Consider the following 71,846-nt stretch of genomic DNA (forward strand, 5'->3'; position numbering starts at 1 on the left):
TTACCAGCCCCTCGCACCCATCCAGAGCCCCCATTTGGCCACTGTGGTGGTTACAAATGCCATGAAGGGAAAGGCCAATCTACATTGGCCCACCCTCCCACGGCACTGCCCACCACAACGTTGCCGTCCAGCACCACGAGGAGGTAGGGTGTTGTTTTTGCCAACGAAAACACACACACAACACAACAACAACAACCGCCATTCGCCACTAAGTGATGGTGACGTCACCACGGCACCTGTGCCAGGCCAGGTACATTTTGACGCCACGTGTGTCGTGGAAGGCTCGCCGCTGGCAGGAGGTCACGGGACAGACCCTGCAGGTGCCAATGGGTTGGCTGATTGAGATGACTGGCAGATGCACCACCAGCTGTGCCCCTTACTGTGCCTACTCGCTGCGCTTTAGCCGCCCGGCGCTCCGCTCGTTGTTGTGAACGTCGCTCCTGCCTCAGACTGCCCAGCAGCAGCAGCGTCCTTCACGAGCCTCCTCCACAGAGGTCGTTTTTGGCTGCTGGTTACCGGCCATCGGCAAAGTCCTTCTCTAGCCCGTGCCACATTCACAAATGCGCACACACACACACGCACAAACTCGCACGCGTAAACGCACGGCGTACCGTGCGTATCACTTCAAAACACAGACACTCCCCCATACTTACATAATTTTACTTGTTAACATTTTGTTTAAGGCGCAGCAGACCCAAGACGGCTTCAGAGTGCCATACCACGTCGCGTTTAGCTCACCGCGCCTGCGAGCACCTGCCATGTGCACACGCCAAACGCACACACAACGTACACGCACACACCCATGACGCACACACCCATGACGCACACACCCAACGTACACACGCCCAACGCACACACCCATCACGCACACACCCAACGTACACACGCCCAACGCACACACGCCCAGCGCACACACCTGAACACGCACTCAACGTACACGCGCCCAATGCACACACACCCAACACGCACACCAAGACTCGCCCAATGTACGCACACTCAACACACACGCAACCACCCCTATCCCACCACGTGCTCTTCCCCTCGCTCCCCAGGATGCCTCTCTCCCCTCGCCGCTGAACCTTCGCCGGCTCCATGAACTCCCCCGGCGGCGCCGGCGACGGCGCCGGCGCCCTCCCGGACTCGATCCGCTCAGCCGGGGAGGACGAGGACGAGGAGGAGGAGGAGGAGGTGGGGGGCGAGGCGGACGGAGACGCCGCGGGCGGCGCCCGGCGACGAGCGGCGTCCCGCGACCCTCCCGGCGACGGCGCCGACGCCGTCGCCGGCGGCGGAGGCGGCAGCCGCCTCAAGCGCCTTCTGGTGCGTGCCAACCCGGTGGCCGCCATCTCGAACCTGCTGGAGAGCCGGCGCGCCCGCGCCGCGCTCGGGAAGAGCCGCACCCTCGACGGGGGACTCGACGGCGCCGGCGAGGGGGCGAGCGACGGCGCGTCGCTGCACAGCGGCGCCGGCACCCTGGAGGGCCGCGGCGGAGGGCGCCGCAAGAAGAGCCGGCTGGTGGCCTCGCTGAGCTTCGCCGGGAGCCCTCGGCAGGCCGACGCGGCGCCGGCGCCCGGCACGGCCGACGCGGCCGGGGAAGAGACGGCGCCGGCGGGGAAGAGCAAGGCCAAGAGCTTCCGCCGGCTCTTCGGCCTGCGCCGGAGTAAGAAGGGGAAGGAGGGCGGCGGTCGGTGCGGCGGCGACGACGGCGCCGGCGATGACGGCGGCGGTGCCGTCGCCGACCTCGATCGGAGGCCGACAACTCCGGCGCGAGCACGGCGGCAACCGGCGCCGCCGTCCGCTACCGCGACGACGACGACGACGATCGTCATTTCGGTGACGACGCCGGCGTCGAGGGCCGTGGCGCCGGCAACGCCGTCGCCGGCGCCGCCGTCGGCGCCGGGGGCGGAGGGGGAGACGCGGGAGGGGTCGGAGCTGTCGTCGGACGGGCTGAGCGCGCTGTTCGGCGACGTGGCGTCCCTCAAGAGCTTCGACTCGCTCACCGGCTGCGGCGAGGGCTTTGCCGACGACGACGACGTGGAGGTGCCGCTGGCCCTTGCCGCGCCCGGCGACGGCGCCGGCGGCGGCGGCGCCGGCGGCGCCGTGTCGTCGTACCAGGGCGGCGGGGAGGGCATGGCAGCGCCGCCCATCCTCGCCGAGCCGTGGGACGACGACGACGACGACGACGACGAGGTGCCCGCGGTGGCGGCGGCGGCGGCGGCCGGCGTCGCCCCGGCGTTCGCGGCGCCGAGCGGCGCGGAAGCCGGCGCCGCCGCGGCGGCGCCGGCTTCCGCGGAGCCGGCGGTCGAGCGTTTGGCGGAGCCGCTGAGCCCGCAGAGCGAGCTGCACTCGCAGCAGACGAGCGACGAGGGCTACTGCGAGCTCGCCACGCCCGGCCCGGACGACGATAGCTGCGCCACGGACTGCGGGCGCGGTTCCTCCTCCTCCTCGTCGTTCCCCGCGGCCGCCGCCGCCGCCGCCGCCGCCGGTGCCGTCGGCCGCGCGGGGGGCGGCGGCGGCGGGAAGCAGCGGCAGGGAGGCGGCGGCGGCTTCCCGCGAGACACGTACAGCGGGGACGCTCTCTACGAGCTGCTGAGCGACCAGGAGGAGGAGGAGGAGGAGAGCTGCGGCCTCACCACCCCCTTCTCCGACGACGAGCCGCCCCAACAACAACAACAACAGCCGCAGCCGCGGCCGCACCTGCAGGCGCCGGCCGGCGCCGCGGTGACCGCCGCCCCCGCCGCCGCCGTGTCGGCGAAGCAGCAAGGACGCAGAGACGAGTGGCTCGGCGCCGAGGAGGTGGCGGCGCCGGTGCCGGCGGTGCCGCGTCCGTGCCGGGCTGGGGACGCGGTCGTGGTTGCGCCGAGGCGGAGGGCGGGGGCCGGCAGCGATGGTGGCGGTGGCGGTGGGGGAGGCGGTGGAGGTGGAGGGGTTGGGGGGCTGGCCCCCCCGCGGCAGGGGGAGCGCGACCGCAAGGTGCTCACCCACCCACTCACCCGCCCGCCCGCCCACTCACTCACTCACCCACTCACCCACTCACTCACCCACCCACTCACTCACCCACTCACCCACCCACTCACCCACCCACTCACTCACCCGCTCACCCACTCACTCACTCACCCGCCCACTCACCCACCCACCCGCCCACTCACTCACCCACCCACTCACTCACCCACTCACTCACTCACCCACCCACTCACCCACCCACTCACCCACCCACTCACCCACCCACTCACCCACCCACTCACCGACCCACTCACCGACCCACTCACCGACCCACTCACTGACCCACTCACCGACCCACTCACCCACCCACTCACCCACCCACTCACCGACCCACTCATCCACCCACTCACCCACCCACTCAATCACCCACTCACTCAACCACTCACTCACCGACCCACCCACCCACTCATCGACCCACTCACTCACACACTCACTCACCCACTCACTCACTCACCCACCCACTCATCGACCCACTCACTCACCCACTCACTCACCCACCCACTCACCCTCTCACTCACTCACCCACTCACCGACCTGCTCACCCACCCGCTCACCAACCTGCTCACCCACCCGCTCGTCGTGACTACGTCGACGATGATCTTGACGATGATCTTGACGATGATCTTGACGATGATCTTGACGATGATCTTGACGATGATCTTGACGATGATCTTGACGATGATCTTGACGATGATCTTGACGATGATCTTGACGATGATCTTGACGATTACAATGACGATTACAATGACGATGACGATTACGATCACGATGACGATCACGATGACGATTACGATGATCTTACGATTACGATGATGATTACGATGACGATTATGATGACGATGATCTTGACGATTACGATGATCTTGACGATGACGATCTTGACGATTACGATGACGATTACGATGCCGATGTTGATGACAATGGTGACGATGTTGACGATGCAGGCCATGTCGGAGGTGTAGGACGAGGTGAGCATCCTCCGTCCCTCGAAACGACGATGACGATGTTGATGACCATGACGATGTTGATGACGATGTTGATTACGATGACGATGTTGATGACCATGACGATGTTGATGACCATGACGATGTTGATGACGATGACGATGTTGATGACGATGACGATGTTGATTACGATGACGATGTTGATGACGATGTTGATGACGATGTTGATGACGATGACGATGTTGACGACGATGACGATGTTTATGACGATGTTGACAATGACGTTGCAGGCCGTGTCGGAGGTGTAGGACGAGGTGAGCATCCTCCTCCGTCCCTCGAAACGATGATGACGATGACGATGTTGATGACCATGACGATGTTGAGGACGATGTTGATTACGATGACGATGTTGATTACGATGACGATGTTGATGACGATGTTGACGACGATGACGATGTTGACGATGTTGATGACGATGTTGATGACGATGACGATGTTGATGACGATGACGATGTTTATGACGATGTTTATGACGATGTTGACAATGACGTTGCAGGCCGTGTCGGAGGTGTGGGACGAGGTGAGCATCCTCCTCCGTCCCTCGAAACGATGATGACGATGACGATGTTGATGACCATGACGATGTTGAGGACGATGTTGATTACGATGACGATGTTGATTACGATGACGATGTTGATGACGATGTTGATGACGATTTACATTATGAGACCTCCTTTGCCAGTTACAAGATATAGTAATAGGTTTCACCCTTTTAACTGGCACAAAAACTGACACCTTTATTCAAGGCATCATGTTTGCAATAACCACAACACAAGCAGTCAAAATGCAAACAAAAAAGACAACTCTGATAATAATATGCACTGTCCTTGAATTTGATTGGTCCACACCCGAGACGGCTTTCTTTAGAGCCCTTTAGTCTCCACTGGTGTTGGACCAGAAGACGCCAAAAGGCGTACAACTCAAAAACAGCGCACTATCAGAGTATTGAGGGCTTGGGGTGAGCATTTACATTATGAGACCTCCTTTGCCAGTAACAAGATATAGGAATAGGTTTCACCCTTTTGTTACTGGCAAAGGAGGTCTCATAATGTAAATGCTCACCCCGAGCCCTCAATAACTCTGATGGTGCGCTGTTTTTGAGTTGTACGCCTTTTGGCGTCTTCTGGTCCAACACCAATGGAGACTAAAGGGCTCTAAAGAAAGCCGTCTCGGGTGTGGACCAATCAAATTCAAGGACAGTGCCAAATATCATTATCAGAGTTGCCTCTTTTTGTTTTCATTCTGACTGCTTGTGTTGTGGTTATTGCAAACACGATGCCTTGAATAAAGGTGTCAGATTTTGTGCCAGTTAAAGGGGCGAAACCTATTCCTATATGTTGATGACGATGTTGACGATGACGTTGACGACGATGTTGACGACGATGTTGACGATGACGTTGCAGGCCGTGTCGGAGGTGTGGGACGAGGTGAGCGACCTCCTCTGCCCGGCGTGTCGCCGCGTGCTCGCCGCCACGGGCGACTGCTCGCGCTGCTGCTCCGACTGCCTCCTGCTGGTGCGCAACGTCTACGGGCCGGCCAGCTTCTCCTCGCGCCAGCCACAACAACAACCGCAGCAGCAACAACAACAACAACAGCCACAACAACAACAACAACAGCAACACCACCACCAACACCAACAGCAGCAGCAGCAGCAGCAGATTCCGTACGGCAGCAGCGGTGGCGGCGCCGTGGCGGTGCCGGCGTCCAGAGACGGCGCCGCGGCGGTGACGGCGGCGGCGGCGCCGACCGTCACCGTCTCGTCGTCATCGTCGCCTTCCTCTCCCGCCCTCCCCCCCCGCCCCTCCTTCCTCCCGCTGTGGCCCGGCGGGGCGCGGGCCCTGGCCGGGTCGACGCCGTCGCTCGCCAGGGCGGCCTCGCCGGCGAGGAGTCGCGCCGCCGGCGACGCCGCCGGCGCCGGCGACACCGCCGCCGGCAACGCCGGCGACGACGGTCGGGTGACGGCGGCGTCCAAGTTGAGGCCTAAGGGCAAGGCGCTGCAGTGGGGCCTGCTGAGCCAGGGCTCGGTGTTGAGCCTGTGAAGGGGGCGCGGTTCCCGCGGCGCCGGCGCCCCGCCGCCGCCGCCGCCGCCGTCGCCGGCGCCCCGCCAAGCCTGGGAAGGCCGAGCGGGGGCGGTCCGCCCCCACCCCCCTCGCCGTGTGTCCGTCTCTCCGCGTAGAAACTCCACGGGCGTAGAGAGCGAGCGAGCGGTGTTTTTGTAACGCGCGCACCACCGCCTCCGTGGCCCGCGCGGCCGGCGGCGGCGGGCGCCGGCGGTTCGCCGCCGAGCGCGGCTCTGCCGTGCCGGCAGAGCCGCGCTCGGCGGCTCGTCGGCAGCTTTGAGGCTCGCTCGATCGACCTTGCCGGTGAACTGCCCGCAGTCTGTGTGTGTGTGTGCGGTGTGTGCGGTGTGTGTGTGTGTGTGCGGTGTGTGTGTGTGTGCGGTGTGTGTGTGTGGTGTGTGTGTGTGTGTGGTGTGTGTGTGTGTGTGGTGTGTGTGTGCGGTGTGTGGTGTGTGTGTGCGGTGTCTGTGTGTGTGCGGTGTGCGTGCGGTCTGTGTGTGTGCGGTCTGTGTGTGTGTGTGCGGTGTGTGTGTGTGGTGTGTGTCTGTGTGCGGTGTGTGTCTGTGTGCGGTGTGTGCCTGTGTGCGGTGTGCGGTGTGTGCGGTGTACGGTGTGTGTGTGTGTACGGTGTGTGTGTGTGTGTGTCTGTGTGTGCGGTGTGTGTGTGTGCGGTGCGGTGTGTGTGCCCGCAGACGTTCGGAATCAACGATCGGTTTCGACGTGAAGCGTCTCATCGGCAGCAGAGTCGGGTCTCGCTTGATGAACCGATGGCCGAGCTGTCCACGATGCTTGTCGGCAAGGGACCGGCGATCGTCGTTCAAGCGCCTCATCGGCAGATGTTCGGCATCGCTTGAACCATCACGGAACTGCCCAGATGTTTACGGGCCGGAGACGGTCACTGATAAGACACGGGGGTCGGACTTTAAACACAGAACACAATCGCACACAACACCAACGAGTCATCTGCTTCGTCGATGGAGAACGTCGGTTACAGAACAACGAGCAGGCGACGTCCTTCCACGCTGAGCAAATAAAAGTATCTCCTTGACACATCTCGTCAGCCGTTCGGACCTTCCTCCCCGCATCTCATCGGCAGCAGAGTTGTGACCGTCCATAAGCGCAACTCTGCACCGCGTTTCAACATTGAGGGTCTCATTGGTTGTGTTTTGCGTCTGTCCCCTTCGTGCGTGTCTCTCTCGATTAGTCTGTGCGTTAGACGGCCTGTCTTGTCTGCACTGTCCGTGGGTGTGTGTGTGTGTGGTGTGTGTGTGCGTGCGGTGTGTACGTGCGGTGTGTGTGCATGTGGTGGGTGTGCATTTGTGTGTGCGGTGTGAGCGGTATGTGTGTGTGCGGTGTGTGTCCTGTGTGTGTGTGGTGTGTGTCCTGTGTGTGGTGTGTGTCCTGTGTGTGTGGTGTGTGTCCTGTGTGTGGTGTGTGTCCTGTGTGTGTGGTGTGTGTCCTGTGTGTGTGGTGTGTGTCCTGTGTGTGGTGTGTGTCCTGTGTGTGTGGTGTGTCCTGTGTGTGTGTGTCCTGTGTGTGTGGTGTGTGTCCTGTGTGTGGTGTGTGTCCTGTGTGTGTGGTGTGTCCTGTGTGTGTCCTGTGTGTGTGGTGTGTGTCCTGTGTGTGGTGTGTGTCCTGTGTGTGTGGTGTGTCCTGTGTGTGTGTGTCCTGTGTGTGTGGTGTGTGTGTGGTGTGTGTCCTGTGTCCTGTGTGTGTGGTGTGTGTCCTGTGTGTGTGGTGTGTGTCCTGTGTGTGTGGTGTGTGTCCTGTGTGTGTGTGGTGTGTCCTGTGTGTGTGTGGTGTGTGTGTGTCCGTCCGCCTGTCCTATCGCTGCAGTCTCCCCGCGGCTCTGCCCGAGTCTGCGGTGACGCCACGGCACCGACTCGCGGCATCTGTCGCTGCCACAACCACGCACATCACCACCCCACTCCTCCCTCATCTCCCTCCCTCCCCACATCACCACCCCACTCCTCCCTCATCTCCCTCCCTCCCTGCATCACCACCCCACTCCTCCCTCATCTCCCTCCCTCCCTGCATCACCACCCCACTCCTCCCTCATCTCCCTCCCTGCATCACCACCCCACTCCTCCCTCATCTCCCTCCCGCTCCTTCCTGCATCACCACCCCACTCCTCCCTCATCTCCCTCCCTGCATCACCACCCCACTCCTCCCTCCCGCTCCTCCCCCACACCACCTACGCCCCTCCTCCCTCTCCCTCCCGCTCCTCCCCCACACCACCTACGCCCCTCCCTCTCCCTCCCACTCCTCCCCCACACCACCTACGCCCCTCCCTCCCACTCCTCCCCCACACCACCTACGCCCCTCCCTCTCCCTCCCACTCCTCCCCCACACCACCTACGCCCCTCCCTCCCACTCCTCCCCCACACCACCTACGCCCCTCCCTCTCCCTCCCGCTCCTCCCCCACACCACCTACGCTCCTCCTCTCTCCCGCTCCTCCCCCACACCACCTACGCCCCTCCCTCCCGCTCCTCCCCCACACCACCTACGCTCCTCCTCTCTCCCGCTCCTCCCCCACACCACCTACGCCCCTCCTCCCTCTCCCTCCCGCTCCTCCCCCACACCACCTACGCTCCTCCCTCTCCTCTCTCCCCCTCCTCCCGCTCCTCCCCCACACCACCTACGCCCCTCCCTCCACGCAGCACGCATCCACCTCCATCCGCCTCCATCCTCACAAAGACCCCCCGTGTAGCCTCCACATGCTGTTGGGACAAGTGCTGCTAGCGAGTAGCAGCAGCAGCTATGAAGGCCGGCACGGCACGCGAGGGGGTGGGTGGCCAGCACCTCCTTGTTGCTGAGTCGACCGACACACAGAGACAGAGACACACAGAGACACAGACACACACAGAGACACAGACACACACACCGACACACAGACATACACGCACACAGACACACACAGAGACACAGACATACACAGACACACACCGACACACAGACACACGGAGACACACACAAAGACAGACACTGACACAGAGACATACACACGGAGACACACGGACACACACAGAGACACAGACACACACAGACACAGAGACACACAGAGACAGACAGACACACGGAGACACAGACACACTCCGACAGACAGACATACACACAGAGACACACGGAGACACAGACACACAGAGACACACACTCTTGAGAACAACCTCGACGCACGGCGTTTGTGAGTCGACATCGCCTCCCCGCCCGCTCAAAAAAACGATGTTGACACAGCGGGTGGGGGAGCAGCAGCAGGAGGAGGTGGAGGAGGAGGTGGTGGAGGAGGAGGTGGAGGAGGAGGTGGTGGAGGAGGAGATGGAGGTGGAGGAGGATGTGGTGGAGGAGGAGGTGGAGGAGGAGGTGGTGGAGGAGGTGGTGGAGGTGGAGGGTCCTTGTGAAGTGGAGCCTCGCTGAGACTTTACCCTACCCCCCCCCGGCCCAAACGACCACGTCCCGGTGCCCCGCCTGGGTACAACTCCTCGTCACCATCGCCTGCCGCTGGCGTTGTCGACAACGCCGCAGTGGTGCTCCCCCTCAACCCCCTCACCCCCCTCACCCCCCTCACCACCCTCACCACCCTCACCACCCCCCCTCACCACCCTCACCACCCCCCCTCACCACCCCCCCTCACCACCCTCACCACCCCCCTCACCACCCTCACCACCCCTCCTCACCCCCCTCACCCCCCTCACCACCCCCCCCTGACCACCCCCCCCTCACCCCCCTCACCACCCTCACCACCCCCCCTCACCACCCCCCCTGACCACCCCCCCCCCCTCACCCCCCTCACCACCCTCACCACCCCCCCTCACCCCCCTCACCCCCCCCTCACCCGTGCCGGATTATCCCAGGAGTAGAAGTCGCTATATAAATGTTCTGGGGCTCCGCACTAAACGCTGTCACGCGATCAATTTACCGGTTCAGTGATTCTGCACTTGCTCTAGGACTATAGTACTATACTGCCCTTCAACATTTACGAACGACTGGGTGTTTAAGGTTAGCGATTTGTCGTATTATCTGACCGTGAAAAGCAAATAAAAAATATACAATTACTTTACTATGCAAGTTAAACATTTGTGTATTTTAATATTTTTCATAATAAAGGTTTTTGGGTTAGATCGCGTTTATTTATAAATGTGTCGTAACCCTCCACCACCCGACACGGCCAATCAGCAAAGAAAAGTGTCACGTTGACAAAAGACAAATAATTCACTACTTCAGCCCACCGGTGTGTTGAAGAGTTAATCCACATTTACAGTTTGAGTACGACGTTTCGCTGGTAAATACTTCCAGCATCATCGGGCAATTCGCCAGAATGGTAAAGCCCTCGCTTGCTCCCGGTTTTATATAGAGCAGAAGAGTGACGTCATCACTTAACTCATCAGGTGCAGTGATTAGAGGCGGAGGGGGGGGTAATGTAATTATATAATCGATTAGTAATCAGTCATTGGTTATGATTAGTAATGAGTTGTAGATTACTAATCGATTATATAATTACATTACCCCCCCCTCCGCCTCTAATCACTGCACCTGATGAGTTAAGTGATGACGTCACTCTTCTGCTCTATATAAAACCGGGAGCAAGCGAGGGCTTTACCATTCTGGCGAATTGCCCGATGATGCTGGAAGTATTTACCAGCGAAACGTCGTACTCAAACTGTAAATGTGGATTAACTCTTCAACACACCGGTGGGCTGAAGTAGTGAATTATTTGTCTTTTGTCAACGTGACACTTTTCTTTGCTGATTGGCCGTGTCGGGTGGTGGAGGGTTACGACACATTTATAAATAAACGCGATCTAACCCAAACACCTTTATTATGAATAATATTGGTCGCGAAAGCCTACGTGTTAAACTATTTTAATATTTGTTAAATGTTGACTTGAAGCTTTTGTGACTGCAGGAATAGTTTTTTAAATTATTATTTTGAACCGATCTACGTGACTTTAATGTGTTTTTTTCATGTATTTAGGGCCTCTTTCTAATAAGATATACTGCAGGGCCGGCACGAGCTTCATCCGGCACTGCCCCTCCTCACTGCCCCTCCTCACTGCCACCTCCTCACTGCCACCTCCTCACTGCCACCTCCCCTCACTGCTCCTCCGCCCTCCGTTGTTGTTGGAGGGCGACTGCCTCCAACTGCCCAGTAGCATCCTTCACGAGCCTCCTCCACAGAGGCCGATCTTGACACCGCTGGTACCAGTCATCGGCAAGTCCACTCAGCTCCACGTCCTCCTGTACCACGTCACTCCATCTCTTCTCTAGCCCGTGCCGCGCCCGCTTAGCCCCCTCGATCCGGACGAACAAAAGCTGTTTCGGCATGCGGTGGCTGGGCATGCGGGCTACGTGACCCAGCCATCGCAGCCTTCCCCGCCGGAGGAGCTCACCGATGGGACCTTGCCCAGATCTTTCAAGGATTTGTGAGCTCCTCACACAATCCAGTCTGGTTAAACCCAGGATGGATCGTAGGCAGGCCAGCCTAAATGTTTCTAACCGGCGAAGATGTTCCGTTAGGGGGGTCCACGTTTCGCAAGCGTAGAGAAGGGAGGGAATGACCGTGGCCGAGAAGACCTGAAGCTGAGTGCGGAGCGATAGACCAGGTAGCTTCCACACAGCGTTACGCAACCGATGAAAAGATATTGCCGCTCGACTGATTCGGAGTGAGACCTCTGCTGTTAAACTGGAGCCGGTCATAAGCACACTGCCCAGGTATGGGAAACTCTCCACTCTCTCCACAACTGCCCCATCACCGATTGGGATTTGTGGGGGTGGAGTGTCCGATGGTACAAAATACCCAGGCAGGTGCTTAGTTTTGGTGGGGCTGATGGTAAGGCCCCACCTCTTAGTGGCACGCTCCAGTCTCAGCAGCAGCGTCTCCAACTCCTCCTCTGAATGAGCAACTATTACCAAATCATCGGCGTACATAACATGGTTGAGCAATAGGGAGCCATCCCTTGACCGCACCCAGGCATCGATCAGCCTCCCATTACATCTGTACCAAATGTAGTTTCCCCCAGTACAGCTATTGAAGGATTCATGAACTACGTGGTCAAAATAGATGTTAAATGATGTGGGAGCCAGAGGACATCCCTGTCGCACCCCAAAGTGTACAGGGAATGGCTCTGACTCCCGGCCACGTAGTTTTACCCGGGCCCGCTCACCATCATGAAGGTCCTTAATGATCGTGAACAGAGGGTCAGGGAGTCCAAAAGCACGAAGAACAACCCAGAGCCCAGGCCTACTGTTGGTATCATAGGCCTTGACCAGGTCAATAAAGCAGAGATGTAGGTCTTGTTGGAATTCCCTACACCTCTGCTGTAGCAGACGGACAGAAAATATGGCATCTGTGCCAGACCGCCCTTTCCAGAAACCGTATTGGGGCTCCGCAAGCCTCTCCTCAGCGTGCCTGGCAAGGCGATGTTGAATGATCATTGCCAGGACCTTTCCCGGCACACTGAGAAGTGAGATGCCCCTGTAGTTGTTACAGTCTGTGCGGTCCCCCTTCTTAAAGAGGGGGACCACCAGGGCATCCTTCCAATCCTGCGGAACCTGTCCAGTGGTCCAGACTGTTATTATGATGTCATATAGGACAGTCTGTGCACAAACGCCACCCTCCCTCAGCATTTCGCTTGGGAGATCATCTCTGCCCACTGCCTTTCCTGATCTCAGACTCCGGATCGCCCTCAGAACTTCCTCAACAGATGACACCTCAGCCAGCCACTCACAGGGGGTGGCTTCTTCCAATATTTGAGGCACTGCAGCCTCAGCAGAGTCATCCTCATTTTGTGCCACGATGTTTTCCTGGCTGAGGGATTTCCCCTCCCCCAGGACCTTACAGAAATGCTCAGCAAATCTGCAAACCTGTTCCTGGGGGTCGGAGATTGGATCACGGTTTTTTCCCCTAATGATGGTAATAGGTGTGGCGCTGCAGGTTACTTTTTTGATGGAGTTAAATAGAATTTGTGATCGCGGGCCACTGAGGCAGACTCCATCTCCTCAGCAACCCGCGACCACCACCCATCCTTGCAGCGCCTCACGGCTCTCCAAACCTCCGAGCGAAGGCTGCGGTAAGCCTCCTCATTCTCTGACGTGGGATTCTGTAGCCGATGACAGTGGGCCTGTCGCTTTTTCTCAACCATCCTGAACACCTCCTCTGCCAGCCAAGGGTCTCTGGGGAGGTCTGGACCGCGTACCCCAAGCAGCCATTGCAGCTGCATGAGTCACAGTCCTAAACCTCGCTCATTTACCCTCGATATCAGGAGTAGTGGGGGACGATGCCAACCCCAGCCGCACGCGATGATGAAATTCTCGCTTGCAACTTTCATCAGATAACTGGGACCAGGCCACTTTAGGTTGGAATGGGGTCCTGGGTGTACACCCATCACCAGAGTGGAAGAATGGCAGGCGCATCTTACAGATGACTAGTCGATGGTCAGAGGGCAGATCAGCTCCACGGTATGTCCTGGTGTCAAGGACATGGGCTCGCATCCGCTGGTCCGTCACTATGTAGTCCAGCAGATGTTCTTGCTTGGACCCGGCATGCATCCATGATGTTGTGTGGATGCGCCGATGCCGGAACAACATGTTGGTAATTACAAGCCCATGGGCTGCACAAAAACCTAGCAGCCTCCTACCGTTGTTATTGAGCTGATCTGGCCCATGCCCTCCAATCACTCCAGACCAGGTGCCAGCATCATGACCAACTCGGGCATTGAAGTCACCCAACAAGATGACTCTATCCTGAGGGGCCACTTTAGCCAGCACCTGTGACAGGTCATAGAAGGCATCTGACTCATCGGCTTTGCCTGCATCCCTCCACGGATGTTCATCTTCGGTGGGGGCATAAGTAACCACGACCACCACTCCTAGCCTCCGGTTGATGGGAAGGCGAGCCCAAAGTAGCCTGGGGCTTACAGCTTCCCACACCTCGCCGCCACGCTCCCACGCCCCCTTTATTCTTTTGTTCAAAAGAAGAGCCACACCTTGTTGTTTGGCAGTCTGCTGCCCCGAGTAGAGGATTGTCCACCCCTCATGGTGGCAGGAGCCAGAGCCGGTCCACCGGACCTCCTGAATGCCACAGAGATCCAGGCGGTACCGGTCCAGCTCCTGACAGAGGAGTGGTAGCTTCTCCTCCGCAGTGAGCATTCGAACATTCCACGTGGCCATCCGTAGTGGCTTTTCATTGTTTCTGGAGGAGCCCCGAGGGTAGAGATTCAATCTCCTGGCTCCGCCAATTGGGGTTTGGCCAGGAGACGTCATAGACGCCTGTCCCCCCGGGGCCTCCGGCACAAGCTTATTAGTTATATATTTAAGTCGTGGTTTCGTGGTTATTTTTTGAAGGTGGAGGGGTTACTAGCCCCTCGCACCCGTCCAGAGCCCCCGTTTAGCCCCTGTGGTGGACACAGACGCTTTGAGGAGAGGGGCCAATCGGAATTGGCCCTCTCCCCACAGCACTGTCCACGACAGAGTTGCCCGTCCGGCACCGCGAGGAGGTAGGGGGTTGTTTTGTCCACACACATTCACCCACACCCCCACACACACCCTCACACACTCACCCACACACAACAACAACCGTCATTCGACACTAAGTGGCGGTGACGTCACCACGACGCTTGTGCCAGGCTATGTGCACCTTGAGGCCACGTGAAGTGTCGAACGCCCGCTGGCAGGAGGTCACACGCACCCACTCACACATACACCCTTAATCACACACACCCACTCACACATACACCCTTCATCACACATACACCCACTCACACACACCCACTCACACATACACCCTTCATCACACATACACCCTTAATCACACACACCCACTCACACCCCCACCCCCACACCTCCCTGTCGACAAGGACGACGTTTCACTTGAAACCGCGCCCAGCATCATCAGGACGAGGTTCTGTGCTCGAAGTGGCCACGTGGTTCTGTTGTTGTGCACGAAGTGGCCACGTGGTTCTGTTGTTGCGCACGAAGTGGCCACGTGGTTCTGTTGTTGTGCACGAAGTGGTCACGTGGTTCTGTTGTTGCGCACGAAGTGGCCACGTGGTTCTGTTGTTGTGCACGAAGTGGCCACGTGGTTCTGTTGTTGTGCACGAAGTGGCCACGTGGTTCTGTTGTTGTGCACGAAGTGGCCACGTGGTTCTGTTGTTGTGCACGAAGTGGCCACGTGGTTCTGTTGTTGTGCACGAAGTGGCACAACATAGTTCCCCCACATAGCCCCCCCCCCACATAGCCCCCCCACATAGCCCCCCCCCACACATAGCCCCCCCGTGCACAACAACAGAACCACGTGGCCACTTCGTGCACAACAACAGAACCACTCCCCCCTCCCCTCCACCCCTCCCACCTCCCCTCCAGCCCTAGGAGATGTTGACTACCTCGCCTGGTATAAAGGAGGTCGTGGGTTCCATCCCTACCCTGACGACGCCTGCTGCTGCTGTGTATTTGGAGTCTGCGTGTCTCTCTCATCATCATCATCATCACAGTGACTATGAGAAGTTAACTACCTCGCCTGGTCTACAGGAGGTCGTGGGTCCCATCCCGACCCTGACGACGCCTGCTGCTGCTGTATATTTGGAGTCTGCGCGTCTCTCTCTCTCTCTCCGTGGTCGCGTGGATTTTTCTCCTCGTCCTCCGGGTTGCCCCCTCCACGTTCAGAATCAACGTCACCGTGCGTTTAGAATCATTTATAAATGCTCACGCGACGACGATGACGATGATGATGTTGTTGATGATGAAAAGCCGCTCACTTCGTTGGCCTATCGGTGTAAATAAATACATAAAAATCCCGAATAGTTTCAACGGCGTTGGTTTGAAATCGTTGTTATCGACGCTTCACGAATGCCCAACGAGATTCCACTCGGGTCTCCTTGCGGTTTGTGTTACTCGCCGCCGATGTCACGCCACTGCCCGGGATTGAACTCGACTTCCGGGAGCGAGGCGTGCTAACCGCTGCACCACCGCTCCCCCCGACCCCACTCACTCAATGCACTCGCTCAGTGCCGGACGAAGCGTCTGTAGCAAATGTTATAAAGTGGCCGTAATATAAAAAAAAACCACATCAATATGAAACACAAATTTTGGTGTGGACCAATCCTTTTCAAAGACAATGCATCATCATATTATCAGAGTGAGAGTTGTTTGTATTCTGACCACAAGTATTGTGGCTAATTGCGGACGTGATTCCTCGTTAAAAGGTTTCAGTTTTGGCGTCTTAACGTCTCAACGCGGCTGTTTTGCTGCCAGAAAAAAGGGGGGAAATCTCTTCTCACAAATGTCGAACTTGCACAGAAAAGTAATTGTATTTTTTCATTTGCTATACTGCCCAGATAATTCGACAAATCGCCAACCTTAACACACCCCCCCTCGGTCGTTCGTAAAAGTTGAAGGGCAGTATAGTACTATAGTCATAGAGCAAGTGCAGAATCACTGAACCGGTAATTGATCGCTTGAATGCATTTAGTGCGGTGCCCGGAACATTTGTTGCAACTTCTGCCCCTGGGATAATCTGGCAATGCACGCACGCCCCGACCGGCCTAACCGGACCGCGCTCAGAATCGCCGCCAGGAGGTTCGTCGTGAAAATGTTGAAGGGACTTCGTCATTTTCATCTCCTGGTGAGAAAGGCATTGTTTGACGCAAGTGCTGTGGGCGAGAATCGGCAACAGCAGCAACAGCAGCAGCCACTCCTATAAAGGTGGGCACAGTGGCATCGGCAGGGTTCCATCCCGACCCTGAAGACGCCTGCTGCTGTATATTTGTGTGGCTAGGAGATGTTGACTACCTCGCCTGGTACACATGAGGTCGTGGGTTCGCTCCCGACCCTGACGAAACCTGCTGCTGCTGTTTGCGTGTGGCTAGGAGATGTTAACTACCTCGCCTGGTACACAGGAGGTCGTGGGTTCCATCCCGACCCTGACGATGCCTGCTGTATATTTGTGTGACGAGATGTTAACTACCTCGCCTGGTACGCAGGTGGTCGTGGGTTTCATCCCGATCCTGACGCCTGCTGCTGCTGCTGTTTATGTGTGTGGCTAGGAGATGTTCAGTACCCAGCCCGTATAAGCTGAAGCAGAATTGTTTGCGGCAAGTACTGTGGGCGAGAATCAGCAGCACCGCCTATGAAGGTCGGCACAGTGGCGCACACAATCAGAATATTTTATACCCGAGGAATCCGATGAGCGATGAAGCTCTTCATTTACAGATGCCCAGTTGCGGGCGGGTGGCCAACACAGCGCCTGGCCGCCTTTGTCTCCCCAGTGGCGATGGTTTTACACACCGCACCAGGTACGACGTTTGAGGTTGATATCCTGGGTTCAAGGTTCAAGCCCTGGGTCTGGGTCTCAGGGGGTTCACGATGGCCGTGTCATAGTCACTGAGTTCCTGGGTTCAAGGTTCAAGCCCTGGGTCTCAGGGAGTTCACGATGCCCGTGTCATAGCCACTGAGTTCCTGGGTTCAAGCCCTGGGTCTGGATGTCAGGGAGTTCACGATGGCCGTGTCAAGGCCACTGAGTTACTGGGTTCAAGGTTCAAGCCCTGGGTCTGTCTCTCAGGGGGTTCACGATGGCCGTGTCAAGGCCACTGAGTTACTGGGTTCAAGATTCAAGCCCTGGGTCTCAGGGGGTTCACGATGGCCGTGTCAAGGCCACAGTTCCTGGGTTCAAGATTCAAGCCCTGGGTCTCAGGGGGTTCACGATGGCCGTGTCATAGCCACTGAATTAATGGGTTCAAAGTTCAAGCCCTTGGTCTGGGTCTCAGGGGGTTCACGATGGCCGTGTCAAGGCCACTGAGTTCCTGGGTTCAAGGTTCAAGCCCTGGGTCTGGGTCTCAGGGGGTTCACGATGGCCGTGTCAAGGCCATTGAGTTCCTGGGTTCAAGGTTCAAGCCCTGGGTCTCAGGGGGTTCACGATGGCCGTGTCAAGGCCACAGTTCCTGGGTTCAAGGTTCAAGCCCTGGGTCTGGGTCTCTGGGGGTTCACGATGGCCGTGTCATAGCCACTGAGTTACTGGGTTCAAGGTTCAAGCCCTGGGTCTCAGGGAGTTCACGATGGCCGTAACAATAATAAAAAATATTAATATATAGTAATACGTGTTTACCCTTTTATCTGGCACCAAAACTGACACCTTTATACAAGTGATCATGTTTGCAATAACCACAACACAAGCAGTCAAAATGCAAACAAAAATAGACCACTCTGATAAAGATATTGGCACTGTCCTTGAAATTGATTGGTCCACACCAGAGACGGCTTTTCTTAGAGCCCTTAGTCTCCACTGGTGTTGGACCAGATGACGCTTTTTGATTATATAATGTATATTAATATGAATTATCGCCCCCTATTAATCATTGTTAGCGTTAATAAATATTAACCTGGTTATATAGTAATTTATATTACAGATGGCTATTGATGGTTCGTCGTCTAAATCATGAAACATATCTCGTAGTGAATTAATTATAATTGTTGCGAGTTTTTTAGATTCTGATAAAGCGGCTTTAATCGATTCGCTTATATTTAGACGTAAAAATAAAAGTGGTTGCTACGGCAACGTCGATTGTTTGGCGTCGCCTAGCAACAGGGGTCCTTCGCTACGCCGAGGGTGGGACCTGGGAATAGGTGTCCAGGGCGCGGGCCTGCGATAAAAGCGAGGGGAGGAGGTGGGGGGGAGCAGCAGGAGGAGGTTTTGGGGTCCTCACGTGCCCGCCTGCTGTGGGGGTGTCCGCGGCGCGCCTGTCACCAGTCTCCAGGTGTAGCTGGGGCGATGGTGGCGATGGCGGCGGTGGTTGTGGTTGTTGTTGTCTTTGGGTTGTTGTAGTTGTCGTTCGTGACCGACCGTGCGGGAGACACGGAGCTGCCTACGTGGATGGGTAAGCGGTGGTTGTGGTAGTTGTGGTAGTTGCTAGGGGTGGTTGTGGTAGTTACTAGGCGTGGTTGTGGTAGTTGCTAGGGGTGGTTGTGGTAGTTACTAGGGGGTGGTTGTGGTAGTTACTAGGGTGTGGTTGTGGTAGTTACTAGGGGTGGTTGTGGTAGTTGCTAGGGTGTGGTTGTGGTAGTTACTAGGGGGTGGTTGTGGTATTTACTAGGAGTGGTTGTGGTAGTTGCTAGGGTGTGGTTGTGGTAGTTACTAGGGGTGGTTGTGGTAGTTGCTAGGGTGTGGTTGTGGTAGTTACTAGGGGGTGGTTGTGGTAGTTGCTAGGGGGTGGTTGTGGTAGTTACTAGGGGGTGGTTGTGGTAGTTACTAGGGGTGGTTGTGGTAGTTACTAGGGGGTGGTTGTGGTAGTTACTAGGGGGTGGTTGTGGTAGTTACTAGGCGTGGTTGTGGTAGTTGCTAGGGGTGGTTGTGGTAGTTACTAGGGGTGGTTGTGGTAGTTACTAGGGGGTGGTTGTGGTAGTTACTAGGGGGTGGTTGTGGTAATTGCTAGGGGTGGTTGTGGTAGTTACTAGGGGTGGTTGTGGTAGTTGCTAGGGTGTGGTTGTGGTAGTTACTAGGGGGTGGTTGTGGTAGTTACTAGGGGGTGGTTGTGGTAGTTGCTAGGGGGTGGTTGTGGTAGTTACTAGGGGTGGTTGTGGTAGTTGCTAGGGTGTGGTTGTGGTAGTTACTAGGGGGTGGTTGTGGTAGTTACTAGGGGTGATTGTGGTAGTTGCTAGGGGTGGTTGTGGTAGTTACTAGGCGTGGTTGTAGTTGCTAGGGGTGGTTGTGGTAGTTGCTAGGGGGTGGTTGTGGTAGTTACTAGGGGTGGTTGTGGTAGTTACTAGGCGTGGTTGTGGTAGTTACCCACACACCCGAACACGCACACAGCCACACACACACACCCACACACACACACTCCCACACACACACACACGCACACACACACACGCACACACCCCCACACACACCCCCACACACACACACTCACACACACACACCCACATACACACACACACCCCCACACACACACACTCCCACACACACCCCCACACACACACACACTCCCACACACACACCCCCACACACACACCACACACACACCACACACACACACACTTCCACACACACACCCACACACACACCCACACACACACACCCCCACACACACACGCACACACACATACCCACGCACACACACACACACCACACACACACACACCCCCACACACCCCACACACACACACTCCCACACACACAAACACACACACACCACACACACACACCCACACACACACACCCACACACACTCCCACACACACCCCCACATGCACACAACGTGCTAGAGACAGCAGTGACGTGTCGAGCGAGTTCGAGGGGGAAGTCCTCGCGTGGCATGTGGATGGACTTGATCCCGCCGCGGCAACGTGGAATCGGCGCGTCCCGTGAGCCACACGCGGCACCAACGGTGTGAATCCGGTGGGATGGTGTGGGGCGAAGAGAGCGGGGTCGGTGGATCGCACAGAGATTTGCGAGCCTCCCAAAGTCGTCGTTGGGCAGCCAGGTGGTGGCTGGATGTTGGCGGTGCAGCACATGGGTGGCCTATGGGAAGGGTTTGTGGATCACACACAGCAGTGACCGTTATCTGAGCCGGGTCCTGGGCCTCCCCTAGGTCGACTCGGCCTCAAATGACGCCACTGGTTGCTGGCCACCCACCCCCCCGTGTGCCACAGTGTCGCTCGCTCACAGCACGTGCCCCTACAGGCTGGGTCGCAGGCACATGGAGCACGGAGCGCCGGCCGGAGAGAGGGGCCTGACCACGCCGATCTGGATTCCCCGCTCCGGATTCCCGCTCCGGACTTCTCTCCGGATTCCCGCTCCGGATTCCCGCTCCGGATTCCCGCTCCGGATTCCCGCTACGGACTTCTCTCCGGATTCCCGCTCCGGATTCCCGCTCCGGATTCCTCTCCGGATTCCCGCTCCGGATTCCCGCTCCGGATTCCCGCTCCGGACTCCTCTCCGGATTCCCGCTCCGGATTCCCGCTCCGGGCTCCTCTCCGGATTCCCGCTCCGGATTCCCGCTCCGGGCTCCTCTCCGGATTCCCGCTCCGGATTCCTCTCCGGATTCCCGCTCCGGGCTCCGTATTGCGCGTCGTGGCGAGGGGGGGGGGGAGCGAGAGGAGTTTGTGGTGGGTTGGACTTGCCCACTTGCCCGCCCGGCCGCGGAAACAAAATGTGCTTGCAGCAGCAGCAGCAGCAGCAACTAAAATAAACTAAAATAGCAACTCTCAACTATTTATATTGTTACCAGGTAACGGGCTGCAGCTACGTCGCTTTTATTTTCCTTCATGGGCGACCTTTGCCATCACAAACGACAGCTCACACGAAGTGGCTGATGCCATCATCGTCATCATCGTCATCATCGTCATCATCGTCTTCGTCATCGTCTTCGTCGTCATCATCGCGTGGACATTTGAAGCAATTGGCGGGACCCCGGGTTCCCATCACGGCCCCGTGGTGTGAACCCCCGCGTAGCGACAGGAGTCTCGTTGCCTTACCGACGACAAAACCAGCGTCGATCGATTGGCCTCGTCGGGAGCTACTCGGGGCACGAAGCCTCGTCAAAAGTAGAAACTTCACACGAACTCGGTAAATTCACCGCCTGGTGGGGGGCCGGGCGGCTCGCCTCGCCAAAGAAGCCGAGGATCGCCGGGGCTCGCGTTTGTCCGGCGGGGTGGCGCCCGTCGTGCCGATCGCCGCTGCCGGCGCTGCCGGCGTGAGTCTGGGCGGGCGGCGCGTTGCTGTCGGGGTCGGGAGTGGGCGGACTGAACAACAACAACAACAATAATAATTATTATTGTTGTTGACCTGATTTTTGTAGGACCCCGGGGTCCCGCCAAATGATTCATTTGTAGCAGGAGACAAATGCGTCTAAACGCGTGGCCACATCGACCCTAAATTCGGAGGGGAAAATCCGACGCCACGGGGAGAGAGAGAGAGAGAGAGACAGGCATCTTCAGGGTCGGGATCGAGCGTACCACCTCCTGCATACCCGGCGAGAGATGTAACATTCCCTTGCCACGACGGCGCCCCTTAGCAGCAGCTGCAGGAGTTGCAGCAACAGTTGCAGCAGCAACAGCTGCAGCAGTTGCAGAAGCAGTAGCAGCAACAGTTTCAGGAAAATTTGCAGCAGCAGCAGCAGCAGTAAGAGTTGCACGATGGACGTGGACGTGTGTGGAGAGGGCGGGAGGCTCCACACCGCGGTCACCGGCGGCGACGAGCAGTCGGCGGCCGCCCGTCGCCACGGCGACGGGACCGTTGCCGGGGGCGACCGTCGCCGGCTGAGCTGCAGCGCCGACAGCTTCCCCCGCTCGACGCAGCGGCGGCGCTGGCCGTCGCGCGACGCCGGACCCCCCGCCGGGGCCGCCGCTCGCCCCCTCAAGAGGCGCTCGCCGACCAAGGAGGCGGAGGCCGGGGGGCGGCCGCGGCCCAACAGCGGCGTGCACAGCGACTACGCGCTGCGCGTGGCGCGTGAGAGCCACAGGCAGCAGCAGCAGCAGCGGCGGTGGGCACTGTGGAGCTCCTGTCCCAACCTGGAGACCGCTGCCAACGCCGCCACCACCACCGCCGCCACCGCCGCCGCCTGGTCTTCTTCTCCTCCGGGGTCTTCGTCCGCCTTCCCCGCGCCTCCCTTCTTCTCCGCGTCTCCGCTTTCTCCGTTCTCTCCGCCGTGCCTCCCGGCCCCCTTCTCCCGGACTCCACGACCGCCATCCCCCTCCTCTCCCCCCCCCCCGCCTCCTCCTCCACCTCCTCAAGTCGCGTCGTCGTCGTCGTCGCCGCCGCCGCCGGCCGCCCCCCGCGCGGAGCGCCGCTCCCCGCGTTGCCGCCTCTCCTGCGTGCTGCTCGGGGCGCCGGGCTTCTCCGTGCTCCCGTCCAGGCCCAGCTTCCTGCCCGGCAGGGCCGCCCCCGGCGGCCGCGCCGGGGAGGCCCCGGCGGCCGACCGGGCGTCGGCCGCCTCGCTCCCCGGGGAGGGCGGCGCGGCTCGGTCGGCGAGCGGGAACGCCGACGCGGCGATGGATCTGACCGACGGGGACGCGGCTTTGCCGTCGACGGACGGCAGCGCTTCGGAGGCAGCGGATTGGGCCAACGGGGAGGCGTCCTCGCCGTCGACGGGCGGGAACGCCGCGGGGGCGAAGGATTCGGCTTTGACGTTGGCCAATGGCACAGCCGTCGGGACCATGGGCTTGGCCAATGAGGCGGCAGCTTTGTCGCTGACCAACGGGAGCGCGGCGTCGGCGGCACGATCGACCAATGGCGGCGTGGCCGGTGGCGCCAGGGTGGCGTCGGCACGGTTACGGCCGTTGTCAAGAAGTACTCCTGTGGGCCTGGACCACGTTGGGGGAAGGGGCGTGGGCAGTAAGGGAGGTGAGGACACACACTCACCTGTACACACACACCCTTACACACCTGTACACACACACACTCACACCTATACACAACAACCGCCATTCGCCACTAGGTGGCGGTAACGTCACCACGACGCTTGTGCCAGGCCATGTGCACCTTGAGGCCACGTGAAGTGTCGAACGCCCGCTGGCAGGAGGTCACGGGGCAGACCCAGGTGCCACGGGTCGACTGACTGAGATGACTGGCTGATGCACCACCTGTTCCCCCTACTGTGCCAACCTGCTGTGCTTTAGCCACCCGGCGCTCCGCTCGTTGTTGTGAGCGTCGCTCCTCCGCCCTCCGTTGTTGTTGGAGAGCGACTGCCTCCAACTGCACCATTGGAAACCTCATTGTAAATGCTTACCCCGAGCTCTTATACTCTGATGGTGCATTGTCTTTGAGTTGTGCGCCTTTTGGCGTCTTCTGGTCCAACACCATGTGAGACGAGGCTCTAAAGAAAGCTGTCTCGGGTGTGGACCAATCAATTTCAAGGACAGTGCATACATTATCAGAGTTGTTTTTTGTTTGCGTTCCGGCCACAGGTATTGTGGTCAATATAAACATGACTCCTTGTAAAAAAAGGTGTCAGTTTTGTTGCCAGATAAAAGGGTAAAAAACCACTTATGCCTCCAACTGCCCAGTAGCATCCTTTACGAGCCTCCTCCACATAGGCCGATCTTGACACCGCTGATACCAGTCATCGGCAAGTCCACTCAGCTCCACGTCCTCCTGTACCACGTCACTCCATCTCTTCTCTAGCCCGTGCCGCGCCCGTTCAATCCCCTCGATCCAGCCGAACAAAAGCTGTTTCGGCATGCGGTGGCTGGGCATGCGGGCTACATGACCCACACACACTTGTACACACACACACCTATACACACCTGTACACACCTGTACACAGCTGTACACACACACATGTACACACACTTGTACACACACCTGTACACACCTGTACACACACACTTGTACACACACACTTGTACACACACACACTGTACACACCTATACACACACACCTGTACACCTACACACACATCTGTACACACCTATACACCCGTGTACACACACACCTGTACACACACACGTGTACACACGTGTACACACACACACGTGTACACACACACGTGTACACACAGGGTACAAGTGTACACCACACACATCTGTACACATGCGTGTACACAAAGACAAAGATCCCCCGTATAGCCTGTAACAGACTGTAGGGGCAAGTGCTGTTAGCGAGCAACACCTATGAAGGCCGGCACGGCACACGAGGGGATGGGTGGCCAGCACCACGCCCAACCGCCTTTGTCTCCCCAGTGGCGATGTTTACTACACACCGCATCAGTTACTCATTTGAGGCTGAGTCGACCTAGGGGAGGCCCGGGACCGGCTCAGATAATCGTCACCGCTGGTGTTGGCCGTGAGCAGGAATCGAACTCGGGTGACCGGGTTCTTAGTGCAGCGTAGCGCTAACCACTACACTACCGTTCCCCACACACACACACACACGCTGACACACGCATTGATACACTGACACACACACACTGACACACTCAACAACAACAACCGCCATTCGCCACTAAGTGGCGGTGACGTCACCACGACGCTTGTGCCAGGACATGTGCACCCTGAGGCCACGTGAAGCGTCGAACACCCGCTGGCAGGAGGTCACGGGGCAGACCCAGGTGCCACGGGTCGACTGACTGAGATGACTGGCTGGTGCACCACCTGTGCCCCCTACTGTGCCAACCTGCTGTGCTTTAGCCACCCGGCGCTCCGCTCGTTGTTGTGAGCGTCGCTCCTCCGCCCTCCGTTGTTGTTGGAGGGCGACTACCTCCAACTGCCCAGTAGCGTCCTTCACGAGCCTCCTCCACAGAGACCAATCTTGACACCGCTGGTACCAGTCATCGGCAAGTCCACTCAGCTCCACGTCCTCCTGTACCACATCACTCCATCTCTTCTCTAGCCCGTGCCACGCCCGCTTAGCCCCCTCAATCCGGCCGAACAAAAGCTGTTTCGGCATGCGGTGGCTGGGCATGCGGGCTACATAACCCAGCCAACGCAGCCTTGCCTGCCGGAGGAGCTCACCAATGGGACCTTGCCCAGATCTTTCAAGGATTTGTGAGCTCCTCACACAATCCGGCCTAGTTAAACCCAGGATGGATCGTAGGCACACACACACTGATACACTGACACACACACTGACACACACACACAGACACACACACACTGACACACATTCATCCCTGGGTTGCCATGGTACCCAGGGGTAGTTGATTTCGTAGGGGGGGGGACTCTAACCCTGACCCCGTCCCTGACCCTCACCCTGTCTCTCACCCTGTCCCTGTCTCTCACTATCACCCTGTCCCTCACCCTGTCTCTCACCCTGTCTCTCACCCTGTCTCTCACCCTGTCTCTCACCCTGTCTCTCACCCTGTCTCTCACCCTGTCTCTCACTATCACCCTGTCTCTCACCCTGTCTCTCACCCTGTCCCTGTCTCTCACCCTGTCCCTCATCCTGTCTCTCACTATCACCCTGTCTCTCACCCTGTCTATCACCCTGTCTCTCACCCTCACCCTGTCTCTAACCCTGTCTCTCACCCTGTCTCTCACCCTGTCTCTCACCCTGTCCCTCACCCTCACCCTGTCCCTCACCCTGTCTCTAACCCTCACCCTGACCCTCACCCTGTCCCTCACCCTCACCCTGTCTCTAACCCTCACCCTGACCCTCACCCTCACCCTGTCCCTCACCCTGTCTCTCACCCTGTCCCTGTCTCTCACTATCACCCTGTCTCTCACCCTGTCCCTCACCCTGTCTCTCACTATCACCCTGTCCCTCACTCTCACCCTGTCTCTCACCCTCACCCTGTCTCTCACCCTGTCCCTCACCCTGTCTCTCACCCTCACCCTGTCTCTCACTATCACCCTGTCCCTCACCCTGTCTCTCACCCTGTCTCTCACCCTCACCCTGTCCCTCACTCTCACCCTGTCTCTCACCCTCACCCTGTCTCTCACCCTGTCCCTCACCCTGTCTCTCACCCTCACCCTGTCTCTCACTATCACCCTGTCCCTCACCCTGTCTCTCACCCTGTCTCTCACCCTCACCCTGTCCCTCACTCTCACCCTGTCTCTCACCCTCACCCTGTCTCTCACCCTGTCCCTCACCCTGTCTCTCACCCTCACCCTGTCTCTCACTATCACCCTGTCTCTCACCCTGTCTCTCACCCTCACCCTGTCTCTCACCCTCACCCTGTCCCTCACCCTGTCTCTCACCCTGTCCCTCACCCTGTCTCTCACCCTGTCCCTCACCCTGTCCCTCACCCTGTCCCTCACCCTCACCCTGTCCCTCACCCTGTCCCTCACCCTCACCCTGTCCCTCACCCTGACCCTCACCCTCCCTCTGTCTCTCACCCTCACCCTGTCCCTCACCCTGTCTCTCACCCTCACCGTGTCTCTAACACTCACCCTGTCCCTCACCCTGACCCTCACCCTAACCCTGTCCCTCACCCTGTCCCTCACCCTGTCTCTAACCCTCACCCTGACCCTCACCCTGACCCTCACCCTGACCCTCACCCTGACACTGACCCTGACTTTAACCCTCACCCTGACCCTCACCCTGACCCTCACCCTGTCTCTAACCCTCACCCTGACCCTCACCCTCACCCTGACCCTCACCTTGTCTCTAACCCTCACCCTCACCCTGACCCTGACCCTCACCCTGACCCTCACCCTGACCCTGACCCTGCTCCTCTTTTTCCACAGTTCTGGCTGACAGCTCTCCCACCCACCACGACCACCACCATGACGACGACGATGATGATGACGACGATGATGATGAAGATGACGACAACGACGATGATGATGACGACGAGGAGGAGGAGGAGTTGGATGCGATCGCGGCTGTGCGGAGTGGGGGGCACGCAGCGCGGGGGCCCCCCTTCCGCTTCAGTGTCCCAGGCGCGGGAGGAGGGGAGCAGATGGTGGTGAGCAAGGTGAGGGGAGGTGACGGGTGGTGAGGCGATGGCACGGGGAGGAAGGGGTGAGACTCGGGGGGAGATCCGGGTGGGGGGGGGGAGGGTGCGTGTGTGTGTGCACGTGTGTGTGCACGTGTGTATGCATGTGTGTGTGGTGCATGTGTGTGTGCGTGTGTGTGTGCATGTGTGTGTGCAAGTGTGCGAGTGTGTGTGTGCATGTGTGTGTGCGTGTGTGCATTGTGGGGAGCGATAGTGTAGCGGTTAGCGCGCTGCGCTATGAACCTGGCGACCCGGGTTCGATTCCCGCTCACGGCCAACACCAGTGACGATTATCTGAACCGGTCCCGGGCCTCCCCTAGGTCGACTCAGCCTCAAATGAGTACCTGGTGCGGTGTGTAAACATCGCCACTGGGGAGACAAAGGCGGTCGGGCGTGGTGCTGGCCACCGACTTCCTCGTGTACCGTTACAGCCTTCATAGGTGCATGTGTGTGCATGTGTGTGTGCATGTGTGTGTGTATGCGAGTGTGTGTGTGCATGTGTGTGTGTGTGTGCAGCAAAACAACCCCCTACCTCGTCGGTGCCGGATGGCAACGCTGCGGTGGGCTGTGCCGTGGGGGGAGGGCCAACTGAGATTGACCATTCCCCTCATGGCGTTTGTAGCCACCACAGCGGCCCAAGGGGGCTCTGGATGGGTGCGAGGTAACCCCTCCACCTTCAATTAATTACCACGATACCACGTGCAAAATATCTAATTAAGCTTGTGCCAGAGGCCCTGGGGGGCAGGCATCTATGACGTCTCCTGGCCAAACCCCATTTGGCGGAAGCAGGTGACTGAATCTTTACCCTCGGGGCTCCTCCAGAAACAACGAAAAACCACTACGGGTGGCCACGTGGAATGTTCGAACGCTCACTGAGGAGGAGAGGCTGCCACTCCTCTGTCGGGAGCTGGATCGGTACCGCCAGGATCTCTGTGGCATTCAGGAGGTCTGGTGGACTGGCTCTGGCTCCTGCCGTCATGAGGGGTGGACAGTCCTCTACTCGGGGCAGGAGACTACCAAACAACAGGGAGTGGCTCTTCTTCTGAACAAAAGAATGAAGGAGGCATGGGAGCGTGGCGGTGAGGTGTGGGAAGCTGCAATCCCCAGGCTACTGTAGGCTCGCCTTCCCATCAACCAGAGGCGAGGAGTGGTGGTCGTGGTTACTTACGCCCCAACTGAAGATGAACATCCGTGGAGGGATGCAGGCAAAGCCGATGAGTCAGTTGCCTTCTATGACCTCCTGTCACAGGTGCTGGCTAAAGTGGGTTCTCGGGATAGAGTTATCTTGTTGGGTGACTTCAATGCCCGAGTTGATCATATGATACTGGCACCTCGTCTGGAGTGATTGGAAGGCATGGGCCAGATCAGCTAAATAACATCGGTAGGAGGCTGCTAGACTTTTGTGCAGCCCATGGGCTTGTAATTACCAACACACTGTTCTGGCATCGGCGCATCCACACAACATCATGGATGCATGCCGGGTCCAAGTAAGAACATCTGCTGGACTACATAGTGACGGACCAGCGGATGTGGGCCCAAGTCCTTGACACCAGGACCTACCGTGGAGCTGATCTGCCCACTGACCATCGACTTGTCATCTGTAAGATGTGCCTGCCATTCTTCCACTCTGGTGGTGGGTGTACACCCAGGAGCCCATTCAAACCCACAGTGGCATGGTCTCAGCTGGTGAAAGTTGCAAGCGAGAATTTCATCATCACTTGTGGCTGGGGTTAGTATCGTCCCCCACTCCTGATGTTGAAGGGAAATGGGCGAGGTTTAGGACTGTGGCTCATGCAGCTGCAATGGCTGCTTTGGGTACACGGTCCAGACCTCTCCAGAGACCCTGGCTGACAGAGGAGGTGTTCAGCCTGGTTGAGAAAAAGTGGCAGGCCCACTCTCATCGTCTGCAGAATCCCACGTCAGAGAATGAGGAGGCTTACCGCAGCCTTCGCTCGGAGGTTCGGAGAGCTGTGAGGCACTGCCAGGATGGGTGGTGGTCGCGGGTTGCTGAGGAGATGGAATCTGCCTCAATGGCCCGCGATCACATATCGCTCTTTAACTCCATCAAAAATGTAACTTGTAGTGCCACACCTATTACCATTATGAGGGGAAAGAACGGTGATCCAATCTCTGACCCCCAGGAACAGGTTTGCAGATTTGCTGAGCATTTCTGTGAGGTCCTGGGGGAGGGGAAATCCCTCAGCCTGGAAAACATCTTGGGACAAAGTGGGGATGACCCTGCTGAGGCTGCGGTGCCTCAAATATTGGAAGAAGAAGTCACCCCCTGTGAGTGGCTGGCTGAGGTGCCATCTGTTGAGGAAGTACTGAAGGTGATCCGGAGTCTGAGACTAGGAAAGGCACCAGGCTGAGATGATCTCCCCGGTGAAATGCTGAGGGAGGGTGGCGTTTGTGCACAGACTGCCCTACATGACATCACAACAATAGTCTGGACCGCTGGACGGGTTCCGCAGGATTGGAAGGATGCGCTAGTGGTCCTCCTCTTAAAGAAGGGGGACCGCACAGACTGTAACAACTACAGGGGCATCTCACTACTCAGTGTCCCGGGACAGGTCCTGGCAAGGATTATTCAACATCGCCTTGGCAGGCAAGCTGAGGAGAGGCTTGTGGAGCCCCAATGCGGTTTCAGGGAAGGGTGGTCCTGCACAGATGCCATATTTTCTGTCCGTCTGCTACAGCAGAGGTGTAGGGAATTCCAACAAAATCTACATCTCTGCTTTATTGACCTGGTCAAGGCCTATGATACCATCAGTAGGCCTGGGCTCTGGGTTGTTCTTCGTGCTTTCGAAGTCCCTGACCCTCTGCTCACAATCATTAAGGACCTTCATGATGGTGAGCAGGCCCGGATAAAACTACGTGGCCAGGAGTCGGAGCCATTCCCTGTTCACCTTGGAGTGCGACAGGGATGTCCTCTGGCTCCCACATTATTTTAAAAAAAATTTCGACCACGTAGTTCGTGAAGCCTCCGATGGCTGTACCGGTGGAATTTCCATCTGGTGCAGAAACAATGGGAGGCTGATTGATGCCCGGGTGCGGTCAAGGGATGGCTCCCTATTGGTCAACCACGTTATGTATGCCGATGTGGTAATTGCTGCTCACTCAGAGGCGGAGTCGGAGGCGCTGCTGCTGAACCTGGAGCTGGCCACTAAGAGGTGGGGACTTACCATCAGCCCCACCAAAACTAAGCACCTGCCTGGGTATTTTGAACTATCAGACACTCCACCCCCACAACTCACAATTGGTGATAGGGCAGTTGTGGAGAGAGTGGAGTTTCCCATACCTGGGCAGTGTGGTCATGACCGGCTCCAGTTTAACAGCAGAGGTCTAACTCTGAATCAGTCGAGCGGCATTATCTTTTCATCGGTTGCATAACTCTGTGGGGAAGCTACCTGGTCTGTCGCTCCGCATGAAGCTTCAGGTCTTCTCGGCCATGGTCATTCCCTCCTTTCTCTACGCTTGCGAAACGTGGACCCCCCTAATGGAACATCCTCGCCGGTTAGAAACATTTAGGTTGGCCTGCCTACAATCCATCCTTGGTTTAACCAGGCTGGATTTTGTGAGGAGCTCACAAATCCTTGAAAGATCTGGGCAAGGTCCCATCGGTGAGCTCCTCCGGCAGGCAAGGCTGCGTTGGCTAGCTCATGTAGCCCGCATGCCCAGCCACCGCATTCCTAAACAGCTTTTGTTTGGCCGGATAGAGGGGGCTAAGCGGGCGCGGCACGGGCTAGAGAAGAGATGGAGTGATGTGGTACAGGAGGATGTGGAGCTGAGTGGACTTGCCGATGACTGGTACCAGCGGTGTCAAGATCGGCCTCTGTGGAGGAGGCTCGTGAAGGACACTGCTGGGCAGTTGGAGGCAGTCGCCCTCCAACAACAACGGAGGGCGGAGGAGCGACGCTCACAACAACGAGCGGAGCGCCAGGTGGCTAAAGCACAGCAAGTTGGCACAGTAGGGGGCACAGGTGGTGCACCAGCCAGTCGTCTCAGTCAGTCGACCCGTGGCACCTGCTGGGTCTGCCCCGTGACCTCCTGCCAGCGGGCGTTCGGCACTTCACGTGGCCTCAAGGTGCACATAGCCTGGCACAAGCGTCGTGGTGACGTCACCGCCACTTAGTGGCGAATGGCGATTGTTGTTGTTGTTGTGCGTGTGTACATGTGTGTATGTGTACATGTGTGTATGTGTGTGCACGTGTGTGTGTGTACACGTGTGTGTGCGTGTACATGTGTGTGTGTGTGTGTGTGTACATGTGTGTGTGTGTACATGTGTGTATGTGTGTGTACATGTGTGTGTGTGTACATGTGTGTGTGTGTACATGTGTGTGTGTGTACACGTGTGTGTGTGTGCACGTGTGTGTGTGTGCACGTGTGTGTGTGTGCACACGTGTGTGTGTGTGCACGTGTGTGTGTGTGCACATGTGTGTGTGTGTACATGTGTGTGTGTGTACACGTGTGTGTGCGCCAGCTGCTGGCGGAGGGCGTGGCGGTGCGTGCCGAGTCGCTGTGGGACCGCGTGTCGCTGCGCCACGATGAGTTGGCGCTCTCCGCCGGAGAGGAGGTGGAGGTGCTGGAGGCGCCCGGCGTGGGAGGAGGAGGAGGAGGCGGTGGTGGCGGTGCGGTGGGGGGCGGCTGGTGGTGGTGGTGGTGCCGGGCGCGCGACGGCCGCCTTGGCTGGGTGCCGGCGGCCTTCCTGCGGGTGAGGCGCCCGGGGAGGGGCGTGCACACCGCTCGCCTGCCCCTCGCTCGATCCCTCGTTCAACCGCTTATTCGCTCGCTCGCTCACTCGCATGCTCACTCACTCGTTCGCTCACTCACTCTCCGACTCGCATGTTCTCTCATTTGCTTGATCGCTCACTCGCTCGTTCACTCATACGCTTGATCGCTCACTCGCTCGTTCACTCATACGCTTGATCGCTCACTCGCTCACTCACTCGCATGTTCACTCACTCGTTCGCTCACTCACTCGCTCACTCGCTCGCTCACTCACTCGCTCACTCGCATGTTCTCTCATTTGCTTGATCGCTCACTCGCTCGCTCACTCATGCGCTTGATCGCTCACTCACTCGCTCACTCATACACTTGATCGCTCATTCGTTCTCTCACTCACTCGTTCGCTCGGTCACTCGTTCGCTCACCCACTCTCTGACTCACATGTTCTCTCATTTGCTCACTCGCTCACTCACTCGCTCACTCACTCGCATGCTCACTCGTTCGCTCGCTCAATCGTTCGCTCACTCACTCTCTGACTCGCATGTTCTCTCATACGCTTGATCGCTCACTCGCTCCCTCACTCAATCGCTCTCACGCCCACACGCTCCCTCGCTCGCTCTCCCACTCGCTCACTTGCCACCCCCCCCGTGCCCCCCACTCAACCCCCGTGCCCCCCAGCTCCGCGTGAACCAAGAGGAGGAGGAGGGGCTGGCACCTCCCCTTGGACCGCCGCCACCGCCGCTGCCGGGCGCCGCGAGCGGAGCGTCGGCAGCCTCCCCGCATCTCCCCCCCACCTCCACCTCCTCTGCCTCCGCCTCGTCCTCGTCGACGCCGCACGCCGACGAGATGAGGTCGAGGGTGGTGCGTGAGATCTTCGACACGGAGAAGCACTACCTCGCTCAGCTGGGCGACATCTGTGAGGTGAGGACGCACGTGGAGGCGACATTGATGACGACGATGGCGGCGATGGCGATGATGGCGACGATGGCGATGATGACGGTGACGATGACGGTGACGTCACCATCATCGTCGCCATCACCATCATCGTCGCCATCATCGTCGCCATCACCGTCACCGTCACCACCACCGTCACCGCCACCGCCACCGTCACCACCACCGCCACCGCCACCGTCACCACCACCGCCACCATCACCATCATTGTCACCGTCACCGTCACCGTCACCGCCACCACCACCGCCACCATCACCATCATTGTCACCGCCACCGTCACCGCCACCGTCACCACCACCGTCACCGCCACCGCCACCGTCACCGCCACCGCCACCGTCACCGCCACCGCCACCGCCACCGCCACCGTCACCACCACCGCCACCGTCACCACCACCGCCACCATCACCATCATTGTCACCGTCACCGTCACCGCCACCGTCACCGCCACCGCCACCGTCACCGCCACCGTCACCGCCACCGTCACCGCCCCCGTCACCGTCACCGCCACCGCCACCGCCACCGCCACCGTCACCGCCACCGCGTGCGTGTCCCCTGGCCAGGGCTACCTGCTGCAGTGCCGCCGCCGGCCGGACTTGTTCACCGCGGAGCAGCTGGGCCTCATCTTCGGCAACGTGGAGCAGATCGTCGCCTTCCAGGCGCGCTTCCTCGGCGCGCTCCGGCGACGCTTCGTGGCGACCTCGCCGCACAACACCTGCGTCGGCGCCGTCTTCCTGCAGCACGTGAGCACGCGGCACGCGATTTTCTGAACCGGTCCTGGGCCTCCCCTAGGTCGGCTCAGCCTCAAATGAGTACCTAGTGCAGCGGTGTGTAGTGAACATCGCCACTGGGGAGAGACAAAGGCGGCCGGGCGTGGTGCTGGCCACCCGCCCCCTCGTGTGCCGTTCCGGCCTTCATACAGTCGGTGATACTCGCTGACAGCACTTGCCCCTACAGTCTTTGTTGTGGTGCGTGTGTGTGTTGTGGTATGTGTGTGTGGGTGTGTGTGTGGGTGTGTCAAAGCCTATGATACCATCAGTAGGCCTGGGCTCTGGGTCGTTCTTCGTGCTTTTGGAGTCCCTGACCCTCTGCTCACGATCATTAAGGACCTTCATGATGGTGAGCGGGCCCGGGTAAATCTACGTGGCCGGGAGTCAGAGCCATTCCCTGTACACCTTGGGGTGCGACAGGGATGTCCTCTGGCTCCCACATTACTTAACATCTATTTTGACCACGTAGTTCGTGAAGCCTTCAATAGCTGTACCGGGGGAATCTCCATATGGTACAGATATAATGGGAGGCTGATCGATGCCCGGGTGCGGTCAAGGGATGACTCCCTATTGCTCAACCACGTTATGTATGCTGATGATTTGGTAATAGCTGCTCATTCAGAGGAGGAGTTGAAGACGCTGCTGCTGAGACTGGAGCGTGCCACTAAGAGATATGGGGCCTTACCATCAGCCCCACCAAAACTAAGCACCTGCCTGGGTATTTTGTACCATCGGACACTCCACCCCCACAACTCCCAATCGGTGATGGGGCAGTTGTGGAGCAAGTGGAGAGTTTCCTTTACCTGGGCAGTGTGCTTATGACCGGCTCCAGTTTAACAGCAGAGGTCTCACTCCGAATCAGTCGAGCGGCAATATCTTTTCATCGGTTGCGTAACGCTGTGTGGAAGCTACCTGGTCTGTCGCTCCGCACTAAGCTTCAGGTCTTCTCGGCCACGGTCATTCCCTCCCTTCTCTACGCTTGCGAAACGTGGACCCTCCTAATGGAACATCTTCGCCGGTTAGAAACATTTAGGCTGGCCTGCCTACGATCCATCCTGGGTTTAACCAGACTGGATTGTGTGAGGAGCTCACAAATCCTTGAAAGATCTGGGCAAGGTCCCATCGGTGAGCTACTCCGGCAGGCAAGGCTGCGACGGCTGGGTCATGTAGCCCGCATGCCCAGCCACCGCATGCCGAAACAGCTTTTGTTCGGCCGGATTGAGGGGGCTAAACGGGCGCGGCACGGGCTAGAGAAGAGATGGAGTGATGTGGTACGGGAGGACGTGGAGCTGAGTGGACTTGCCGATGACTGGTACCAGCGGTGTCAAGATCGGCCTCTGTGGAGGAGGCTCGTGAAGGATGCTACTGGGCAGTTGGAGGCAGTCGCCCTCCAACAACAACGGAGGGTGGAGGAGCGACGCTCACAACAACGAGCGGAGCGCCGGGTGGCTAAAGCACAGCAGGTTGGCACAGTAGGGGGCACAGGTGGTGCATCAGCCAGTCATCTCAGTCAGTCGACCCGTGGCACCTGGGTCTGCCCCGTGACCTCCTGCCAGCGGGTGTTCGACACTTCACGTGGCCTCAGGGTGCACATAGCCTGGCACAAGCGTCGTGGTGACGTCACCGCCACTTAGTGGCGAATGGCGGTTGTTGTTGTTGTTGTGGCTGTGTGTGTGTGCGCGTGTGTGTGTGGGTGTATGTATGTGTGTGGCTGTGTGTGTGTGGCTGTGTGTGTATGTGTGTGGGTGTATGTGTGTGTATGTGTGGGTGTATGTGTGTGTATGTGTATGTATGTGTAGGTGTGTATGTGTGGGTGTATGTGTGTGTATGTGTGTGTGTATATGTGTGTGTGTGTGTGTATGTGTGGGTGTATATGTGTGTATGTGTGTGTGTGTATATGTGTGTGTGTGTGTATGTGTATGTGTGTGTATGTGTATGTGTGCGTGTGTGGCTGTGGTGCCAACCGGCGGTCTCCGCCGTGCGTGCCAGCGAGAGGGATTCCGCGTCTACTCCGCGTACTGCAACAACCACCCGCGGGCGTGCGCCGAGTTGGCGAGACTCGCCCAGCTGGGCCGCTACGGCCACTTCTTCGAGGCGTGCCGCCTGCTGCGTGGGATGATCCACATCGCCCTGGGCGGCTTCCTGCTGGCGCCCGTGCAGAAGATCTGCAAGTACCCCCTGCAGCTCGCTGAGCTGCTCAAGTACACGCCGCCGGAGCACGGGTGACTAGCGCCGGGGGCGGGGTGGGGGAGGGGGTGGTGCTAGCGTGGGTGGCGCACGCACCCAGACACGCAGACACACTCACACACGCACGCACACGCTCACACTCACACACATGCGCACACGCACACGCTCACACTCACACACACACACACACGCTCACACACACACACACACGCTCACACTCACACGCACACGCTCGCTCACACTCACACGCACACGCTCACACTCACACGCACACGCTCACACACACACACACACGCTCACACTCACACACACACACGCTCACACTCACACGCTCACACTCACACACTCACACACACACTCACACGCACACACTCACACACTCACACGCACACACACACACGCACACACACATGCTCACACTCACACGCACACACTCACACACTCACACGCACACACACATGCTCACACTCACACACACACACTCACACACACACACACATGCTCACGCTCACACTCACACGCATGCGTCCGCGCGGGAGTCGACGTGAGCGTCGTTCCGTGACCGTCCCTCTCACGGTCGCTCTCTCTCGACCCCACCCCCCACCCCCCCCACCCCCCCCACTCCCCCCACCACCCCCCACCACCCCCCCCCCACCGCCGCGCGTCGCCAGCGACTTTGTGAGCGTGGCCGCCGCGCTGGAGGCCATGAGGGGCGTCGCGCTCCTCATCAACGAGCGCAAGCGGCGCTTGGAGAGCATCGAGCACATCGCTGGCTGGCAGAGGGGCATCGTCGAGTGGCAGGTGCGGGGGGGCGGGGTCGCCCGTCACGTGACTCGCACCCCCACGCGGGGGGGCGGGGGGGCGGCGCTTGAGGGGGTCACGTGACTGCCGAAAGGGGGGCGGCTGTCAGAATTGGTTGCTTTGGAGGGGGTCACATGACTCTGATGTCTCCCCTTCTCTCTCGCCGTGTCTCCCCTCCCCTCCCGGTGTCTCCCCATGTCTCCCCTCCCCGTGTCTCCCTGTTTATCTCCCCGTGTCTCCCCGTGTCTCCCCTCCCCGTGTCTCCCCTCTCCTCCCCGTGTCTCCCCGTGTCTCCCCGTGTCTCCCTTGTGTCTCCCTGTTTATCTCCCCACGTCTCCCTGTATCTCCCCGTTTCTCCCCTCCCCTCCCCGTGTCTCCCCGCGTCTCCCTTGTGTCTCCCTGTATCTCCCTGTTGATCTCCCCACGTCTCCCTGTATCTCCCCGTTTCTCCCCTCCCCGTGTCTCCCCGTGTCTTCCTTGTGTCTCCCTGTTCATCTGGCCGTGTCTCCCCGTTTCTCCCGTCTCCTCCCCGTGTCTCCCTTGTGTCTCCCTTGTGTCTCCCTGTGTCTCCCCTCCCCTCCTCGTGTCTCCCCGTGTCTCCCTTGTGTCTCCCTGTGTCTCCCCTCCCCGTATCTCCTCGTGTCTCCCCGCGTCTCCCTTGTGTCTCCCCGCATCTCCTCTCCCCTCCCCGTGTCTCCCCGTGTCTCCCCGCGTCTCCCTTGTGTCTCCGCTCCCCTCCCCGTGTCTCCCTTGTGTCTCCCCTCCCCTCCCCGTATCTCCTCGTGTCTCCCCGTGTCTCCCCGTGTCTCCCCGTGTCTCCCCGTGTCTCCCTTGTGTCTCCCTTGTGTCTCCCTGTTCATCTGGCCATGTCTCCCCGCGTCTCCCTGTGTCTCCGCTCCCCTCCCCGTGTCTCCCCGTGTCTCCTTTGTGTCTCCCCTCCCCTCCCCGTATATCCTCGTGTCTCCCCGTGTCTCCCCTCCCCTCCCCGTATCTCCTCGTGTCTCCCCGTGTCTCCCCGCGTCTCCCTTGTGTCTCCCTGCTCATCTGGCCGTGTCTCCCCTCCCCTCCCCGTGTCTCCCCGCGTCTCCCCGCGTCTCCCTTGTGTCTTCCCGTGTCTCCCCGTGTCTCCCTTGTGTCTCCCTGTGTCTCCCCTCCCCGTGTCTCCCTTGTGTCTCCCTGTGTCTCCCCGTGTCTCCCCGCGTCTCCCCGCGTCTCCCTTGTGTCTCCCTGCTCATCTGGCCGTGTCTCCCCGCGTCTCCCCTCCCCCAGGGCACGGACGTGCTGGAGCGGAGCTCGTTGCTGATCCACTCCGGGGAGTTGGTGATGCAGTCCGCATCCCGGCCCAGGCCCCAGCTCCGCGTTTTCTTTCTCTTCGACCACCAGCTCGTGTACTGCAAGAAGGTGCGCCCCGCGCTGACCCTCCCCGGCACTCCCCGGCAACGCGGCAACGCGGCAACGCGGCGGCAGCCGGGGAGGATCACGCCGGCAAAGTCCGAATCGAAGCGTGCTCTTTGGTTCTATTCGGTGAAGTCACCACGTAGGTAAAAAAAATTAAAGCGACAAAAATCACGACGTTTCGGCCACAGCACAAGCGGCCTTCATCAGGTGAAGGGACCGGACTGTCCAGAGGACAGCGCCGGAGTGAACTGTCCTCTAGGCAGTCTGGTCCCTTCACCTGATGAAGGCCGCCTGTGTTGTGGCCGAAACGTCGTGATTTTTGTTGTTTTAATTTTTTACCTGCGTGGTGACTTTACCGAATAGAACCAAAGAGTATGGATCCTTGTAGTCACGAAAGCTTCAAATCTAGGATCCGAATCGAAGGTTCAGAAAGTTTGAATTGAGGCTGATTGAGCGGTGAAGCAATTTTTTTTTATTTTAAAGGGGTGACCCCGACAGCTAACGGCATCGAAGCTGTCCGCAGTGGCGGATTTATACCAAACAAACTGATTTGCTCATAGCTGCTGTCCACAGGTGACTCACTCATACACAGTGAGCTGAAACACTCAAACTCGTCCACTCACTCGTCCACTCACTCGTTCTCCCACTCACTCAACCACTCGTTCACTCATTTACTCACTCACCCACTCACTCACCCACTCCCTCACCCACTCCCTCATTCACCCACTCATTCACCCACTCATTCACCCACACATTCACCCACTCACTCACCCACCCACTCCCTCATTCACCCACTCATTCACCCATTCACCCACTCACCCACCCACTCATTCACCCACTCATTTACCCACTCACTCACCCACTCACTCACCCACTCCCTCACCCACTCCCTCATTCACCCACTAATTCACCCACTCATTCACCCACTCATTTACCCATTCACTCACCCACTCACTCACCCACTCACTCACCTACTCCCTCATTCACCCACTCATTCACCCACTCATTCACCCACTCACTCACTCACTCCCTCACCCACTCCCTCATTCACCCACTCATTCACCCACTCACTCTTTCACCCACTCACTCTTTCACCCACTCATTTCACCCACTCACTCATTCACCCACTCACTCATTTACCCACTTACACACTCATTCACTCACTCACCCACTCCATCATGTGCCGTGATGGCCTTCATAGGTGCTGCTCGCTAACAGCACTCGCCCCTGCAGTCTGTTAGAGGCTACACGGGGGATCTTTGTCTGTGTCTACCTTCACAGGTGCTGCTGCTACTCGCTACTAACAGCACTTGCCCCTGCAGTATGTTAGAGGCTACACGGGGGATCTTTGTCTGTGTCTACCTTCACATGTGCTGCTGCTACTCGCTACTAACAGCACTTGCCCCTACAGTGTGTTAGAGGCTACACGGGGGATCTTTGTCTGTGTCTACCTTCACAGGTGCTGCTGCTACTCGCTACTAACAGCACTTGCCCCTGCAGTCTGTTAGAGGCTACACGGGGAATCTTTGTCTGTGTCTACCTTCACAGGTGCTGCTGCTACTCGCTACTAACAGCACTTGCCCCAGCAGTCTGTTAGAGGCTACACGGGGGATCTTTGTCTGTGTCTACCTTCACAGGTGCTGCTGCTACTCGCTACTGACAGCACTTGCCCCTGCAGTCTGTTAGAGGCTACACGGGGGATCTTTGTCTGTGTCTACCTTCACAGGTGCTGCTGCTACTCGCTACTGACAGCACTTGCCCCTGCAGTCTGTTAGAGGCTACACGGGGGATCTTTGTCTATGTCTACCTTCACAGGTGCTGCTGCTACTCGCTACTAACAGCACTTGCCCCTACAGTGTGTTAGAGGCTACACGGGGGATCTTTGTCTGTGTCTACCTTCACAGGTGCTGTTGCTACTCGCTACTAACAGCACTTGCCCCTGCAGTGTGTTAGAGGCTACACGGGGGATCTTTGTCTGTGTCTACCTTCACAGGTGCTGCTGCTACTCGCTACTGACAGCACTTGCCCCTGCAGTCTGTTAGAGGCTACACGGGGGATCTTTGTCTGTGTCTACCTTCACAGGTGCTGCTGCTACTCGCTACTAACAGCACTTGCCCCTACAGTCTGTTAGAGGCTACACGGGGGATCTTTGTCTGTGTCTACCTCCATAGGTGCTGCTGCTACTCGCTACTAACAGCACTTGCCCCTACAGTCTGTTAGAGGCCACACGGGGGATCTTTGTCTGTGTCTACCTTCACAGGTGCTGCTGCTACTCGCTACTAACAGCACTTGCCCCTGCAGTCTGTTAGAGGCCACACGGGGGATCTTTGTCTGTGTCTACCTTCACAGATGCTGCTGCTACTCGCTACTAACAGCACTTGCCCCTACAGTGTGTTAGAGGCTACACGGGGGATCTTTGTCTGTGTCTACCTCCACAGGTGCTGCTGCTACTTGCTACTAACAGCACTTGCCCCAGCAGTCTGCTAAGGCTACACGGGTCTACCCTCACAGGTGCTGCTGCTACTCGCTACTAACAGCACTTGCCCCTGCAGTCTGTTAGAGGCTACACGGAGGATCTTTGTCTGTGTCTACCTTCACAGGTGCTGCTGCTACTCGCTACTAACAGCACTTGCCCCAGCAGTCTGCTAAAGCTACACGGGGGATCTTTGTCTGTGTCTACCTTCACCGGTGCTGCTGCTACTCGCTACTGACAGCACTTGCCCCTGCAGTCTGTTAGAGGCTACACGGGGGATCTTTGTCTGTGTCTACCTTCACAGGTGCTGTTGCTACTCGCTACTAACAGCACTTGCCCCTGCAGTGTGTTAGAGGCTACACGGGGGATCTTTGTCTGTGTCTACCTTCACAGGTGCTGCTGCTACTCGCTACTGACAGCACTTGCCCCTGCAGTCTGTTAGAGGCTACACGGGGGATCTTTGTCTGTGTCTACCTTCACAGGTGCTGCTGCTACTCGCTACTAACAGCACTTGCCCCTACAGTCTGTTAGAGGCTACACGGGGGATCTTTGTCTGTGTCTACCTCCATAGGTGCTGCTGCTACTCGCTACTAACAGCACTTGCCCCTACAGTCTGTTAGAGGCCACACGGGGGATCTTTGTCTGTGTCTACCTTCACAGGTGCTGCTGCTACTCGCTACTAACAGCACTTGCCCCTGCAGTCTGTTAGAGGCCACATGGGGGATCTTTGTCTGTGTCTACCTTCACAGATGCTGCTGCTACTCGCTACTAACAGCACTTGCCCCTACAGTGTGTTAGAGGCTACACGGGGGATCTTTGTCTGTGTCTACCTCCACAGGTGCTGCTGCTACTTGCTACTAACAGCACTTGCCCCAGCAGTCTGCTAAGGCTACACGGGTCTACCCTCACAGGTGCTGCTGCTACTCGCTACTAACAGCACTTGCCCCTGCAGTCTGTTAGAGGCTACACGGAGGATCTTTGTCTGTGTCTACCTTCACAGGTGCTGCTGCTACTCGCTACTAACAGCACTTGCCCCAGCAGTCTGCTAAAGCTACACGGGGGATCTTTGTCTGTGTCTACCTTCACAGGTGCTGCTGCTACTCGCTACTAACAGCACTTGCCCCTGCAGTCTGTTAGAGGCTACACGGGGGATCTTTGTCTGTGTCTACCTTCACAGGTGCTGCTGCTACTCGCTACTAACAGCACTTGCCCCTGCGGTCTGTTAGAGGCTACACGGGGGATCTTTGTCTGTGTCTACCTGCGCAGGTGCTGCTGCTACTCGCTACTAACAGCACTTGCCCCTGCGGTCTGTTAGAGGCTACACGGGGGATCTTTGTCTGTGTCTACCTTCACAGGTGCTGCTGCTACTCGCTACTAACAGCACTTGCCCCTGCAGTCTGTTAGAGGCTACACGGGGGATCTTTGTCTGTGTCTACCTTCACAGGTGCTGCTGCTACTCGCTACTAACAGCACTTGCCCCAGCAGTCTGCTAGAGGCTACACGGGGGACCTTTGTCCGTGTCTGCCTCCATAGCTGCTGCTGCTGCTCCTCGCAGCGCGTGCAGCGTGTGACAGGCTACACGGTGGGCCCGCGTGCTGAGTGCAGGACTTGCTGAGGAAGGACATGCTGCACTACCGCGGACGCTTTCCCACCGACGGACTCGCGGTGGAGGACGTCCCGGACGGCAAGAGCGAGGAGCTCCAGGTCTCGGCGCTCGCACGCAGACGCAGCCCCCACCCCGCCCCCCCCCATCCCCCCCGCCGCCCCCCCCCCCATCCCCCCGCCTCCGTGGAGGAGGAGGAGGATGAGGAGGAAGAGGCTCGCGAAGGACGCGGCCGGGCGAGTGCCAGGCTCTGAGGCTGCTGGGCAGCTGGAGGCAGTGGCCCTACGGCATGAGCGGGGGGGGGGGAGGGCGGAGGAGCGACGCTCACAGCAACGAGCGGAGCAGAGAGTTGGCACGGGTGGTGCATCGGCCACTCATCTCGGTCGACCCGTGGCACCTGCCGGGTCTGCCCCGTGACCTCCTAACAGCGGGCGTTCGACACTTCAACTTGCACCTAGCCTGGCACAAGCGTCGGTCGTGGTGACGTCACCGCCACTTAGTGGCGAATGGCGGTTGTTGTTGTGTGTGTATATGTGTGTGTGTATATGCGTGCGTGTGTGCGTGTAGGTGTGTGTGTGTATATATGTGTGTGTATTTGCGTGCGTGTGTGCGTGTAGGTGTGTGTGTGTATATATGTGTGTGTATATGCGTGCGTGTGTGCGTGTAGGTGTGTGTGTATATGCGTGCGTGTGTGCGTGTAGGTGTGTGTGTATGTGTGTGTGTATATGTGTGCGTGTGTGCGTGTAGGTGTGTGTGTGTGTATATGCGTGCGTGCGTGTGTGTGTATATATGTGTGTGTATATGCGAGCGTGTGTGCTTGTAGGTGTGTGTGTGTATATATGTGTGTGTGTATATGCGTGCGTGTGTCCGTGTAGGTGTGTGTGTGTGTATAGTCCGGCAAAAAAACAACCCCCTACCTCCTCGCGGTGCCGGACGGGCAACTCTGTCGTGGACAGTGCTGTGGGGGGAGGGCCAATTCCGATTGGTTCCTCCCCTCATGGCGTATGTGACCACCACAGGGGCTCTACGGGGGCTCTGGACGGGTGCGAGGGGCTGGTAACCCCTCCACCTTCAAAGAATTACCACGAAACTACGACTTAAACTTAAATATGTAACAAATAAGCTTGTGCCGGAGGCCCCGGGGGTACAGGCGTCTATGACGTCTCCTGGCCAAACCCCAATTGGCGGAGCCAGGAGATTGAATCTCAACCCTCGGGGCTCCTCCAGAAACAACGAAAAGCCATTACGGATGGCCACGTGGAATGTTCGAACGCTCACTGCGGAGGAGAGGCTGCCACTCCTCTGTCGGGAGCTGGACCGGTACCGCCTGAATCTCTGTGGCATTCAGGAGGTCCAGTGGACCGGTTCTGGCTCCTGCCACCTTGAGGGGTGGACAGTCCTCTACTCGGGGAAGGAGACTGCCAAACAACAGGGTGTGGCTCTTCTTTTGAACAAAAGAATGAAGGGGGCGTGGGAGCGTGGCGGTGAGGTGTGGGAAGCTGTAAGCCCCAGGCTACTTTGGGCTCGCCTTCCCATCAACCGGAGGCGAGAATTGGTGGTCGTGGTTACTTATGCCCCCACCATAGACGAACATCCGTGGAGGGATGCAGGCAAAGCCGATGAGTCAGATGCCTTCTATGACCTCCTGTCACAGGTGCTGGCTAAAGTGGCCCCTCGGGATAGAGTCATCTTGTTGGGTGACTTCAGTGCCCGAGTTGGTCATGATGCTGGCACCTGGCCTGGAGTGATTGGAGGGCATGGGCCGGATCAGCTTAATAACAACGGTAGGAGGCTGCTAGATTTTTGTGCAGCCCATGGACTTGTAATTACCAACACGCTGTTCCCACATCGGCGCATCCACACAACATCATGGATGCATGCTGGGTCCAAGCAAGAACATCTGCTGGACTACATAGTGACGGACCAGCGGATGCGAGCCCATGTCCTTGACACCAGGACCTACCGTGGAGCTGATCTGCCCTCTGACCATCGACTTGTCATCTGTAAGATGCGCCGCCCATTCTTCCGCTCCGGTGGTGGGTGCACACCCAGGACTCCATTCAAACTCACAGTGGCCTGGTCTCAGCTAGCTGATAAAAGTTGCAAGCGAGAATTTCATCATCGCCTGCAGCTGGGGTTGCCATCGTCCCCCACTCCTCCTGATGTCGAGGGTAAATGAGCGAGGTTTAGAACTGTGACTCATGCGGCTGCAATGTCTGCTTTGGGTACACGGTCAGGACCTCCCCAGAGACCCTGGCTGACAGAGGAGGTGTTCAGGATGGTTGAGAAAAAGCGACAGGCCCACTGTCATCAGCTACAGAATCCCACGTCAGAGAATGAGGAGGCTTACCGCAACCTTCGCTCGGAGGTTCGGAGAGCCGTGAGGCGCTGCAAGGATGGGTGGTGGTCGCGGGTTGCTGAGGAGATGGAGTCTGCCTCAGTGGCCTGCGATCACAAATCTCTAACTCCATCAAAAACGTAACCTGCAGCGCCACACCTATTACCATCATTAGGGAAAAAAACGGTGATCCAATCTCCAACCTCCTGGAACAGGTTTGCAGATTGGCTGAGCATTTCTGTGAGGTCCTGGGGGAGGGAATATCCCTCAGCCAGGAAAACATCGTGGCACAAAGTGAGGATGACCCTGCTAAGGCTGCGGTGCCTCATATTGGAAGAAGTCACCCCCTGTGAGTGGCTGGCTGAGGTGCCATCTGTTGAGGAAGTACTGAGGGCGATCCGGAGTCTGACACCAGGAAAGGCAGCGGGCAGAGATGATCTCCCAAGCGAAATGCTTAGGGAGGGTGGAGTTTGTGCACAGACTGCCCTATGTGACATCATAACAACAGTCTGGACCACTGGACAGGTTCCGCAGGATTGGAAGGATGCCCTGGTGGTCCCCCTCTTTAAGAAGGGGGACCGCACAGACTGTAACAACTACAGGGGCATCTCACTCCTTAGTGTGCCGGGAAAGGTCCTGGCAAGGATTATTCAACATCGCCTTGCCAGGCACGCTGAGGAGAGGCTTGCGGAGCCCCAATGCGGTTTCAGGAAAGGGCGGTCCTGCACAGATGCCATATTTTCTGTCCGTCTGCTACAGCAGAGGTCTACGGAATTCCAGCAAGATCTACATCTCTGCTTTATTGACCTGGTCAAGGCCTATGATACCATCAATAGGCCTGGGCTCTCGGTTGTTCTTCGTGCTTTTGGAGTACCTGACCCTCTGCTCATGATCATGAAAGACCTTCATGATGGTGAGCGGGCCTGGGTAAAACTACGTGGCTGGGAGTCCGAGCCTTTCCCTGTACACCTTGGGGTGCGACAGGGATGTCCTCTGGCTCCCACATTATTTAACATATATTTCGACCACGTAGTTCGTGAAGCCTTTAATAGCTGTACCGGGGGAATCTCCATATGGTACAGATATAATGGGAGGCTGATCGATGCCCGGGTGCGGTCAAGGGATGGCTCCCTATTGCTCAACCACGTTATGTATGCTGATGATTTGGTAATAGCTGCTCATTCAGAGGAGGAGTTGGAGACGCTGCTGCTGAGACTGGAGCCTGCCACTAAGAGGTGGGGCCTTACCATCAGCCCCACCAAAACTAAGCACCTGCCTGGGTATTTTGTACCATCGGACACTCCACCCCCACAACTTCCAATCGGTGATGGGGCAGTTGTGGAGAGAGTGGAGAGTTTCCCATACCTGGGAAGTGTGCTTATGACCGGCTCCAGTTTAACAGCAGAGGTCTCACTCCGAATCAGTCGAGCGGCAATATCTTTTCATCGGTTGCGTAACGCTGTGTGGAAGCTACCTGGTCTGTCGCTCCTCACTAAGCTTCAGGTCTTCTCGGCCACGGTCATTCCCTCCCTTTTCTATGCTTGCGAAACGTGGACCCCCCTAATGGAATATCTTCGCCGATTAGAAACATTTAGGCTGGCCTGCCTACGATCCATCCTGGGTTTAGCCAGACTGGATTGTGTGAGGAGCTCACAAATCCTTGAAAGATCTGGGCAAGGTCCCATCGGTGAGCTCCTCCGGCGGGCAAGGCTGCGATGGCTGGGTCATGTAGCCCGCATGCCCAGCCACCGCATGCCGAAACAGCTTTTGTTCGGCCGGATCGAGGGGGCTAAGCGGGCGCGGCACGGGCTAGAGAAGAGATGGAGTGATGTGGTACAGGAGGACGTGGAGCTGAGTGGACTTGCCGATGACTGGTACCAGCGGTGTCAAGATTGGCCTCTGTGGAGGAGGTGCGTGAAGGACGCTACTGGGCAGTTGCAGGTAGTCGCCCTCCAACAACAACGGAGGGCGGAGGAGCGACGCTCAGAACAACGAGTGGAGCGCCGGGTGGCTAAAACACAGCAGGTTGGCACAGTAGGGGGCGCAGGTAGTGCATCAGCCAGTCATCTCAGTCAGTCAACCCATGGCACCTGGGTCTGCCCCGTGACCCCCTGCCAGCGGGCGTTCGACACTTCACGTGGCCTCAGGGTGCACATAGCCTGGCACAAGCGTCGTGGTGACGTCACCGCCACTTAGTGGCGAATGGCGGTTGTTGTTGTTGTGTATATATGTGTGTGTGTGTATGCGTGCGTGTGTGCGTGCAGGTGTGTGTGTGTATACATGTGTGTGTGTGTATGCGTGCGTGTGTGTGTGTGTGTGTGCAGGTGTGTGTGCGACACGCCCTGCGTATTTCGGCTGGCGCCCTCTCCGAGCCGCTGCTGCTGAGCGCCCGCAAGGAGAGCGACAAGGCCCAGTGGCTGGTCGCCTTCGAGCGCGAGACCAGCGCCGTGGCAGACGGAGACAAGGAACTGGGTACGGGGTCACCGCGGGGTCGTCTGGGGTCACCACGGGGTCACCGTTTAAACTATTTAAACAATATTTTTTATATTTTACCAGGCGAGGCCCAGTGACCTGTTGTGAAGCTCTGCCGTCGCAGATTGTAGCTCAACGGAGTTGCTTATCGTCATCATCGTCATCGCGTGTGGAAATGTAGAGGTCATCGGTGGTAGCTCGTTAGGCCACTGCAGTGGTGTGGCACAATAATCCGTGGGTTTTAAACACCCCCCGTGGAACCCCAACTTGACCCCCAACTTGACCCCCAACTTGATCCCCAACTTGACCCCCAACTTGACTCCCAGGGTTCGTGCTGACCGACGCGCAGAGAGCCCAGGCGATGGAGGACGCGCTGAAGACGGTGCAGAGGAGCAAGCCCAGAGGTGGGGTCATGGTGGGGTCACGGTGGGGTCACGGTGGGGTCACGGTGGGGTCACGGTGGGGTCACGGTGGCCGTGTCGGGGTTGACGGTGGCCGTGTCGGGGCGGAGAGGCGACGCACACACGCACACACGCACACACGCACACACGCACACACGCACAGATGCACACACACATGCACACACGCACACACACATGCACACACACACACACTACACTAAGCACTTCAATACACGCTACACTATACAGGGACTCCTCTTCTTGTGAACATTCGACTGAGGAACTTTCCAGAGATACGAATAAATCTGTCCTGTATGTCATGTAGATGCCACTGGCTCTTCACGGCAGAACGTGAAGAACCAGTGGCATCAGGGTCGAACCCACGACCTCCTGCACACCAGGCGAGGTAGTTAACATCTCCTATCCACCGTGATGATGATGATGAGAGAGAGACACAGATTACAAATATACAGCAGCAGCAGGCGTCAGGGTCGAACCCACGACCTCCTGCGCACCAGGCGAGGTAGTCAACATCTCCTAGCCACCGCGGCGCTCCGCTCGCTAACAGCACTTGCCCCAACAGTCCGTTGAAGGCTACACGGGGGACCTTTGTCTTTGTGTTCCCTCCGCCCCCACCCCCACCAGGACTGACGCACTCGCAGTCCGTCCGCCACCGCCGCTGTGCCGCCCGCAGCGCCGCGCCGCCCGCACCTTCGGCGGCCTCCTCCTCATCCTCCTCATCCTCCTCATCCTCCTCCGCCACGTCCACGGTCGCCCCCTCTCCCGCCGCGCCCCTCAAGCGCAAACCCTCGGCATTCTGGGCCAACCTCGGCAGGTTGGCGCCCTTCCGAAAGTGACCGCCGACTTTCGACGACGGCGACCGGGCCGCGGCGACGGGAACGTGGAATTTCCATTGGCCGCCGTGCCCGAGCGCGAGGGGGAGCGTCCGCACTTCGAACCGCGGAGCGAGCGGCGATATCGCCCCGCGCCACGGGAACGCCGCCGCCGCCGCCGCCGCCACGGCGAGTTGACGGTGCAGAGCTGTCGTTGAGAGGCGCTGAGTTGGAGCTGACAGCACGCGGTGCTGAGTTGGTGTGGACAGCACGCGGTGTGGACAGCACGCGGTGCTGAGTTGGTGTGGACAGCACGCGGTGTGGAGTTGGTACAGACAGCACACGGTGCGGAGTTGTCGGGCAACCGCATTCATCTCTCTCCTCACCTCTCACCAACTCCCCCCTCTCCCCCTCTCCCCCTCTCCCCCTCTCCCCCTCCCTCTCTCCTTGCTCCCCCCTCTCCCTGCTCCCCACCCTCCCTCCCCTCCCTCCCCTCCCTCCCCCCCCCTCTATGAGAGCCACCGTTGACACGGGGCCATGACCGTGAGGAGCTCCTCTCGGCCCCATGGCCCGGTCCTGGGCCCTCCCCTAAGTCGACTCGGCCCTCGGGCCCCCCCCCCCCTCCGGTGCGGTGGTGCCGGGGTGCGAGAGTCGCCACTGGGGAGACAAAGGCGGCCGGGCCGGGGGCGAGGGGCGTGCGGTGGCTGCTCTCCCGTGACCACCAACGCCGCCAACAACAATCCCACCCATCCCAACGTCGCCTCAACGTCGCCTCAACGTCGCCCGAGTGACAGTGAGAAGCTCCCAAACCGCCGCGGGGTGGCTGAACGTAACTGCCGGCAGCGTGGAACATCCACCACCATCATCATCACCAGCATCATCATCACCAGCATCATCATCATCACCATCATCACCATCACCACCATCACCACCATCACCACTATCATCATCACCATCACCACCATCATCATCACCATCACCACCATCATCACCATCACCACCATCATCACCACCAGCATCAACATCACCACCAGCATCAACATCACCACCAGCATCATCATCACCATCACCACCATCATCATCACCATCACCACCATCACCACCACCAGCATCACCATCACCACCACCATCACCACCATCATCATCATCACCACCACCATCATCATCACCACCACCATCATCATCACCACCACCATCATCATCACCACCACCATCATCATCACCACCACCATCATCATCACCACCACCATCATCATCACCACCACCACCACCATCACCACCACCACCACCATCACCACCAGCATCACCATCACTACCATCATCACCACCATCATCATCACCATCACCACCATCACCACCACCATCATCATCACCATCACCACCATCACCATCACCACCATCATCATCACCATCACCACCATCATCACCATCATCATCATCATCACCACCACCATCACAACCATCATCATCATCACCACCACCATCACAACCATCATCATCACCATCACCACCAGCATCATCATCATCACCACCAGCATCATCACCATCACTACCATCATCACCACCACCATCATCACCATCACCACCATCACCACCATCATCACCACCACCATCATCACCATCACCACCATCACCACCATCATCACCACCACCATCACCACCATCACCACCAACATCACCACCACCATCATCATCAACACCACCATCACCACCACCATCATCATCACCATCACCACCATCATCACCATTACCACCATCACCACCACCAGCATCATCATCACCACCACCACCATCACCACCACCACCACCATCACCACCAGCATCACCATCACTACCATCATCACCACCATCATCATCACCACCATCACCACCATCACCACCACCATCATCATCACCATCACCACCATCACCACCATCATCATCATCACCACCATCATCATCATCACCACCACCATCACAACCATCATCATCATCACCATCACCACCAGCATCATCATCATCACCACCAGCATCATCATCATCACCATCACTACCATCATCACCACCACCATCATCACCATCACTACCATCACCACCATCACCACCACCATCACCACCATCACCACCACCATCACCACCATCATCATCATCATCACCACCATCATCATCACCACCAGCATCATCATCATCACCACCACCATCACCACCATCATCATCATCATCACCATCACCACCACCATCATCATCATCACCACCACCACCATCACCACCATCACCACCATCACCACCACCACAATCGCCCTGCCACAACTATGAGAGTGTTTTGTCTTCATTGTCATTGTCATCACAACGAAGGCGCCCATTTGTTTCTGAGCCGGTGTTATTAATGTTAATAACATGTTAATAATTCACAACAACAATAATAAAGTGTTCTTCTTTATGACGTTCCGTTGAGCACGCGTCCACTCACCCCTTTTTTAATTTAAAAGTTTATCATTCAGAGGAGTTGTGAATGTTGTTGTGTCGGGCGGGATGCACGTGATGACGTCATTGTGTCCGCGTCATGACGTGCCCCATGTGAAGAGATAGGGAACCGGTTCCCATAGAAGGTCTATGGCTCCATGTTAAGAGATAGGGAACCGGTTCTCGTAGAAAGTCTATGGCCCCATGTTAAGAGATAGGGAACCGGTTCCCATAGAAGGTCTATGGCCCCATGTTAAGAGATAGGGAACCGGTTCCCATAGAAGGTTCCATCCATAATAAAGGTTTTTGGGTTAGATCGCGTTATTTATAAATGTGTCGTAACCCTCCACCACCCGACACGGCCAATCAGCAAAAAAGTGTCACGTTGACAAAAGACAAAATAGTTCACTACTTTAGCCCACCGGTGTGTTGAGTGAATCCACAACATTTACAGTTTGAGTAGTACTGTGACGTTTCGCTGGTAATTACATCCAGCATCATCGGGCAATTCGTCAGAATGGTAAAGCCCTCACTTGCTCCCGGTTTTAAATAAAGCAGCAGCAGGGTGACGTCATCACTTAACTCATTTCAGGTGCAGTAATTACATAATAGATTGGTAATCAGTCAATGCTAGATTTGAAGCTTTCGTGACTGCAAGGATCCGTACTCTTTGGTTGTATTCGGTAAAGTCACGTAGGTAAAAAATAAAACAACAAAAATCACGACGTTTCGGCCACAACACACCTGATGAAGGCCACTTGTGTTGTGGCCGAAACGTCGTGATTTTTGTTGTTTTATTTTTTACCTACGTGACTTTACCAAATACAACCAAAGAGTATAATCAGTCAATGGTTATGATTAGTAATGAGTTGTAGATTAGTAATTAGTTGTAATGTGTGTTATTGTGATTGTATGCTACATTAATAATCTGTTAATTAGTATGTTTCCCCTATAAGGAATTGTAATATTTATTATGTAATAGTACGCTTCCAAGCCGCACTAAGCCTATAGCTATCAGAACGATTAAAGTTATTTCTATTCCTCTCAATTTCAATGGATTCTCTAATTAGTCTTTGCCAGTAATAATTAGTTTTACACAACACTTCAACGTTATCAAAATCAATTGAGTGTCCTTGTTGACAAGCATGTTCTACCAATGCCGACAGTTGTGTTTGAGATAATTTAATATTTCTTTGATGTTCTTTTAGTCTTATGCTGATGTTACGCCCCGTCTGTCCAATATAGCATCTGCCACATAAACAATCCGATATACACCTTCTGTTGATAATTTAGGTAATGCGTCTTTAGTGCAAGATACTAGTTTTTTAAATTTTGTGTACTATACCAAATCTTACTGTAATGTTTTGCTTTTGCAAAACACGGGCTAATTTGTCAGTTACTCCTGAGATATATGGAATTTTTATTGTTTTAACAATCTGATCGCTTTCAGCAGTGTTGCTTTGCGATCGTGATTTGGCATTCAGTGCTCTGTTAATTTGAGCATTATTGTAGCCATTCTGTCGTAGTGCGTCTTTAACGTGTTTGATCTCTCTCACTAGACTCTCACCATCTGACAGAACATGCTTGTCAACAAGGACACTCAATTGATTTTGATAACGTTTAAGTGTTGTGTGAAACTAATTATTACTGGCAAAAACTAATTAGAGAATCCATTGAAATTGAGAGAAACAGAAATAACTTTAATCGTTCTGATAGCTACAGGCTTAGTGCGGCTTGGAAGCGTATTATTAAATAATACATATTATAATTCCTTATGGGGGAAACACATACTAATTAACGGATTACTAACGTAGCATACAATCGCAATAACACATTACAACTAAATACTAATCTACAACTCATTACTAATCATTACCATTGACTGATTACCAATCGATTATATAATTATGCACCTGAATGAGTTAAATGATGACGTCACCCTGCTGCTGCTTTATTTAAAGCCGGGAGCAAGTGAGGGCTTTACCATTCTGGCGAATTGCCCGATGATGCTGGATGTAATTACCAGCGAAACGTCGTATTCAAACTGTAAATGTTGTGGATTCACTCTTCAACACACCGATGGGCTAAAGTAGTGAATTATTTGTCTTTTGTCAACGTGACACTTTTTTTGTTGATTGGCCGTGCCGGGTGGTGGAGAGTTACGACACATTTATAAATAACGCGATCTTACCCAAAAACCTTTATTATGAATAATATTGGTCGCGAAAGCCTACGTGTTAAGAAGGTTCCATGTTAAGAGATAGGGAACCGGTTCCCATAGAAGGTCTATGGCTCCATGTTAAGAGATAGGGAACCGGTTCCCATAGAAAGTCTATAGCTCAATGTTAAGATATAGGGAACCGGTTCTCATAGAAAGTCTATGGCTCCATGTTAAGAGATAGGGAACCGGTTCCCATAGAAAGTCTATGGCTCCATGTTAAGAGATAGGGAACCGGTTCCCATAGAAAGTCTATGGCTCCATATTAAGAGATAGGGAACCGGTTCCCATAGAAAGTCTATGGCTCCATGTTAAGAGATAGGGAACCGGTTCCCTTAGAAAGTCTATGGCTCCATATTAAGAGATAGGGAACCGGTTCCCATAGAAAGTCTATGGCTCCATGTTAAGAGATAGGGAACCGGTTCCCGTATAAAGTCTATGGCTCCATGTTAAGAGATAGGGAACCGGTTCCCATAGAAAATCTAGCTCCATGTTAAGATATAGGGAACCGGTTCCCATAGAAAGTCTGGCTCCATGTTAAGAGATAGGGAACCGGTTCCCATAGAAAGTCTATGGCCCCATGTTAAGAGATAGGGAACCGGTTCCCATAGAAAGTCTATGGCTCCATGTTAAGAGATAGGGAACCGGTTCCCATAGAAAGTCTATGGCTCCATGTTAAGATATAGGGAACCGGTTCCCTTAGAAAGTCTATGGCTCCATATTAAGAGATAGGGAACCGGTTCCCATAGAAAGTCTATGGCTCCATGTTAAGAGATAGGGAACCGGTTCCCGTATAAAGTCTATGGCTCCATGTTAAGAGATAGGGAACCGGTTCCCATAGAAAATCTAGCTCCATGTTAAGATATAGGGAACCGGTTCCCATAGAAAGTCTGGCTCCATGTTAAGAGATAGGGAACCGGTTCCCATAGAAAGTCTATGGCCCCATGTTAAGAGATAGGGAACCGGTTCCCATAGAAAGTCTATGGCTCCATGTTAAGAGATAGGGAACCGGTTCCCATAGAAAGTCTATAGCTCAATGTTAAGATATAGGGAACCGGTTCCCAAAGAAAGTCTGTGGCTCCATGTTAAGAGATAGGGAACTGGTTCCCGTAGAAAGTCTATGGCTCCATGTTAAGAGATAGGGAACCGGTTCCCATAGTCCACCGGCACGTACACCACCTCTCTGCTCGCACACAGGTCCGATGTCTGAGCGTGGTTGTGTTTCGCTAAATTCTCCTGTTTGATGAGTACTAGGTGCCTCGGTGAATGTATATACTCTGACTTTAACATAGCTATTTCTGTGACCAGTTACTAGCTAATCACTAAACTATTTAAATGCTAAATTCTACGCTAATTTCCTTTGTCAAGGGGCACCTCTACGGATGTGTATACTTTAACTTAGCTATTTCAATGAGCCATTTCAATGCTAATTTAATTCCTTTGTCAAAGCCCGTGGTCTTCTTCTTCCTCTCACACAGCTTAAATGTCGTGATCTAAGGGTGGCTTCTTCCACTTCAGCGCTGTCCTCCAGACAGGCTCGTCCCTTCACCTGATGAAGGCCGCTTGTGTTGTGGCCGAAACGTCGTGATTATTGTTGGTTTATTATTTACCTACGTGACTTTACCGAATAGAACCAAAGAGTATCTACGGCTCCATGTTAAGAGATAGGGAACCGGTTCCCGTAGAAAGTCTATGGCCCCATTTTAAGAGATAGGGAACCCGTTCCCGTAGAAAGTCTATGGCCCCATGTTAAGAGATAGGGAACCGGTTCCCATAGAAAGTTTATGGCTCCATGTTAAGAGATAGGGAACCGGTTCCCATAGAAAGTCTATAGCTCAATGTTAAGAGATCGGGAACCGGTTCCCATAGAAAGTCTATAGCTCAATGTTAAGATATAGGGAACCGGTTCCCATAGAAAGTCTATGGCTCCATGTTAAGAGATAGGGAACCGGTTCCCGTAGAAAGTCTATGGCTCCATGTTAAGAGATAGGGAACCGGTTCCCATAGAAGGTCTACGGCTCCATGTTAAGAGATAGGGAACCGGTTCCCATAGAAAGTCTATGGCTCCATATTAAGAGATAGGGAACCGGTTCCCATAGAAAATCTATGGCTCCATGTTAAGAGATAGGGAACCGGTTCCCATAGAAAGTCTATGGCTCCATATTAAGAGATGGGAACCGGTTCCCATAGAAAGTCTATGGCTCCATGTTAAGAGATAGGAAACCGGTTCCCATAGAAAGTCTAGCTCAATGTTAAGAGATAGGGAACCGGTTCCTGTAGAAAGTCTATGGCTCCATCTTAAGAGATAGGGAACCGGTTCCCATAGAAAGTCTATGGCTCCATATTAAGAGATAGGGAACCGGTTCCCATAGAAAGTCTATGGCTCCATGTTAAGAGATCGGGAACCGGTTCCCATAGAAAGTCTATGGCTCCATATTAAGAGATAGGGAACCGGTTCCCATAGAAAGTCTATGGCTCCATGCTAAGAGATAGGGAACCGGTTCCCATAGAAAGTCTAGCTCAATGTTAAGAGATAGGGAACCGGTTCCCATAGAAATTCTATGGCTCCATGTTAAGAGATCGGCAACCGGTTCCCGTAGAAAGTCTATGGCTCCATGTTAAGAGATAGGGAACTGGTTCCCATAGAAAGTCTATGGCTCCATATTAAGAGATGGGAATCGGTTCCCATAGAAAGTCTATGGCTCCATGTTAAGAGATAGGAAACCGGTTCCCATAGAAAGTCTAGCTCAATGTTAAGAGATAGGGAACCGGTTCCTGTAAAAAGTCTATGGCTCCATCTTAAGAGATAGGGAACCGGTTCCCATAGAAAGTCTATGGCTCCATATTAAGAGATAGGGAACCGGTTCCCATAGAAAGTCTATGGCTCCATGTTAAGAGATCGGGAACCGGTTCCCATAGAAAGTCTATGGCTCCATATTAAGAGATAGGGAACCGGTTCCCATAGAAAGTCTATGGCTCCATGCTAAGAGATAGGGAACCGGTTCCCATAGAAAGTCTAGCTCAATGTTAAGAGATAGGGAACCGGTTCCCATAGAAATTCTATGGCTCCATGTTAAGAGATCGGCAACCGGTTCCCGTAGAAAGTCTATGGCTCCATGTTAAGAGATAGGGAACCGGTTCCCATAGAAAGTCTATGGCTCCATATTAAGAGATAGGGAACCGGTTCCCATAGAAAGTCTATGGCTCCATGTTAAGAGATAGGGAACCGGTTCCCATAGAAAGTCTAGCTCAATGTTAAGAGATAGGGAACCGGTTCCCGTGGAAAGTCCATGGCTCCATGTTAAGAGATAGGGAACCGGTTCCCATAGAAAGTCTATGGCTCCATATTAAGAGATAGGGAACCGGTTCCCATAGAAAGTCTATGGCTCCATGTTAAGAGATCGGGAACCGGTTCCCATAGAAAGTCTATGGCTCCATATTAAGAGATAGGGAACCGGTTCCCATAGAAAGTCTATGGCTCCATGTTAAGAGATAGGGAACCGGTTCCCATAGAAAGTCTAGGGCTCCATATTAAGAGATAGGGAACCGGTTCCCATAGAAAGTCTATGGCTCCATGTTAAGAGATCGGGAACCGGTTCCCATAGAAAGTCTATGGTTCCATATTAAGAGATAGGGAACCGGTTCCCATAGAAAGTCTATGGCTCAATGTTAAGAAATAGGGAACCGGTTCCCATAGAAAGTCTATGGCTCCATGTTAAGAGATAGGGAACCGGTTCCCATAGAAAGTCTATGGCTCCATGTTAAGAAATAGGGAACCGGTTCCCGTAGAAAGTATATGGCCCCATGTTAAGAGTTAGGGAACCGCTTCCCGTAGAAAGTCTATGGCCCCATGTTAAGAGATAGAAAACCGGTTCCCGTATAAAGTCTATGGCTCCATGTTAAGAGATAGGGAACCGGTTCCCATAGAAAGTCTATAGGTCAATGTTAAGATATAGGGAACCGGTTCCCATAGAAAGTCTATGGCTCCATGTTAAGAGATAGGGAACCGGTTCCCATAGAAAGTCTATGGTTCCATGTTAAGAGATAGGGAACCGGTTCCCATAGAAAGTCTAGCTCCATGTTAAGAGATAGGGAACCGGTTCCCATAGAAAGTCCTTTGGCTCCATGTTAAGAGATAGGGAACCGGTTCCCATAGAAAGTCTATGGCTCTATATTAAGAGATAGGGAACCGGTTCCCATAGAAAGTCTATGGCTCCATGTTAAGAGATAGGGAACCGGTTCCCATAGAAAGTCTATGGCTCCATATTAAGAGATAGGGAACCGGTTCCCATAGAAAGTCTATGGCTCCATGTTAAGAGATAGGAAACCGGTTCCCATAGAAAGTCTAGCTCAATGTTAAGAGATAGGGAACCGGTTCCTGTAGAAAGTATATGGCTCTATGTTAAGAGATAGGGAACCGGTTCCCATAGAAAGTCTATGGCTCCATATTAAGAGATAGGGAACCGGTTCCCTTAGAAAGTCTATGGCTCCATATTAAGAGATAGGGAACCGGTTCCCATAGAAAGTCTATGGCTCCATGTTAAGACATAGGGAACCGGTTCCCGTATAAAGTCTATGGCTCCATGTTAAGAGATAGGGAACCGGTTCCCATAGAAAGTCTATAGATCAATGTTAATATATAGGGAACCGGTTCCCATAGAAAGTCTATGGCTCCATGTTAAGAGATAGGGAACCGGTTCCCATAGAAAGTCTATGGCTCAATGTTAAGAGATAGGGAACCGGTTCCCATAGAAAGTCTAGCTCCATGTTAAGAGATAGGGAACCGGTTCCCATAGAAAGTCTATGGCTCCATGTTAAGAGATAGGGAACCGGTTCCCGTAGAAAGTCTATGGCCCCATGTTAAGAGATAGGGAACCGGTTCCCGTAGAAAGTCTATGGCCCCATGTTAAGAGATCGGGAACCGGTTCCCATAGAAAGTCTATGGCTCCGTGTTAATAGATAGGGAACCGGTTCCCATAGAAAGTCTATAGCTCAATGTTAAGATATAGGGAACCGGTTCCCATAGAAAGTCTATGGCTCCATGTTAAGAGATAGTTAACCGGTTCCTGTAGAAAGTCTATGGCTCCATGTTAAGAGATAGGGAACCGGTTTCCATAGAAAGTCTATGGCTCCATGTTAAGAGATAGGGAACCGGTTCCTATAGAAAGTCTATGGCTCCATATTAAGAGATAGGGAACCGGTTCCCATAGAAAGTCTATGGCTCCATGTTAAGAGATAGGGAACCGGTTCCCATAGAAAGTCTATGGCTCCATATTAAGAGATAAGGAACCCGTTCCCATAGAAAGTCTATGGCCCAATGTTAAGAGATAGGAAACCGGTTCCCATAGAAAGTCTAGCTCAATGTTAAGAGATAGGGAACCGGTTCCTGTTGAAAGTCTATGGCTCCATGTTTAGAGATAGGGAACCGGTTCCCATAGAAAGTCTCGCTCCATGTTAAGAGATAGGGAACCGGTTCCCATAGAAAGTCTATGGCTCCATGTTAAGAGATAGGGAACCGGTTCCCAAAGAAAGTCTATGGCTCCATATTAAGAGATAGGGAACCGGTTCCCATAGAAAGTCTATGGCTCTATGTTAAGAGATAGGGAACCGGTTCCCATAGAAAGTCTATGGCTCCATATTAAGAGATAGGGAACCGGTTCCCATAGAAAGTCTATGGCTCCATGTTAAGAGATAGGGAACCGGTTCCTGTAGACAGTCTATGGCTCTATGTTAAGAGATAGGGAACCGGTTCCAATAGAAAGTCTATGGCTCCATATTAAGAGATAGGGAACCGGTTCCCTTAGAAAGTCTATGGCTCCATATTAAGAGATAGGGAACCGGTTCCCATATAAAGTCTATGGCTCCATGTTAAGAGATAGGGAACCGGTTCCCGTATAAAGTCTATGGCTCCATGTTAAGAGATAGGGAACCGGTTCCCATAGAAAGTCTATAGCTCAATGTTAATATATAGGGAACCGGTTCCCATGGAAAGTCTATGGCTCCATGTTAAGAGATAGGGAACCGGTTCCCATAGAAAGTCTATGGCTGCATGTTAAGAGATAGGGAACCGGTTCCCATAGAAAGTCTAGCTCCATGTTAAGAGATAGGGAACCGGTTCCCATAGAAAGTCTATGGCTCCATGTTAAGAGATAGGGAACCGGTTCCCGTAGAAAGTCTATGGCCCCATGTTAAGAGATAGGAACCGGTTCCCGTAGAAAGTCTATGGCCCCATGTTAAGAGATCGGGAACCGGTTCCCATAGAAAGTCTATGGCTCCATGTTAAGAGATAGGGAACCGGTTCCCATAGAAAGTCTATAGCTCAATGTTAAGATATAGGGAACCGGTTCCCATAGAAAGTCTATGGCTCCATGTTAAGAGATAGGGAACCGGTTTCCATAGAAAGTCTATGGCTCCATGTTAAGAGATAGGGAACCGGTTCCCATAGAAAGTCTATGGCTCCATATTAAGAGATAGGGAACCGGTTCCCATAGAAAGTCTATGGCTCCATGTTAAGAGATAGGGAACCGGTTCCCATAGAAAGTCTATGGCTCCATATTAAGAGATAAGGAACCGGTTCCCATAGAAAGTCTATGGCTCCATGTTAAGAGATAGGAAACCGGTTCCCATAGAAAGTCTAGCTCAATGTTAAGAGATAGGGAACCGGTTCCTGTAGAAAGTCTATGGCTCCATGTTTAGAGATAGGGAACAGGTTCCCATAGAAAGTCTATGGCTCCATATTAAAAGATAGGGAACCGGTTCCCATAGAAAGTCTATAGCTCAATGTTAAGATATCGGGAACCGGTTCCCATGGAAAGTCTATGGCTCAATGTTAAGAGATAGGGAACCGGTTTCCATAGAAAGTCTATGGCTCCATGTTAAGAGATAGGGAACCGGTTCCCATAGAAAGTCTATGGCTCCATATTAAGAGATAGGGAACCGGTTCCCATAGAAAGTCTATGGCTCTATGTTAAGAGATAGGGAACCGGTTCCCATAGAAAGTCTATGGTTCCATATTAAGAGATAGGGAACCGGTTCCCATAGAAAGTCTATGGCTCCATGTTAAGAGATAGGAAACCGGTTCCCATAGAAAGTCTAGTTCAATGTTAAGAGATAGGGAACCGGTTCCCATAGAAAGTCTATGGCTCCATATTAAGAGATAGGGAACCGGTTCCCATAGAAAGTCTATGGCTCCATGTTAAGAGATAGGGAACCGGTTCCCATAGAAAGTCTATGGCTCCATATTAAGAGATAGGGAACCGGTTCCCATAGGAAGTCTATGGCTCCATGTTAAGAGATAGGAAACCGGTTCCCATAGAAAGTCCAGCTCAATGTTAAGAGATAGGGAACCGGTTCCTGTAGAAAGTCTAAGGCTCCATGTCAAGAGATAGGGAACCGGTTCCTATAGAAAGTCTAGCTCAATGTTAAGAGATAGGGAACCGGTTCCCATAGAAAGTCTATGGCTCCATGTTAAGAGATCGGCAACCGGTTCCCGTAGAAAGTCTATGGCTCCATGTTAAGAGATAGGGAACCGGTTCCCATAGAAAGTCTATGGCTCCATATTAAGAGATAGGGAACCGGTTCCCATAGAAAGTCTATGGCTCCATGTTAAGAGATAGGGAACCGGTTCCCATAGAAAGTCTATTGCTCCATATTAAGAGATAGGGAACCGGTTCCCATAGAAAGTCTATGGCTCCATGTTAAGAGATAGGAAACCGGTTCCCACAGAAAGTCTTGCTCAATGTTAAGAGATAGGGAACCGGTTCCCGTAGAAAGTCTATGGCTCCATGTTAAGAGATAGGGAACCGGTTCCCATAGAAAGTCTATGGCTCCATATTAAGAGGTAGGGAACCGGTTCCCATAGAAAGTCTATGGCCCCATGTTAAGAGATCGGGAACCTGTTCCCATAGAAAGTCTATGGCTCCATATTAAGAGATAGGGAACCGGTTCCCATAGAAAGTCTATGGCTCCATGTTAAGAGATCGGGAACCGGTTCCCATAGAAAGTCTATGGCACCATGTTAAGAGATAGGGAACCAGTTCCCATAGAAAGTCTATAGCTCAATGTTAAGATATAGGGAACCGGTTCCCATAGAAAGTCTATGGCTCCATGTTAAGAGATAGGGAACCGGTTCCCGTAGAAAGTCTATGGCTCCATGCTAAGAGATAGGGAACCGGTTCCCATAGAAAGTCTAGCTCAATGTTAAGAGATAGGGAACCGGTTCCCATAGAAAGTCTATGGCTCCATGCTAAGAGATAGGGAACCGGTTCCCATAGAAAGTCTAGCTCAATGTTAAGAGATAGGGAACCGGTTCCCATAGAAAGTCTATGGCTCCATGTTAAGAGATAGGGAACCGGTTCCCGTATAAAGTCTATGGCTCCATGTTAAGAGATAGGGAACCGGTTCCCATAGAAAGTCTATAGCTCAATGTTAATATATAGGGAACCGGTTCCCATAGAAAGTCTATGGCTCCATGTTAAGAGATAGGGAACCGGTTCCCATAGAAAGTCTATGGCTGCATGTTAAGAGATAGGGAACCGGTTCCCATAGAAAGTCTAGCTCCATGTTAAGAGATAGGGAACCGGTTCCCATAGAAAGTCTATGGCTCCATGTTAAGAGATAGGGAACCGGTTCCCGTAGAAAGTCTATGGCCCCATGTTAAGAGATAGGAACCGGTTCCCGTAGAAAGTCTATGGCCCCATGTTAAGAGATCGGGAACCGGTTCCCATAGAAAGTCTATGGCTCCATGTTAAGAGATAGGGAACCGGTTCCCATAGAAAGTCTATAGCTCAATGTTAAGATATAGGGAACCGGTTCCCATAGAAAGTCTATGGCTCCATGTTAAGAGATAGGGAACCGGTTTCCATAGAAAGTCTATGGCTCCATGTTAAGAGATAGGGAACCGGTTCCCATAGAAAGTCTATGGCTCCATATTAAGAGATAGGGAACCGGTTCCCATAGAAAGTCTATGGCTCCATGTTAAGAGATAGGGAACCGGTTCCCATAGAAAGTCTATGGCTCCATATTAAGAGATAAGGAACCGGTTCCCATAGAAAGTCTATGGCTCCATGTTAAGAGATAGGAAACCGGTTCCCATAGAAAGTCTAGCTCAATGTTAAGAGATAGGGAACCGGTTCCTGTAGAAAGTCTATGGCTCCATGTTTAGAGATAGGGAACAGGTTCCCATAGAAAGTCTATGGCTCCATATTAAAAGATAGGGAACCGGTTCCCATAGAAAGTCTATAGCTCAATGTTAAGATATCGGGAACCGGTTCCCATGGAAAGTCTATGGCTCAATGTTAAGAGATAGGGAACCGGTTTCCATAGAAAGTCTATGGCTCCATGTTAAGAGATAGGGAACCGGTTCCCATAGAAAGTCTATGGCTCCATATTAAGAGATAGGGAACCGGTTCCCATAGAAAGTCTATGGCTCTATGTTAAGAGATAGGGAACCGGTTCCCATAGAAAGTCTATGGTTCCATATTAAGAGATAGGGAACCGGTTCCCATAGAAAGTCTATGGCTCCATGTTAAGAGATAGGAAACCGGTTCCCATAGAAAGTCTAGTTCAATGTTAAGAGATAGGGAACCGGTTCCCATAGAAAGTCTATGGCTCCATATTAAGAGATAGGGAACCGGTTCCCATAGAAAGTCTATGGCTCCATGTTAAGAGATAGGGAACCGGTTCCCATAGAAAGTCTATGGCTCCATATTAAGAGATAGGGAACCGGTTCCCATAGGAAGTCTATGGCTCCATGTTAAGAGATAGGAAACCGGTTCCCATAGAAAGTCCAGCTCAATGTTAAGAGATAGGGAACCGGTTCCTGTAGAAAGTCTAAGGCTCCATGTCAAGAGATAGGGAACCGGTTCCTATAGAAAGTCTAGCTCAATGTTAAGAGATAGGGAACCGGTTCCCATAGAAAGTCTATGGCTCCATGTTAAGAGATCGGCAACCGGTTCCCGTAGAAAGTCTATGGCTCCATGTTAAGAGATAGGGAACCGGTTCCCATAGAAAGTCTATGGCTCCATATTAAGAGATAGGGAACCGGTTCCCATAGAAAGTCTATGGCTCCATGTTAAGAGATAGGGAACCGGTTCCCATAGAAAGTCTATTGCTCCATATTAAGAGATAGGGAACCGGTTCCCATAGAAAGTCTATGGCTCCATGTTAAGAGATAGGAAACCGGTTCCCACAGAAAGTCTTGCTCAATGTTAAGAGATAGGGAACCGGTTCCCGTAGAAAGTCTATGGCTCCATGTTAAGAGATAGGGAACCGGTTCCCATAGAAAGTCTATGGCTCCATATTAAGAGGTAGGGAACCGGTTCCCATAGAAAGTCTATGGCTCCATATTAAGAGATAGGGAACCGGTTCCCATAGAAAGTCTATGGCTCCATGTTAAGAGATAGGGAACCGGTTCCCATAGAAAGTCTATGGCTCCATATTAAGAGATAGGGAACCGGTTCCCATAGGAAGTCTATGGCTCCATGTTAAGAGATAGGAAACCGGTTCCCATAGAAAGTCCAGCTCAATGTTAAGAGATAGGGAACCGGTTCCTGTAGAAAGTCTAAGGCTCCATGTCAAGAGATAGGGAACCGGTTCCTATAGAAAGTCTAGCTCAATGTTAAGAGATAGGGAACCGGTTCCCATAGAAAGTCTATGGCTCCATGTTAAGAGATCGGCAACCGGTTCCCGTAGAAAGTCTATGGCTCCATGTTAAGAGATAGGGAACCGGTTCCCATAGAAAGTCTATGGCTCCATATTAAGAGATAGGGAACCGGTTCCCATAGAAAGTCTATGGCTCCATGTTAAGAGATAGGGAACCGGTTCCCATAGAAAGTCTATTGCTCCATATTAAGAGATAGGGAACCGGTTCCCATAGAAAGTCTATGGCTCCATGTTAAGAGATAGGAAACCGGTTCCCACAGAAAGTCTTGCTCAATGTTAAGAGATAGGGAACCGGTTCCCGTAGAAAGTCTATGGCTCCATGTTAAGAGATAGGGAACCGGTTCCCATAGAAAGTCTATGGCTCCATATTAAGAGGTAGGGAACCGGTTCCCATAGAAAGTCTATGGCCCCATGTTAAGAGATCGGGAACCTGTTCCCATAGAAAGTCTATGGCTCCATATTAAGAGATAGGGAACCGGTTCCCATAGAAAGTCTATGGCTCCATGTTAAGAGATCGGGAACCGGTTCCCATAGAAAGTCTATGGCACCATGTTAAGAGATAGGGAACCAGTTCCCATAGAAAGTCTATAGCTCAATGTTAAGATATAGGGAACCGGTTCCCATAGAAAGTCTATGGCTCCATGTTAAGAGATAGGGAACCGGTTCCCGTAGAAAGTCTATGGCTCCATGCTAAGAGATAGGGAACCGGTTCCCATAGAAAGTCTAGCTCAATGTTAAGAGATAGGGAACCGGTTCCCATAGAAAGTCTATGGCTCCATGCTAAGAGATAGGGAACCGGTTCCCATAGAAAGTCTAGCTCAATGTTAAGAGATAGGGAACCGGTTCCCATAGAAAGTCTATGGCTCCATGTTAAGAGATAGGGAACCGGTTCCCGTATAAAGTCTATGGCTCCATGTTAAGAGATAGGGAACCGGTTCCCATAGAAAGTCTATAGCTCAATGTTAATATATAGGGAACCGGTTCCCATAGAAAGTCTATGGCTCCATGTTAAGAGATAGGGAACCGGTTCCCATAGAAAGTCTATGGCTGCATGTTAAGAGATAGGGAACCGGTTCCCATAGAAAGTCTAGCTCCATGTTAAGAGATAGGGAACCGGTTCCCATAGAAAGTCTATGGCTCCATGTTAAGAGATAGGGAACCGGTTCCCGTAGAAAGTCTATGGCCCCATGTTAAGAGATAGGAACCGGTTCCCGTAGAAAGTCTATGGCCCCATGTTAAGAGATCGGGAACCGGTTCCCATAGAAAGTCTATGGCTCCATGTTAAGAGATAGGGAACCGGTTCCCATAGAAAGTCTATAGCTCAATGTTAAGATATAGGGAACCGGTTCCCATAGAAAGTCTATGGCTCCATGTTAAGAGATAGGGAACCGGTTTCCATAGAAAGTCTATGGCTCCATGTTAAGAGATAGGGAACCGGTTCCCATAGAAAGTCTATGGCTCCATATTAAGAGATAGGGAACCGGTTCCCATAGAAAGTCTATGGCTCCATGTTAAGAGATAGGGAACCGGTTCCCATAGAAAGTCTATGGCTCCATATTAAGAGATAAGGAACCGGTTCCCATAGAAAGTCTATGGTTCCATGTTAAGAGATAGGAAACCGGTTCCCATAGAAAGTCTAGCTCAATGTTAAGAGATAGGGAACCGGTTCCTGTAGAAAGTCTATGGCTCCATGTTTAGAGATAGGGAACAGGTTCCCATAGAAAGTCTATGGCTCCATATTAAAAGATAGGGAACCGGTTCCCATAGAAAGTCTATAGCTCAATGTTAAGATATCGGGAACCGGTTCCCATGGAAAGTCTATGGCTCAATGTTAAGAGATAGGGAACCGGTTTCCATAGAAAGTCTATGGCTCCATGTTAAGAGATAGGGAACCGGTTCCCATAGAAAGTCTATGGCTCCATATTAAGAGATAGGGAACCGGTTCCCATAGAAAGTCTATGGCTCTATGTTAAGAGATAGGGAACCGGTTCCCATAGAAAGTCTATGGTTCCATATTAAGAGATAGGGAACCGGTTCCCATAGAAAGTCTATGGCTCCATGTTAAGAGATAGGAAACCGGTTCCCATAGAAAGTCTAGTTCAATGTTAAGAGATAGGGAACCGGTTCCCATAGAAAGTCTATGGCTCCATATTAAGAGATAGGGAACCGGTTCCCATAGAAAGTCTATGGCTCCATGTTAAGAGATAGGGAACCGGTTCCCATAGAAAGTCTATGGCTCCATATTAAGAGATAGGGAACCGGTTCCCATAGGAAGTCTATGGCTCCATGTTAAGAGATAGGAAACCGGTTCCCATAGAAAGTCCAGCTCAATGTTAAGAGATAGGGAACCGGTTCCTGTAGAAAGTCTAAGGCTCCATCTTAAGAGATAGGGAATCGGTTCCCATAGAAAGTCTATGGCTCCATATTAAGAGATAGGGAACCGGTTCCCATAGAAAGTCTATGGCTCCTTGTTAAGAGATCGGGAACCGGTTCCCATAGAAAGTCTATGGCTCCATATTAAGAGATAGGGAACCGGTTCCCATAGAAAGTCTATGGCTCCATGCTAAGAGATAGGGAACCGGTTCCCATAGAAAGTCTAGCTCAATGTTAAGAGATAGGGAACCGGTTCCCATAGAAATTCTATGGCTCCATGTTAAGAGATCGGCAACCGGTTCCCGTAGAAAGTCTATGGCTCCATGTTAAGAGATAGGGAACCGGTTCCCATAGAAAGTCTATGGCTCCATGTTAAGAGATAGGGAACCGGTTCCCATAGAAAGTCTAGCTCCATGTTAAGAGATAGGGAACCGGTTCCCATATAAAGTCTATGGCTCCATGTTAAGAGATAGGGAACCGGTTCCCGTAGAAAGTATATGGCCCCATTTTAAGAGATAAGGGAACCGGTTCCCGTAGAAAGTCTATGGCCCCATGTTAAGAGATAGGGAACCGGTTCCCATAGAAAGTTTATGGCTCCATGTTAAGAGATAGGGAACCGGTTCCCATAGAAAGTCTATGGCTCCATGTTAAGAGATAGGGAACCGGTTCCCATAGAAAGTCTATGGCTCCATGTTAAGAGATAGGGAACCGGTTCCCATAGAAGGTCTACGGCTCCATGTTAAGAGATAGGGAACCGGTTCCCATAGTAAGTCTATGGCTCCATATTAAGAGATAGGGAACCGGTTCCCATAGAAAGTCTATGGCTCCATGTTAAGAGATAGGGAACCGGTTCCCATAGAAAGTCTATGGCTCCATATTAAGAGATAGGGAACCGGTTCCCATAGAAAGTCTATGGCTCCATGTTAAGAGATAGGAAACCGGTTCCCATAGAAAGTCTAGCTCAATGTTAAGAGATAGCGAACAGGTTCCTGTAGAAAGTCTATGGCTCCATCTTAAGAGATAGGGAACCGGTTCCCATAGAAAGTCTATGGCTCCATATTAAGAGATAGGGAACCGGTTCCCATAGAAAGTCTATGGCTCCTTGTTAAGAGATAGGGAACCGGTTCCCATAGAAAGTCTATGGCTCCATATTAAGAGATAGGGAACCGGTTCCCATAGAAAGTCTATGGCTCCATGCTAAGAGATAGGGAACCGGTTCCCATAGAAAGTCTAGCTCAATGTTAAGAGATAGGGAACCGGTTCCCATAGAAAGTCTATGGCTCCATATTAAGAGATAGGGAACCGGTTCCCATAGAAAGTCTATGGCTCCATGTTAAGAGATAGGGAACCGGTTCCCATAGAAAGTCTATTGCTCCATATTAAGAGATAGGGAACCGGTTCCCATAGAAAGTCTATGGCTCCATGTTAAGAGATAGGAAACCGGTTCCCATAGAAAGTCTAGCTCAATGTTAAGAGATAGGGAACCGGTTCCCGTAGAAAGTCCATGGCTCCATGTTAAGAGATAGGGAACCGGTTCCCATAGAAAGTTTATGGCTCCATGTTAAGAGATAGGGAACCGGTTCCCATAGAAAGTCTATAGCTCAATGTTAAGAGATCGGGAACCGGTTCCCATAGAAAGTCTATAGCTCAATGTTAAGATATAGGGAACCGGTTCCCATAGAAAGTCTATGGCTCCATGTTAAGAGATAGGGAACCGGTTCCCGTAGAAAGTCTATGGCTCCATGTTAAGAGATAGGGAACCGGTTCCCATAGAAGGTCTACGGCTCCATGTTAAGAGATAGGGAACCGGTTCCCATAGTAAGTCTATGGCTCCATATTAAGAGATAGGGAACCGGTTCCCATAGAAAGTCTATGGCTCCATGTTAAGAGATAGGGAACCGGTTCCCATAGAAAGTCTATGGCTCCATATTAAGAGATAGGGAAGCGGTTCCCATAGAAAGTCTATGGCTCCATGTTAAGAGATAGGAAACCGGTTCCCATAGAAAGTCTAGCTCAATGTTAAGAGATAGGGAACCGGTTCCTGTAGAAAGTCTATGGCTCCATCTTAAGAGATAGGGAATCGGTTCCCATAGAAAGTCTATGGCTCCATATTAAGAGATAGGGAACCGGTTCCCATAGAAAGTCTATGGCTCCTTGTTAAGAGATCGGGAACCGGTTCCCATAGAAAGTCTATGGCTCCATATTAAGAGATAGGGAACCGGTTCCCATAGAAAGTCTATGGCTCCATGCTAAGAGATAGGGAACCGGTTCCCATAGAAAGTCTAGCTCAATGTTAAGAGATAGGGAACCGGTTCCCATAGAAATTCTATGGCTCCATGTTAAGAGATCGGCAACCGGTTCCCGTAGAAAGTCTATGGCTCCATGTTAAGAGATAGGGAACCGGTTCCCATAGAAAGTCTATGGCTCCATGTTAAGAGATAGGGAACCGGTTCCCATAGAAAGTCTAGCTCCATGTTAAGAGATAGGGAACCGGTTCCCATATAAAGTCTATGGCTCCATGTTAAGAGATAGGGAACCGGTTCCCGTAGAAAGTATATGGCCCCATTTTAAGAGATAAGGGAACCGGTTCCCGTAGAAAGTCTATGGCCCCATGTTAAGAGATAGGGAACCGGTTCCCATAGAAAGTTTATGGCTCCATGTTAAGAGATAGGGAACCGGTTCCCATAGAAAGTCTATGGCTCCATGTTAAGAGATAGGGAACCGGTTCCCATAGAAAGTCTATGGCTCCATGTTAAGAGATAGGGAACCGGTTCCCATAGAAGGTCTACGGCTCCATGTTAAGAGATAGGGAACCGGTTCCCATAGTAAGTCTATGGCTCCATATTAAGAGATAGGGAACCGGTTCCCATAGAAAGTCTATGGCTCCATGTTAAGAGATAGGGAACCGGTTCCCATAGAAAGTCTATGGCTCCATATTAAGAGATAGGGAACCGGTTCCCATAGAAAGTCTATGGCTCCATGTTAAGAGATAGGAAACCGGTTCCCATAGAAAGTCTAGCTCAATGTTAAGAGATAGCGAACAGGTTCCTGTAGAAAGTCTATGGCTCCATCTTAAGAGATAGGGAACCGGTTCCCATAGAAAGTCTATGGCTCCATATTAAGAGATAGGGAACCGGTTCCCATAGAAAGTCTATGGCTCCTTGTTAAGAGATAGGGAACCGGTTCCCATAGAAAGTCTATGGCTCCATATTAAGAGATAGGGAACCGGTTCCCATAGAAAGTCTATGGCTCCATGCTAAGAGATAGGGAACCGGTTCCCATAGAAAGTCTAGCTCAATGTTAAGAGATAGGGAACCGGTTCCCATAGAAAGTCTATGGCTCCATATTAAGAGATAGGGAACCGGTTCCCATAGAAAGTCTATGGCTCCATGTTAAGAGATAGGGAACCGGTTCCCATAGAAAGTCTATTGCTCCATATTAAGAGATAGGGAACCGGTTCCCATAGAAAGTCTATGGCTCCATGTTAAGAGATAGGAAACCGGTTCCCATAGAAAGTCTAGCTCAATGTTAAGAGATAGGGAACCGGTTCCCGTAGAAAGTCCATGGCTCCATGTTAAGAGATAGGGAACCGGTTCCAATAGAAAGTCTATGGCTCCATATTAAGAGATAGGGAACCGGTTCCCATAGAAAGTCTATGGCTCCATGTTAAGAGATCGGGAACCGGTTCCCATAGAAAGTCTATGGCTCCATATTAAGAGATAGGGAATCGGTACCCATAGAAAGTCTATGGCTCCATGTTAAGAGATAGGGAACCGGTTCCCATAGAAAGTCTAGGGCTCCATATTAAGAGATAGGGAACCGGTTCCCATAGAAAGTCTATGGCTCCATGTTAAGAGATCGGGAACCGGTTCCCATAGAAAGTCTATGGCTCCATATTAAGAGATAGGGAACCGGTTCCCATAGAAAGTCTATAGTTCCATGTTAAGAGATAGGGAACCGGTTCCCATAGAAAGTCTATGGCTCCATGTGAAGAGATAGGGAACCGGTTCCCATAGAAAGTCTATGGCTCCATGTTAAGAAATAGGGAACCGGTTCCCGTAGGAAAGTATATGGCCCCATGTTAAGAGTTAGGGAACCGCTTCCCGTAGAAAGTCTATGGCCCCATGTTAAGAGATAGGAAACCGGTTCCCGTATAAAGTCTATGGCTCCATGTTAAGAGATAGGGAATCGGTTCCATAGAAAGTCTATAGCTCAATGTTAAGATATAGGGAACCGGTTCCCATAGAAAGTCTATGGTTGCATGTTAAGAGATAGGGAACCGGTTCCAATAGAAAGTCTAGCTCCATGTTAAGAGATAGGGAACCGGTTCCCATAGAAAGTCTATGGCTCCATGTTAAGAGATTGGGAACCGGTTCCCATAGAAAGTCTATGGCTCCATATTAAGAGATAGGGAACCGGTTCCCATAGAAAGTCTATGGCTCCATGTTAAGAGATAGGGAACCGGTTCCCATAGAAAGTCTATGGCTCCATATTAAGAGAGAGGGAACCGGTTCCCATAGAAAGTCTATGGCTCCATGTTAAGAGATCGGGAACCGGTTCCCATAGAAAGTCTATGGCTCGATATTAAGAGATAGGGAACCGGTTCCCATAGAAAGTCTATGGCTCCATGTTAAGAGATAGGGAACCGGTTCCCATAGAAAGTCTAGCTCCATGTTAAGAGATATAGAACCGGTTCCCATATAAAGTCTATGGCTCCATGTTAAGAGATAGGGAACCGGTTCCCGTAGAAAGTCTATGGCCCCATTTTAAGAGATAGGGAACCGGTTCCCGTAGAAAGTCTATGGCCCCATGTTAAGAGATAGGGAACCGGTTCCCATAGAAAGTTTATGGCTCCATGTTAAGAGATAGGGAACCGGTTCCCATAGAAAGTCTATAGCTCAATGTTAAGAGATCGGGAACCGGTTCCCATAGAAAGTCTATAGCTCAATGTTAAGATATAGGGAACCGGTTCCCATAGAAAGTCTATGGCTCCATGTTAAGAGATAGGGAACCGGTTCCCGTAGAAAGTCTATGGCTCCATGTTAAGAGATAGGGAACCGGTTCCCATAGAAGGTCTACGGCTCCATGTTAAGAGATAGGGAACCGGTTCCCATAGTAAGTCTATGGCTCCATATTAAGAGATAGGGAACCGGTTCCCATAGAAAGTCTATGGCTCCATATTAAGAGATAGGGAACCGGTTCCCATAGAAAGTCTATGGCTCCATATTAAGAGATAGGGAACCGGTTCCCATAGAACGTCTGTGGCTCCATGTTAAGAGATAGGAAACCGGTTCCCATAGAAAGTCTAGCTCAATGTTAAGAGATAGGGAACCGGTTCCTGTAGAAAGTCTATGGCTCCATATTAAGAGATAGGGAACCGGTTCCCATAGAAAGTCTATGGCTCCATGTTAAGAGATCGGGAACCGGTTCCCATAGAAAGTCTATGGCTCCATATTAAGAGATAGGGAACCGGTTCCCATAGAAAGTCTATGGCTCCATGCTAAGAGATAGGGAACCGGTTCCCATAGAAAGTCTAGCTCAATGTTAAGAGATAGGGAACCGGTTCCCATAGAAATTCTATGGCTCCATGTTAAGAGATCGGCAACCGGTTCCCGTAGAAAGTCTATGGCTCCATGTTAAGAGATAGGGAACCGGTTCCCATAGAAAGTCTAGCTCAATGTTAAGAGATAGGGAACCGGTTCCCATAGAAATTCTATGGCTCCATGTTAAGAGATCGGCAACTGGTTCCCGTAGAAAGTCTATGGCTCCATGTTA

The 71,846-nt window shown here is 53.9% G+C and overlaps 2 protein-coding genes across 5 annotated transcripts in view; both read left to right on the forward strand.

Moving 5' to 3' along the window:
- LOC116956726 (uncharacterized) overlaps window positions 1-7,116 on the forward strand; it is a 24,065-nt gene extending 16,949 nt beyond the window's left edge. For all 4 annotated transcript variants that reach the window (XM_076063677.1, XM_076063676.1, XM_076063675.1 and 1 more), the window contains 2 exons: window positions 1,053-2,970; window positions 5,408-7,116. In XM_076063677.1, coding sequence (XP_075919792.1) covers window positions 1,093-2,970; window positions 5,408-6,043 — 2,514 coding nt within the window. In that variant the 5' untranslated portion in view covers window positions 1,053-1,092 and the 3' untranslated portion in view covers window positions 6,044-7,116. The remainder of the gene's footprint in view (window positions 1-1,052; window positions 2,971-5,407) is intronic.
- Window positions 7,117-18,725: 11,609 nt separating this feature from the next.
- Window positions 18,726-48,401, forward strand: LOC116956814 (uncharacterized). Its single transcript, XM_076063659.1, has 13 exons — window positions 18,726-18,927; window positions 20,733-23,393; window positions 27,177-27,406; window positions 31,908-32,138; window positions 32,831-33,073; window positions 33,664-33,843; window positions 35,860-36,092; window positions 36,729-36,858; window positions 38,128-38,259; window positions 42,335-42,433; window positions 46,995-47,142; window positions 47,469-47,546; window positions 48,189-48,401. The coding sequence occupies exons 2-13, from the start codon at window positions 22,187-22,189 to the stop codon at window positions 48,398-48,400; spliced, it is 3,123 nt and encodes a 1,040-aa protein (XP_075919774.1). The 5' UTR covers window positions 18,726-18,927; window positions 20,733-22,186; the 3' UTR covers window position 48,401.
- Window positions 48,402-71,846: the final 23,445 nt, after the last annotated feature.

Source organism: Petromyzon marinus, unplaced genomic scaffold, assembly GCF_048934315.1.
Source record: "Petromyzon marinus isolate PM22_M1 ecotype Great Lakes invasive population unplaced genomic scaffold, UKy_Petmar_22M1.pri1.0 PM_Scaffold_17, whole genome shotgun sequence".
NCBI lineage: Eukaryota > Metazoa > Chordata > Hyperoartia > Petromyzontiformes > Petromyzontidae > Petromyzon > Petromyzon marinus.

Excerpts from the sequence above, each read along its gene's own strand:
- LOC116956814 (XM_076063659.1), top strand. The coding sequence starts at position 22,187 with ATGGACGTGGACGTGTGTGGAGAGGGCGGGAGGCTCCACACCGCGGTC. Across the intron at positions 23,394-27,176 it reads GGGCGTGGGCAGTAAGGGAG|TTCTGGCTGACAGCTCTCCC; the intron begins GTGAGGACACAC and ends CTTTTTCCACAG. Across the intron at positions 27,407-31,907 it reads AGCAGATGGTGGTGAGCAAG|CTGCTGGCGGAGGGCGTGGC; the intron begins GTGAGGGGAGGT and ends TGTGTGCGCCAG.